Raw genomic sequence first — 60,948 nt, 5'->3', positions numbered from 1 at the left:
TTCATTGTTACCACCCAAAATCTAGCCCCTGCTTACAATTGGTCACATTGCACTTGAGATAACCTAGTTAGAATGCCTTTTTAATAGTCAGTTCTGGTTCTCCCAGCCAGGTAGAAAAGCACCTGGCCAGTGGCTTCTGGGTCTCCCTTTTGGGGAGACACAAGTTTATCTCACAGGAAACCCTTGCAAATAATGGGTGCCCATCACCTAGCTCATGCACTGTGTTCACAAGACACCTTCCATTCCCGCCCCAGGTAGAGGCTTCTCTGTTCATCCACTGTCAAAAAGGAACTGCTCAGAGCACTTTTCCAATCTGGGCTTTTCCCTCTCCCTCTGAGGATCTGGCCCTTGACCCACCAGGCTTCATTACAATCAGATCCCTCAGAAGAAAATGCAGTTTCCCAAAGCCCAAAAGGCCCCACACAGGGAATTTACACTCGACCACTCTCACCTGGAGCCCCATACCCACACTCCTCTTACTTTTCCTCTACATCTTAGAGGACATCTTGCCACCTTAATTATATGACTGCAGCTCCTAGATTCTAATACCCTATGGGTAGGTGTGTGTCTGGCTTACCCTAGTATCTCCACTACTAATCCTGGGTCTTCCACAGAGCAGATGCTCAGTGCATAGAGAAGAAATGAGCCAGTGAACACAGATAATTATTTATTCAGATTTAATTTTTCTTACATTCACGAAGAAGCCAAGGAAATCCAAGTAGGGCGTATATATTTTTTAAATTTTACAGAGTAGACTGAGTATGTATAAGGCAGGAATTAAGTATTTTTTAATTTCTTTATCTCACATATCTTACGGTGAATTCACATTTCTAAATAAATACTTACTCCACTGCTGTTATTATGTCCCAATTTACAAAATAGAATGGATTTCCCAATCTGAATAAAAAACAAGACTCTTACACCTAAACTATATAAACAGCAATATATGTGACTACGACTCATAAACTTGGATGCTGAAGTTCATTCAACCATCCATTAAAAGGAACATTTGAACAATTCTAAAAGGAAACAGAGATAAATCTCCAAGTCACCCAATAAAACAGAAACTCACTACTAAGAATGCTGACTACTCTCTTCAAACAGTGAAGAATGGGCCTCATGCTACACAAGGCAGGGGAAGCTGCTGCACAGGGCAGATGACTGGCCCAGCCCAGCCGCCACCCCCCCACCCCCGCCCCAGGCCCTGGCTGCAACTCATGCTCAGACTCCCTCTTCCTCCTCTCTCAAAGCTGCTTCACGAAGGGATGGGTAGGAAATGCGAACTCTTGCATTGACCCTGACCACATGCTCCAGGACCTTCACATAGCTGGTTTCAGCCAGGGCCCTTGGACCCCACAGGAACTCGTAGCGTGCAGGATCACTGCCGGGTACCTTCCGGTACTCCAGGTAGTTCTCCTGCACCCACTCTTGGGTGAGCAGTTTCCTGGGCTCCCCATAGACACTGTGCTCCCTCCCATCATACACATCCATCACACTCAGCTCCTCCCAGATTTCCTCCTCAGATGCGGAGTCGCCCTCCATTGCGATAGTGCCTAGGACGATTATCAAGAGGCCTGTCTTGGGAAAGATATGATTACCACCCAGCAGGCCATCGTAGGAGAGGCCCAGGCAGGTGACAAGGGTGTAGGTGTTGCTGGTGGGGTCCACTTCCTTCACGTCAATGCCAAAGATCATCTTCAGGGACTCAGAGGCTTTGCCGAAGATCACAGGAAAGCAGTGCTTGTAATTTTTGATGACTCTCTCCAGCATTTCTGCCTTTGTGACCAGCTCCTTGGCTCGATACTTGAGGAGCAGAAAATGAACCAACTCATCCACCTTCTTACTGAGTGCTTCTCGGAACAAGGACTCTGGGTCAGGAGAGGTGCTTGGCCCCTCCTCTTCTTGGCTGCTGGAACCCTCATTGGGTTGCCTCCAGCAAGTGAAGTTGACAGTAGAGGGTAAGGCGGAGGCTCCCTGAGGACTCTGGGGAGGACCTGTTGACCCAGCAGCAGGCACTTCCTCCAGGGTGCCAGGGACCAGAGGAGAGGAGGAGGAGGCAGCAGCCTCCTGCTCCTCAGTAGCAGGAGCCTGCGCACCCACTAGGCCCAGGGCCTCTTCTTGGGCCTCAACGCCTTCCTCAGGCTTGCAGTGCTGACTCTTCTGCTCAAGAGACATGATGACTCTGGTCAGGGCAGCAGGTGGGAGTGTAGGCAAAAGCTGGGCAGTGGGGACCCACAGGCCTGGGGAGAGAGGGAGCATGTGAGAGGCCTCAGCTGAGAACCGAATCTTGGAGGCTCTAACAAAGGCTTACTTACAGATCTTCTCCTTGGTGCTCCTCTGTGATCTCCAAGGAATCCTGTCCTCCGGGTTGGCCTATCTCCTGAGAACCTAAAGGAGGAAGTGAGAGAGCACCTCAGGGTATAGCCGGCCAGCAGAAGTCGATTCTGCAGGACTAACAGGAGGTGAGGTCAGACTGGAGTTCCACGTGTCCTATGCCAAGTGGGGCCCTTGGTGTGCATTCAGGGCAAACATTCACTGCTGGCACAGCCTGTGCACCCTCTGCTCTGTGACTTGAGGACACAAGTCTCAGACCAAGGCCTCATTGCCTTGTTCCTGGAGCTCCTAGGAGATGAATCCATGGGCCCTTAGGGTGCCGACTATAAGCACAGCCCCAGTCCCTCAGTGCTATCAAGAGGGCAGGCTGGACTCTGTGAGGTCCCCACTCTCATAGAGTGGATGGTCCACTCTGTGATCACTCAGGGCCCTCACATTTCTCCAGGCAGGGCCTGGATTCCACCGTTTTGCTGGCCTGAGAAATTCAGATCAAGCACTCACATGCCTGAGAGGAAACAGGACATGAGGGGCCCCACATCTGGCCACATGTGCCTAGGTCCTCTGAAGAATGACAGCAAGAGATGTCAAAATTCATTGGAACCCATGTGTCCTGGGTGAGGAGCCTGCTTGGTCCTCACCTCAACTCCTGGCAGAGCCTGGGACCCTCCCTCTACTGACCTGGGTGCAGCCCCTCAGACCAAGGCCTCCCCCTCCGTGACATCAGTGATCCCAGGACAAGAGAGGGACCTCAGCAGACAGCCAAGCCCATGCTCTCTGGGGTGACAACAGGAGCAAGGCTGATTTCTGTGGAGTCATCGTCTGCGTTCTGGCCCTGTGGTACCCTCAATCTTCCCTCACATTCCTCACCAGGACTCTTGGCAGATCCTGGGACCACTGTCTGTTGACCAGATAGAGGTCTGTGTTGACCTGAGTAACCCTCTGAGAACAAGGTCCTAACCTCACTGAGATCTGCAATCAGAAATGAGGAGCCACATCCTGTCACCCCTGTGCGGGGAGTCCACAGCTGACCCCTTTGGTCCTGGGGTGAGGGTTCTGATGGCCTCCTGTGGGTCACTCATGTTTGCTCCCAACGGGGCCTGCCCTTCCTCAACCCCCAACCCCCTGAGATGAGCAGATATTGCCCCTTTACTCCAAGACCTCATCTTCCTGAAGGTTCTCCAACTTCCTGCCTATGGTACAAGTAAGACTGGCACATAAGGCCATCCCTGCTCTGGTCCCCCCGAGCTAAGAACAGGGGACAGCCAGACTCTGCGGGGTCCCGTCTTTCTGAGCCACTGGTATCCTCAGACCATAGCCCTCTCCTCTCTGTGACCTCGAAGGTGCAGGAAGCATGAGCTACATGTGGCTACCTTGCTCAGGACCTCCCAGGGCCCAGGTCTCCACTGATCTGGAATGCAAGGACCCCTGAGTCCTCCCTCGTCTTCCTTTCCTTGATCCTGGAAGGGCTGGAACCCACCCCTCTGCTGACCTGAGTCACCATCCCTTGGATTCCCGAGGCTAAAAGAGGAGGCACCTCATTCTCAGACGGGGTGGGGTGGGCTCCCTGCCTTGGGATGCTGGGTCTCCTGAGTCCTTCCTCGTCTCCCAGGAGAGCCAGGGTCCTCCCTCTGCTACCCTGAGGCTCTGCTCATGATACCAAGTCCCTTCCCTCCTTCAGCCCTGGATGTGGATGTCAAGATCCGAGTGCCTGATCATTCCCAGGTCTTCCGTCGGTTGACTGCAGGGGAAAAAATGGATTCTGCAAAACGGAATTGGGGATGGGGTTGAGGATCTGGATGGTGGGGGGATGCTGGAATGTGGAAGGGGTGGGAATGTAGGTCCCTCAATTCCCTCTCAGGGTCCTGATTCTGATGCCAGGCAGAACCTGGGCCCTGCCTTGGGCACACCAAGCAGTGACTCGAGTCCCCTGTGGCTTTAGTGGCAGTGGGAGCTGGGACGGCCTAGCCTGAGTCTTCCCCCGGGTGGTCCAGGGCTGGCAGCAGGGGCTGAGCTCGATTGTTTGGGGTCCTCTATCTGGAGTGGGGGCCTCCTCAGTCCTTCATCAGAGTCTCACCTTGCCTCGTCACAGAGCTTGGGCCTGCTCTCCTCAGTCAATCTCAATTATCCCCTCAGGACCATGCCCTCGATTCTCTCTGACCCCCAAAACGTCCCAGCACCAAGTCTGGGGTTTCCCTGGATTGATAGCAGAAGGGGAACTGGATTCTGCCTGGTGAGGTTGGAGGGCAAGGAATGGGAAATGGGGCAGCGAAGTGGTAGCGGATTTGTGGGAATGGGGGTTAGAGTGGGATCTTGGGGGACCTCAGTTCCCTCTCAGGTTTCTGACTTTGATTCCTGGCAGATCCTGGGCCATGCCCTCTCCTAACCAGCCCTGCCCTGATCACACCAACCTCTGACTCCAGAGTCTCCTGTGGCTTAAACAAACGGGTTGCAACAGGGGCGGTGGTGGGGAGCAGCCCAGCCTGAGAAGTCGGCCTCCTGGGTGGTCCAGGGCTGGCAGTAGGGATGGTGCTGGATTAATTGGGGCCCTCTATCTGGGGGGGGGGGGGCCCTTCTGAGACCTCCCTCAGCCTCTCACCTTGCCTCCTCAGAGCCTGGGCTCACTTCTCTCTGCTGATGTCAAGCTCCCCCTAAGGAGAACCTCGCTTCTCTCTAACTCCCAATGAGCAAGTCAGTGGCGTCACATTCGGGTACCAGGGACTTTCCTGGATTGACAGCAGGGGCTGAACTGTATTCTGCCAGGGTGGGGGTTCCGGTGGGAGGGGTGTGGGTGGAAAGGCAGAGCGGAAGGAGATCTGGGTTGAGGTATAGGAGTGGTGGATAGGGGTGGGAATGGCAATGAAGTGGGGGTTGGGTCATGAGAGTGGGGATTGCAGTGGACTCTTGGAGGCCCTCAGCCCTCCCTGAGATTCCTGACCTTGATGCCTGGCAGAGCCCAGATAGTGCCCTCTCCTAAGCATCCCTTCCATGGTCACACCACGCTCTGACTCCAGAGTCTCCTGTGGGGACCGGGTGTGGGGACAGGTGGTGGTGGGGTGGGAAGCTGGAGGCGGCGGCTTAGCCTGAGAAGTCAGCCTCCGCGGTGGTCCAGGGCTGGGACCTTCTATCAGGGATAAGGGTGTCCTGAATCCTCCCTCAGAGTCTGACTGCCTGCTCACAAAGCCTGGGCCCCCTTCTGTCTGACAATCTCAAGCCGTTCTTCAGAACCAGAACCTCGCTTCCCTCTAATCCCCAATGCACAAGTCAGTGGCATCACATCCGGCCACCCAGGGCTTGCCTGGATTGAAAGCAGGGGTGTAACCAGATTCTGCACGGATGGGGATGAAGGTGGGGGGCATGAGGCTGGTGGGGGGTGTTGGGGAGCATAGGGGCACAGGTGGGGGATGGGGGTACAGATGGGGTTGGGAGTGCGGATGGGAATGGGAACAGGGTAGGGGATAGGAATGGGGTGGGGGACGCTCCACCCTCTCCTAGGGTCCTGACGTTGAAGGTTAGCAAAGCCTGTCCCCACCAGTCTTGCACTGATTACACCAAGCTCTGACTGAACAGTCCCCTGCGGCTTAAGCGGCAGTGGAGTGGTGGGCCCCAGACTCAGATGTCCGCCCACGAGTGACCCAGGGCTGAAAGCAGGAGTGGTGCTAGATTATTTGGGGTCATCGATCTGCAGTGGGGAGGGTCTCCCGAGTCCTCCCTCAGCTTCTCACCTTGCCACCTCAGAGAGCCTGGGCCGGCTTCCCTCTGCCAAGCCCAAGCTGCCTGTCAGACCAAGAAGCTAGCTTCTCTCTAACCCCCAATGCGCAAGTCACTGGCATCACATCCGGGCACCTGGGGCTTCCCTGGGTTGAAAGTGGAACTGGAACCCGATTCAGCCTGGATGGGAGTAGAGGTTTTGGGGTGGGGATATGAGGGCAGTGATTCAGCCTGGATAGGGGTAGAGGTTTGGGGGTGGGGATATCAGGGTGGTGGGAGTTTGGGGAGGATAGGAGTACTGGTGGGGAATGGGGGTGTAGATGGGGTTGGGAGTGTGGATGAAAATGGGAACGGAGTGGGGAACCCTCAGCCCTCTCTTACAGTCCTGAGGTTGACGCCTGGCAGAGCCTGCCCTCACCAGTCTTGCACAGATCCCCCCAAGCTCTGACTCGAGAGTCCCCTGTGACTTCAGAGGCAGTGGAGTGGCGGGTGACCCAGACTCAGAAGTCTGCCCACGGGTGGCCCAGGGCTGGCAGCAGGAATGGTGCGGGATTATTTGGGGTCGTTTATCTGGGGTGGGGGCCTCCTAAGTCCTCCCTCAGCATCTCACCTTCACTCCTCAAAGGGCCTGGCCCGCTTCCCTCCGCCAATCCCAAGCTCCCTGTCAGACAGAGAAGCTCGCTTCTCTCTGACCCCCAACGCGCAAGTCATTGGCTCACATCCGGGCACCTGGGGCGTCCTGGGGTTGAAAGCGGAAGCAGAACCCGATTCAGCGTGGATGGCAGTGGGAGGGATGAGGATGGTGGAGGGGGCAGGCTTTTTGGGGTGGGAGACGGTGGTATGAGGATGGTGGTGGATTGGGGAGGATGGATGGGGTGCTGCAGAGGGATGGGAGTGTGGATGGGTTTGGGAGTGCGAATGGGAATGGGAAAGGGAACAGGGTGAGGGATGGGAAGGGGGTGGGGGATAGGAATAGGGGTGGGATAAGCTCAGCCCTCTCTTATGGTCCTGAGGTTGATGCCCGGCAGAGCCTGCCCTAACCAGTCTTGCACTGATCACCCCAAGCTGTGACTCCAGAGTCCCCAGCGACTTCAGAGGCAGTGGCGTGGTGGGTGCCCCACACTCAGAAGTCCACCCACGGGTGGTCCAGGGCTGGCAGCAGGAGTGGTCCAGGATTATTTGGGGTCGCCTATCTGGGGTGGGGGCCTCCTGAGTCCTCCCTCAGCATCTCACCTTGACTCCTCACAGGGCCTGGCCCGCTTCCCCCCACCAGTCCCAAGGTACCGGTCAGACAAAGAAGCTTCTCTCTAACCCCCAATGCGCAAGTCAGTGGCATCACATCCGGGCACCTGGGACTTCCTTGGGTTGAAAGTGGAAGCGTGGATGGGAGTGGGAGGGGTGACGTTGGTGGAGAGGGCGGGTATTTTTGTGTGGGAGATGGTGGTATGAGGGTGGTGGGGGGTTGGGGAGGATAGGGTTGCTGGTGGGGGATGGGGGATGGAGGGTTGTGAATGGGAATGGAAACGGGGGGGGATGGGAATGGAGGTGGGGGATGGGAATAGGGGTGCGGTAAGCTCAGCCTTCTCTCATGCTCCTGAGGTTGATGCCCGGCAGAGCCTGCCTTCACTAGTCTTGCACTGATCACCCCAAGCTCTGACTCCAGAGTCCCCTGAAACTTCAGAGGCAGTGGGGTGGTGGGTGCCCCAGACTCAGAAGTCCGCCCACGGGTGGCCCAGGGCTGGCAGCAGGAGTGGTCTGGGACTATTTGGGGTCGTCTATCTCGGATGGGGACTCCTGAGTCCTCCCTCAGCATCTCATCTTCACTCCTCACAGGACCTGGCCCCCTTCCCTTGCCAATCCCAAAGTGCCGGTCAGAGAAGCTCGCTTCTCTCTAACCCCCAGTGTGCAAGTCAGTGGCCTTATATCCGGGCACCTGGGGCTTTCCTGGGTTAAAAGCGGAAGCGGAACCCGAATCAGCATGGATGGGGGAGGGAGGGGTGACGGTGGAGGGGGTGGGAATTTTGGGGTGGGAGACGGTGGTATGAAGGTGGTGGGGTGTTGGGGAATATACCTGGGCTAGTGGGGGATGGGATTGTGGATGGTTGTTGGGAGTTCGAATGCGAACAGGGTGGGGGTGGGAATGGGGGTGGGGAAGGGGAATAGGGTTGGGGGACATTCAGCCCTCTCTTTTGGTTGTGAGGTTGGTGCCTGGCCAACCTTTCCCCCGCCCGTCTTGCATTGATCACACCATACTCTGATTCCAGAGTGCCCTTCGACTTCAGAGGCAGTGAGGTGGTGGGTGCCCCAGACTCAGAAGTCTGCCCACAGGTGGCCCAGGGCTGGCAACAGGAGTGGTCCGGGATTATCTGGGGTCGTCTATCTGGGGTGGGGGCCTCCTGAGTCCTCCCTCAGCGTCACACCTTGACTCCTCACAGGGCCTGGCCCGCTTCCCTCTGCCAATCCCAAGGTGCCAGTCACACAGAGCAGCTCACTTCTCTCTAACCCCCAATGCACAAGTCAGTGGCATCACGTCCAGGCACCTGGGGCTTCCTTGGGTTGGAAACGGAAGCGGAGCCTGATTCAACGTGGATGGGGGTGGGAGGGGTAACGTTGGTGGAGGGGGCGGGTATTTTTGGGTATAAGATGGCGGTATGAGTGTGCTGGGGGGTTGGGGAGGATAGGGGTTAGTGGGGGATAGGGGTGTGAATGGGTTTCGGAATGCGAATGGGAATGCGAACAGGGTGGAGGATGGGAATCGGGGAAGGGGAATAGGGTTGGGGTACGTTCAGCCCTCTCTTTTGGTCCTGAGGTTGATGCCTGGCCGACCCAGCCCCCGCGAGTCTTGCACTGATCACTACATACTCTGACTCCAGAGTCCCCTGAGACTTCTGAGGCAGTGGGGGTGGTGGGTGCTCCAGACTCAGAAATCCGCCCATGGGTAACGAAGGGCTGGCAGCAGGAGTGGTGCGGGATTATTTGGGGTCATCTATCTGGGGTGGGGACTCCTGAGTCCTCCCTCAGCGTCTCACCTTCACTCCTCACAGGGCCTGGTCCGCTTCCCTCCGCCAAGCCCAAGGTGCCAGTCAGACAGAGAAGCTCGCTTCTCTCTAACCTCCAATGTGCAAATCAGTGGCATCACATCCGGGCACCTGGGACTTCCTTTGGTTGAAAGCGGAAGCGGAGCCCGAATCAGCGTGGATGGGGGTGGGAGGGGTTAGGTTTGTGGAGGGGTGGGGTATTTTTGTGTGGGAGATGGTGGTATGAGGGTGGTAGGGGGTTGGGGAGGATAGGATTGCTGGTGGGGGTGGGAGGTGAAAGGGTTGTGAATGGGAATGGAAACGGGGTGGGGGATGGGAAAGGAGGTGGGGGATGGGAACAGGTGTGGGGTAAGCTCAGCCCCCTCTTATGGTCCTGAGGTTGATGCCGGGCAGAGCCTGCTCTCACCAGTCTTGCACTGATCACCCCAAGCTCTGATTCCAGAGTCCCCTGCGACTTCAGAGGCAGTGGGCTGGTGGGCGCCCCAGACTCAGAAGTCCGCCCACGGGTGGCCCAGGAATGGCAGCAGGAGTGATCCGGGATTATTTGGGGTGGTCTATCTGCGGTGGGGACTCCTGAGTCCTCCCTCAGCGTCTCACCTTGACTCCTCACAGGGCCTGGCCCGTTTCCCTCCACCAATCCCAAGCTGCCGGTCACACAGAGAAGCTCGCTTCTCTCTAACCCACAGTGCACAAGTCGGTGGCCCACGGGCACGTGGGGCTTTCTTGGGTTGAAAGCGGAAGCGGAACCCGATTCAACGTGGACGGGGGAGGGAGAGGTGACTATGGTGGAGGGGGCGGGAACTTTTGTGTGGGAGATGGCGGTATGAAAGTGGTGGGGGGTTGGGGAATATACCGACGCTGGTGGAGGATGGGAGTGTGGATGGGTTTGGGAGTGCGAATGGGAATGGAAACGGGCTAGGGGATGGGAATGCGGGTGGGGAATGGGAATAGGAGTGGGGTACGCCCACCCCTCCCTTATGGTCCTGAGGTTGATGCCCAGCAGAGCCTGCCCTCACCAGTCTTGCACTGATCACTCCAAGCTCTGACTCCAGAGTCCCCTGCAACTTCAGAGGCAGTGGGGTGCTGGGTGCCCCAGACTCAGAAGTCCGCCCACGGGTGGCCCAGGCCTGGCAGCAGGGGTAGTCCGGGATTATTTGGGGTCGTCTACCTGGAGTAGGGGCCTGCTGAGTCCTCCCTCAGCGTCTCACCTTGACTCCTCCCAGGGCCTGTCCCGTTTCCCTCCGCCAATCCCAAGCTGCCGGTCACACAGAGAAGCTCGCTTCTCTCTTAACCCGCAGTGCGCAAGTCAGTGGCCTCACATCCGGGCACCTGGGGCTTTCTTGGGTTGAAAGCGGAAGCGGAACCCGATTCAACGTGGATGGGGGAGGGAGAGGTGATGTTGTGGAGGGGGCGGGAACTTTTGTGTGGGAGATGGCGATATGAAGGTGGTGGGGGGTTGGGGAATATACTGGCGCTGGTGGGGGATGGGAGTGTGGATGGGTTTGGGAGTGCGAATGGGAATGGAAACGGTCTGGGGGATGGGAATGCGGGTGGGGGATGGGAATAGGAGTGGGGTACGCTCACTCCTCCCTTATGGTCCTGAGGTTGATGCCCGGCAGAGCCTGCCCTCACCAGTCTTGCACTGATCACCCCAAGCTCTGATTCCAGAGTCCCCTTTGACTTCAGAGGCAGTGGGGTGGTGGGTGCCCCAGACTCAGAAGTCCGCCCACGGGTGTCCCAGGCCTGGCAGCAGGGGTGGTCCGGGATTATTTGGGGTCGTCTATCTGGGGTGGGGACTCCCGAGTCCTCCCTCAGCGTCTCACCTTGACTCCTCACAGGGCCTGTCCCGCTTCCCTCCACCAATCCCAAGCTGCCGGTCACACAGAGAAGCTCGCTTCTCTCTAACCCACAGTGCGCAAGTCAGTGGCCTCACATCCGGGCACCTGGGGCTTTCTTGGGTTGAAAGCGGAAGCGGAACCCGATTCAACGTGGATGGGGGAGGGAGAGGTGACGTTGGTGGAGGGGGCGGGAACTTTTGTGTGGGAGATGGCGGTATGAAGGTGGTGGGGGTTTAGGGAATATACCAGCGCTGGTGGGGGATGGGAGTGTGGATGGGTTTGGGAGTGCAAATGGGAATGGAAACGGGCTGGGGGATGGGAATGCGGGTGGGGGATGGGAATAGGAGTGGGGTACGCCCACCCCTCCCTTATGGTCCTGAGGTTGACGTCCGGCAGAGCCTGCCCTCACCAGTCTTGCACTGATCACTCCAAGCTCTGACTCCAGAGTCCCCTGCGACTTCAGAGGCAGTGGGGTGGTGGGTGCCCCAGACTCAGAAGTCCGCCCACGGGTGGCCCAGGGCTGGCAGCAGGGGTGGTCCGGGATTATTTGGGGTCGTCTACCTGGAGTAGGGGCCTGCTGAGTCCTCCCTCAGCGTCTCACCTTGACTCCTCCCAGGGCCTGTCCCGTTTCCCTCCGCCAATCCCAAGCTGCGGGTCACACAGAGAAGCTCGCTTCTCTCTTAACCGGCAGTGCACAAGTCAGTGGCCTCACATCCGGGCACCTGGGGCTTTCTTGGGTTGAAAGCGGAAGCGGAACCCGATTCAACGTGGAAGGGGGAGGGAGGGGTGACGTTGGTGGAGGGGGCGGGAATTTTTGTGTGGGAGATGGCGGTATGAAGGTGGTGGGGGGTTGGGGAATATACCGGCGCTGGTGGGGGATGGGAGTGTGGATGGGTTTGGGAGTGCGAATGGGAATGGAAACGGGCTGGGGGATGGGAATGCGGGTGGGGGATGGGAACAGGAGTGGGGTACGCTCACCCCTCCCTTATGGTCCTGAGGTTGATGCCCTGCAGAGCCTGCCCTCACCAGTCTTGCACTGATCACCCCAAGCTCTGATTCCAGAGTCCCCTGCGACTTCAGAGGCAGTGGGTTGGTGGGTGCCCCAGACTCAGAAGTCCGCCCACGGGTGGCCCAGGGCTGGCAGCAGGGGTGGTCCGGGATTATTTGGGGTCGTCTACCTGGAGTAGGGGCCTGCTGAGTCCTCCCTCAGCGTCTCACCTTGACTCCTCCCAGGGCCTGTCCCGTTTCCCTCCGCCAATCCCAAGCTGCCGGTCACACAGAGAAGCTTGCTTCTCTCTTAACCGGCAGTGCGCAAGTCAGTGGCCTCACATCCGGGCACCTGGGGCTTTCTTGGGTTGAAAGCGGAAGCGGAACCCGATTCAACGTGGAAGGGGGAGGGAGGGGTGACGTTGGTGGAAGGGGCGGGAATTTTTGTGTGGGAGATGGCAGTATGAAGGTGGTGGGGGGTTGGGGAATATACCGGCGCTGGTGGGGGATGGGAGTGTGGATGGGTTTGGGAGTGCGAATGGGAATGGAAACGGGCTAGGGGATGGGAATGCGGGTGGGGGATGGGAACAGGAGTGGGGTACGCTCACCCCTCCCTTATGGTCCTGAGGTTGATGCCCGGCAGAGCCTGCCCTCACCAGTCTTGCACTGATCACCCCAAGCTCTGATTCCAGAGTCCCCTGCGACTTCAGAGGCAGTGGGGTGGTGGGTGCCCCAGACTCAGAAGTCCGCCCACGGGTGGCCCAGGGCTGGCAGCAGGGGTGGTCCGGGATTATTTGGGGGCATCTACCTGGAGTAGGGGCCTCCTGAGTCCTCCCTCAGCGTCTCACCTTGACTCCTCACAGGGCCTGTCCCGTTTCCCTCCGCCAATCCCAAGCTGCCGGTCACACAGAGAAGCTCGCTTCTCTCTAACCCGCAGTGTGTAAGTCAGTGGCCTCACATCCGGGCACCTGGGGCTTTCTTGGGTTGAAAGCGGAAGCGGAACCCGATTCAACATGGATGGGGGAGGGAGAGGTGACGTTGGTGGAGGGGGCTGGAATTTTTGTGTGGGAGATGGCAGTATGAAGGTGGTGGGGGGTTGGGGAATATACGGGTGCTGGTGGGGGATGGGAGTGTGTATGTATTTGGGAGTGCAAATGGGAATGGAAACGGGCTGGGGGATGGGAATGCGGGTGGGGGATGGGAATAGGAGTGGGGTACGCTCACTCCTCCCTTATGGTCCTGAGATTGATGCCTGGCAGAGACTGCCCTCACCAGTTTTGCACTGATCACTACATACTCTGACTCCAGATCCCCTGCGACTTCAGAGGCAGTTGGTTTGTAGGCGCCCCAGACTCAGAAGTCTGGCCACGGGTAGCCCTGGGCTGGCAGCAGGAGTGGTGTGGGATTATTTGGGGTCATCTATCTGGGGTGGGGACTCCTGAGTCCTCCCTCAGCGTCTCACCTTCACTCCTCACAGGGCCTGGTCCGCTTCCCTCCGCCAAGCCCAAGGTGCCAGTCAGAGAAGCTCGCTTCTCTCTAACCCCCAATGCGCAAGTCAGTGGCATCACATCCGGGCACGTGGGGTTCCTTGGGTTGGAAGCGGAAGCAGAGCCCGATTCAGAGTCGATGGGGGTAGGAGGGGTGAGGTTGGTGGAGGGGTCGGGTATTTTTGTGTGGGAGATGGCTGTATGAGGGTGGTGGGGGGTTGGTGAGGATAAGATTGCTGGTGGGGGTGGGGGGATGAAAGGATTGTGAATGGGAATGGAAACGGGGTGGGGGATGGGAATGGAGGTGGGGGATGGAAATATGGGTGGGGTAAGCTCAGCCCTCTTTTATGGTCCTGAGGTTGATGCCCGGCAGAGCCTGCCCTCACCAGTCTTGCACTGATCACCCCAAGCTCTGATTCCAGAGTCCCCAGCGACTTCAGAGGCAGTAGGGTGCTGGGTGCCCCAGACTCAGAAGTCCGCCCACGGGTAACCCAGGAATGGCAGCAGGAGTGGTCGGGGATTATTTGGGGTCATCTATCTGGGGTGGGGACTCCTGAGTCCTCCCTCAGCATCTCACCTTGACTCCTCACAGGGCCTGGCCCGCTTCCCTCCGCCAATCCCAAGCTGCCGGTCACACAGAGAAGCTCGCTTCTCTCTGACCCCCAATGCGCAAGTCAGTGGTCTCACATCCGGGCACCTGGGGCTTTCTTGGGTTGAAAGCAGAAGCGGAACCCGATTCAACGTGGATGGGGGAGGGAGGGGTGACGTTAGTGGATGGGGCGGGAATTTTTGTGTGGGAGATGGCAGTATGAGGGTAGTAGGGGTTGGGGAGGATAGAGGTGCTGGTGGGGGATGGGTGTGTGGATGGGTTTGGGAATGGGATGGGGTGGCAGATGGGAATGGGGTTGGGGGATGGGAAAAGGCTGGGGTATGCCTAGCCTTCTCATGGGGTCCTGAGGTTGATGTCTGGCAGAGCCTGTCCCCATCAGTCTTGCGCTGATCACCCTAAGCTCTGACTCTGGAGTCCCCTGAGGCTTAAGTGGCAGTGGAGTGGTGGCACCGCCCAGACTGATAATTCCTCCCAGGAGTGTCCCAGGGCTGGCAGCTGGATTTTGGGGGGTTGTCTATGTGGGGTGGGGAGCCTCCTGAGTCCTCCCACAACATCTCATCTTGCCTCCTCATAGAGCCTGGGCAGGCTTCCCTCTGCCAATCCGAAGCTGCAAGTCAGACCGAGAAGCTTGTTTCTCTCTAACCCCCAGTGTGCAAGTCAGTGGCATAACATTCGGGCACCTGGGGCTTTCCTGAGTTAAAAGCAGGGGCAGAACCGGGGATTCTGCCCAGATGGGGATATGGGTGTTGGGGGGTGGGGGTGCGGGTGTGGGGGTAGGGGATGGGCATGGGGGGGTTGAATCGGGGTTGGGGGTATAGGAGTGCTGGTAGGGAATGGGGGTGTGGATTGGGTTAGGAGTGTGGATGGGAATGAGGTGGGGGATAGGAATGGGCGTAGGGGACCCTCAGCTCTCTCTTAGGGTCCTGACTTTGATGCCTGGCACAGCCTGCCCTCACTTTGCCTCCTCAGAGATCCTGCACCTGCTTCCCTCCGTGAACCTCAAGCTGCTGGTCAGACTGACAACCTCGCGTCTCTCTGATTCCCAATGCGCAAGTCAGTGATGTCACATCAGGGCCACCTGGGTTGACAGTAGGGGCAGAACCTGATTCCGCCAGGGTGGGAGTTGGGGTGGGGGAGGAGGCGAGAGGTCCTGGAGGTAGGGGTTGATGTAGGCGTGCCCCTCAGTCCTCCCTCAGAATTCTGACTTTGATTCCTTGCATAGCCAGGACCCCTGTTCTCTGCGGATGGTGTCTGCTCCCCTCAGACCAAGGTTCTGATTCCGAGTCCCCTGAGGTCACAGTGGGAGGAGAGGTGCCCTTGGGCGACAAGGCCGCTGGGATCTTCCAGGGCTGACAGGAGGGACTAAGCTGGATTCTGTGGCTCCTCTTTGTGCGGGGGTGGACCCTCAGTCTTCACTCAGGAGGGTCCTCCTCCTGGGTCCTGGCTCTTTGTTGAAGTGATGGGTTGGAGATGCTGTTTTTCTCACCTCTGAGCATTTGCCCAGCTGTACCCCTTGCAGAAAATGGCTGCGGGTACCAGGCGAGGTGTTCCCTGGGTGGCTGCAGCACCCGTTATTGTAGTGACCTCTGGGAGAAGATGCACACCTTCCTACAGGGGCTCCTCCTCAGCCAGAGCTGGGCTTTGCAAACCTTTTTTCCTCAAAGAAATATATTTTACATATCTTCCGAGGATATATGTAGGTGGCAACATATATATTTATTTCTATGAAAGAATACCTACCCTTAGTTTGCATGATTCACTCTGATACCCTATTCAACTTCTATTCTATTGTTTATGTTCTGTTAAAAGAATTCTTTTCGAAACCAGCCTGGCCAACAGGGTGAAACCGCGTCTTCACTAAAAATACAAAAACAAAAAAATTAAAAAATTAGCCGGACGTGGTGGTGGGCGCCTGTAATCCCAGAGCTCTGGAGGCTGAGGCAGGAGAATCGCTTGAACCCGGTAGGCGGAGGTTGCAGTGAGCCAAGATCGAGTCATTGCACTCCAGCCCAGGCGAGAGTCTCAATAATAATAATAATAATATAAATAATAATAATAATAATAATAATGCCAATCCTCACCCACTAAGTTGGTTTCGGGTTGTAATTAGCAGATCTCTGGAACCATACTGCCTTAACCAAGCCAATTTTCCTGCTGTCCTGCTATTACCCTAGGGCTACTGGAATCGTGTTTTGAGGTGCTGCCTCAGATTGTGCAATGCAGTGAAGTGGAAATTTTAAAATGTTCATCCTATTCGTTCTGTCATCTGACGTCTAAGCAGGCTAAAGACTTCTCCAACATCCCTGCAGCCCACCCCTCTAATCGACACCACCCCAAACACAAGTACCAGTTCAAAGTACAGTCCTCAGTCTCACCCAGGACTTTCTGTGTTTTGTTGCTTAGATTTTATTGCTGATATTGTTGTTTTTTCTTTCTTTCTTTTTCTCTAATATAATTTTCCAGAGTTGATTAGGGAAGCAGAGAACAGTAGAACAGTAGCCTAAATTTGACTGTAATTTTGGCAGCTACAGGTAAGACAATAAATTGTAAGTAATTTAAGCAGAATTGACATTTTTACGATGTTCTGCTCCTGATCAATGAATATGTTATGGTCCTCTACTTATTTCAAACTCCTTTTACCTGAATCTATCAGTATACTTTGATAGTTTCCTCTAGAAAGACCTTACACATTTTTCTTAGGCTTCTTTTTTGGTAATTCTTGGATTTTGTTGCTATTGCAAATGGCACATTTTCTATTAATTGTTCTAATTAATGGAAATTAATTAATTCTAATAGTTATTCCTATTGTGTGGCAGAGAGTTTGATTTTGCTATAGTAATCTGTTGTACACCTCGTTCTGAAAACCCATTCACTTGGATATTCCACATGCCTTTTTCTTTTAATTCTCAACAATGATAAGGGTATTATCACTAAACATTATGTATTTTTCCTATATTCACGCCCCTTATTTATTATGATACTTATAGCTCTGACTTTGTGTCTCAGTGATGATTTAAAACGTAGAGATAATAGCCTACATCTACTTCTTGTTCCTGCCTTTAATGATAATTCTTTGAACTTTTCACATTTGGTTGCTGTTGATTTTTGGAAATGGATGTTCTCTTTCAATATAGGTTAACTAAATATTTTTACCATGAACTTATATTGAGTTTCTTCCAAAAGCTTTTCCTGTACCCATTGATGTATGTGATCAAATTTTTTCTCCTCTATTTTGTATGTAAAAAATTACAATGAAACTTTTTTTTCTAATGTTAAATCATGTTTTCTTTCCTTGGGCAGAGCTTGTTTGTTCATTTAATATTCTACTAATTTACATAAATTACATATTTGCTGCTATGTAAGAGAGCTTGTTTATGTGTTTTTTCCATCGGGAGTGGGGGGTGGTCCTCATCTGATTTTTGAATCCAGGAGGGTTAATCTGGGAGAATGAATTGAAGAATTGTCTATATTTTGCGTGCTTTGGAAGAGTTGAGATAAGATGATGGTTAGTTTTCCTCCATCGTTTGGTGGAATCAGCCTCCAAAACTGACTAACCTGGAACGTTTGAGGGTGGCTTGAGCTTTCAATATTGTAGTTTCAGTTTGTGTCATTTAATTCAAGTTTTCTTTTTGGATCAATTTGGTCATTTATTTATTTTATTTCTACAAAATAGTTTCACTTAGGATTTCATTTTTAATGGCATGATATTTATGATAAAAAACGTTTTTAGTTTGTGTGTGTGTGTGTGTGTGTGTGGTTTTTTTTTGTTTTTTTTTTTTTTTTTTTTTAAACAGGGAAGCCTCACACATATAGAGTAATAGAGAGACTAACATAATGAACCCAGCATACCTGACACTCAGGATCAACAACTTTAAATACACAGCAAATCTGGTTCCAGTTAGACACTCACCTACCTGCAACTCAGTTGCTGGAATAATGTGGAGCAAATCAAAGACAGCATACCTAAATTTCATCTCTAATATAATTCTCTAAATAATTCAATATTCATTTCTAAATAATTCAATATTCATTTTTAAAATATGAGGACATTGTACCCAGCTGTACCCCTTGCAGAGAATGGCTGCGGGTACCAGGCGAGGTGTTCCCTGGGTGGCTGCAGCACCCGTGATTGTAGTGACCTCTGGGTCACAATCACTACAAACAAAAACCCAATACAATTCTCATTTCTAAAACATTAAATGATTATGAAATGTTCAATTGTTTTATGCACTTATCTGGAAGACTTATACTTTATAAAAATTTGTTTCTTTGAATGAGTACCCAAAAATAGTATTACATAGTGATTTTTTGTAATTAAATCTTTTATCACCTGTAGGTCCCCTCCACATGATCTGTTTTCTTGCCATTGCTTCGTTGTTGTTGGAAAGAAACAGATCTTGTGTTCTTTCCAGTTTTCCATAGTCTGGATTTGCAACACTGTGATGTCCTTTATCATATTCTTTAGCCCTTAATTTCTAGGGCTACAAAATGCCCCAGGCTCATCAGGTTTATGCCCTGCCCCAGTCGTAAATAAACAATTTCTCCAAATATCTGGTTCCTTTCAATGGGAAGTGGTTCTAGAAATCTACTTCTGGGTGCTAGGTGTGCTCATTGCTACTTTTGCTTTTGGTGTTTAATTTAAAAGCTCTTTAACAAAGTTATGTAAGTTTTATCTTATGATTTCTTATAGAAGTTGTATAGTTTTTGCATTTTGCATTAGGTCTATGATGTATTTTGAGCTAATTTTGTGAAATACCTAAGGATTTGTCTAGGTTATTTATTATTATTTTTGTTTAGATATCCAGTTGTTCATGTACCATTTGTTGGAACAAGTATACTTTCACCTTTATTGCCTTTGTTATAAATCACCTGATTATATGTGTGCAGGTCTATTTTGGGGCTCTATTCTGTTTTTTTAATCTATGTGTTTTTTTATCCATTCACCAAATGAAATACATCTTGGGTGCCCCTGTTTCTGGTGATTATTAAATAAGCTATTTTATACATTAATATACAATTTCTTATGTAGACATAAGTTTCCAAATTAGTTGGGTAAATACCTAGGAGTAGGATTGCTGAATCTTATCATAAGACTATGTTCAGTTTTGTAAGAAGATGCCAAACTGTCTTCCAAAGTGCCTGTACCATTTTGCATTTCCACCATCAATGAATGAGAGTTTCCTTTGTTCCATATCTTCACTAGCAGTTGGTCTTTTTTTATTATTATTGTAGACATTCTAATTAGGCGTGTAGTGGTATCTCATTTTAGTACACAATTCTCTAATGACAAAGGACGTTCAGCACTTTTATTACGCTTATTTGCCATCTGTATATCTTCTTTGGTGTAGTGTCTGTTCAGATCTTTGACTGTTTTCATTTATTTCTATCGTCGAGTTTTCAGAATTTGTGTGTATTGTAGAGACAAGTTCTTTACCACATATATATACTACAGATGTTTTCTCCTAGTCTGTAGCTTCTGTTTTTATTCTCTTAACACTGTCTTTTGAACAGCATATGATTTTTATTTTAATAAAGTCCAACTTGGCAAATTTTTCTTTCATCGATGATGCTTTTGGTGATAAATTTAAAAACTCACCACCAAACTGAAAATTATATAGATTTACTCTTATGTTTTCTTATACAAGTTGTATGGATTTGCATTTTGCATTAGGTCTATGATGTGTTTTGAGTTAATTTTTTTGAAATATGTAAGGATATGTCTAAATTATTGTTATGTATCTATAGATGTCCAATTGTTCAGGCACCATTTGTTGGGAAAACTATACTTTTACCATTATTGCCTTTGTTGTAAATCACCTGACTATATGTGTGCAGGTCTATTTCTAAGCCCTATCCTGTTTTATTAATCTGTGTGTCTATTCTTTGCTAATGCTTGTGTTCTCTGTCAAATTCATATTTTGAAGCTTTCGGCCCCAGTATGTCTGTATTTGGAGGTGGGGCCTCTAAGGAAGTAATTAATGTTAAAAGAGGTCGTAAGGGTGGGGCCTTGATCCCATAGAATTAGTGTGCTTATAAGAAGGGACACAAGAAAGCACTGTTGTGCTTGCATGAGAACTGTCTCTCTCTCTCTCTTTGTCTCTCACCCTTCCTCCCTCCCTCTCTCCATGCACATACACAGAAGAAATGCCAAGAATGGATGTAATGAGAAAGGGCCATCTACAAGACCACCTCCAGTCCTTTATCTGGGACTTTAGTCTCCAAAACTGTGAAAAATAAATAAATTTCTGTTGTTTCAGCTATACAATCCATGGCATTTTGTTATGGAAGTCAAAGCTAACTAAGACATAACCCCAGGGAACAAATTTTTCTTCTGTTTTCTTCTAGAAAAAAGTATTTTTGACATTTAGGGCTATGATTCACTTTGTTACACTTTTATATGGGGCTAGGCATGTGCAATGGTTAGTATTATGGGTCAACTTGTCTAGACTATAGTATTCAGTTGTGTGGTCAAACACTAGTCTAGATGCTTCTGTGAGGTATTTTGTAGATGTGATCAGCGTTTAAAATCAGTTGATTTTAAGTAAAGTAGTTTACCTCCATAATGTGGGTGTGCCTCATACAATCAGTTGAAGGTCTTAAAAGACCAAGGTTTCCTGGAGAAGGAATTCTACCACAAGATTGGAACATAAAAACGCTATGTCAGTTTCTAGCCTGCTGGCCGACAGGCCAGATTTTGGATGTATCAGACCTCAGAATCACCTGAGACAGTTCCTTAAAATATATATCCTTGTCTTTCTCTCTCTCCCTTTTTGCATGACAGATAGATAGATAGATAGATAGATAGATAGATAGATAGATAGAGTATGGATTGAAATTTAGTTTTGCATGTGGATATCCAATTGTTCCTGACCCAATTGTTGAATACACTATAATTTCTCTCCTCTAATCTTCATTTGCATCTTTATCAATAATTAGTTATCTATAGATGCATATACATGTGGATTCATTCCTGGAGTTTATTCTTTTCTGTTGATGTATTGCTGTAATTACGACAGTTCCACACTATACTGATTGTTGTTAGTTTACAAGCCTTGAAATGAAGCAGGGTAATCCCTCCAATTTCGTTCTATTTTTTAAAGTTTTCTTTAGCTATTCTAGGGCCTTTACACTTCTATATGAATGTTAGAGTCAGCCTCCCAATTTCTGTTTAAATATTTCTGGAATTTGGATTTGGATTGCACTGAATCTTTCAAAAACCTTGGGGGAAAGTGACTTCTTAATATTCAGTCTTTTGACTAATGAATAAAGTTTATATCACTATTTACTTAGTTTCTCATTAAATTTATCTCTGTAATGTTTTATAGTTTTCACTGGACAGATCTTATACATCTTCTGTCATATTTATCCATTTAATATTTATTTTAAATTACATTGTTTTGTCTCAATTGCCACTTGCTCATTGCTAGTATAAAAATACAGGTATAATGATCTATATCCAGTGCCATTGCTAAACTCTTATTAGTTCTAAAAGCATTTTTAAGATTGATAGAATTGTCTGCATATGCTCTTATTTTCTGTAAATAAAGACAGTTTTACTTGTCTCTTTCCAATCTGAAGGCCTTTTTTGAAAAACACTTATTACACTGGACAGAACCACAGGCACAGTGTTGATCTATTCTACTCAACACTACCCTGTTCCATGAACTCATCAGTTTTAGGTTGTATTTTTCTACAATGCAAACATCCTGCATGATTTCTGACAGGTGAAAATCTGCCTCATTCACCCTACACTGTTAAAATCCAAGCCTGGGTACTACACCTGCTGAGATGAGCATGACCCCACAGTTGAAACAAGATTCATAAGATATCCGGTGGAGGAAGTGTATTCACTGAAGTTTGACAGCCTGAAAGCAGTGATTTCAGACTGGGAAAAACTGAAACCCCAGGAGACTGGGAAACCCCTGTGGACACTGGGAAAAGGAGGTACGATGGAAAAGTTCCCTGGTAGTAGCCAAGTGAGTGGTCTTCAAAATGTATAAGAGAAATTTTTAGGAGGAAAGTAGGGTGATTCACATCTACACATAGACTTAAATACAGCCAGATTATCTTAGAGAGATTTCTGGTAAAATAAAATAATAATAATAATAATAATAATTTTTTTTAACTAGATAATGGTGAATGGCAGGAGAAAACAGAAAGCAGCATTGAAATGGAGTGACCTGAGGAAAAGCTTGGAGGAATAATTCTCTCCGTGCCATGTCACCCACCCCAGTTGAACATGGGAGGAAAGGAGCAGCACTATCTGTTTGGGAAAGCTCTTTAGCAGTTCTAAAGAAATGCCCCTCTTTTCTTCAACCAGACCACTCTGGCTTCCTCCTCATCCTTCCGTCCCCTCCTCATCTTTCCTCCTCTCCTCCTCTCTCTCCTCCCCGCTCCCTCCCACGACAATGTCCTGAAGGTGGTTTGTGATATCTAAGACCTTCTCCCCGACAGGGCAACCATTGGCTAAGTAGTAGCTTGCTGAACTAATCAAAGCTCAGGGGTCTCGTTCGTCATTGTCCTGGGAGGGGTATGTATGGGGAGACCAGGCAGCCTGGAATAGACAATTGAGAGACGCTGGCGAAGATGACCAGGAAATGACAAGCCTCCAGCCCAGTTTTGGAACAATTACCTGCCATCACCAAAGTGGCGAGGAAGAGGAAAGCCCCCTCTCAACCTAGATCTAGAAGCCCTATCAAGATAAATGAACCACCTGGGCTCCTCCCTTTCTTGACCCTGACTCTTCTCTCCCAAGACTCCTGCCCTGTCCTCACCTAGCACAACCCTCACCTCAGCCCATGCCTTTCTCATGAAGCCCCTGTTCCCACCCCTCCTCCATCCTCTTTCCCCAAACCAGTGCCCTTCTGAGATCTCCCTGTTGTTCCAGATTCCCAAGACAACTAGGAAGGGAAAAGGAACCCTTCAAGGGAGTTCCAGGAAAAACGTCTCTCCCAAAAAGACCACTGCTTCAGGAAAACCTGAGGAAGGGAGTGGACCAACAGTATCCTGCCATTGTGACCAGCTGAATGAGGAACTCCATCAAAATGAGCCATAGCAGGACCAAAACAGTGAGGAGACCTCCACCTTCTTCAGTGTCTCCCTGAGCAGTCAGTAATTTCAGGGCAAGCTGAGAGGTCTCCAGAGGTCTAACCCCAGATAAATAGCCAACAGGGTCTAGAGTACATTTTACACCCCACGAGGTGTGCCCCTTGGTGATCAAAATAAAATAAACCTGTTGTAAAATGATGTGTGGGTCTGTGTGCTCTCTGATGGTGGGGAGGGAGGAAGGAGGGAAGAGGTGGGAGTTTGGGGAGGGATGGGGTGGGGTCCATTTCAATTTCTTTAAATTCTACTTGCTCTTCTTTCTTTGGTTTCCTAGGGTGGAAATTTTGGTTATTGATTTTAGATATTATTTTCTAATATAAACATTTAAAATATGCTATAAATTTCCCTCAAGGAAATACTTTAGCTGAATCCCACAAATTTCTGTACATACAGTTTTATTTTCATTCGACCTAATATATTTTTAAAATTCTCCTAAGACTCCCTCTTTGGCTCATAGGGTATTTAGGAGCATATTTTAAAATTTCCAATATTTGGGCATTTTTCAGACATCTTGGTGTTTGATTTTTAGCTTAATTACATTGTGATCTAAGAAGATGCTTTATATTATTTCTATTCTTTTCAATTTGTAAGGTTTGTTTGATGGCCCAAAATACCATATATCTTGGTAAATATTTCATGCACACTCAAGAGGAATGCTTCTGCTATTGTTGGATGCGTTGTTTTTTGTTTTTTAATTTTTAATTAGGTCAGAGTAGTTAATGGTGCTGTTCAGGTCATGTATATCCTTCCTGGTTTTCTGCTTACTTTTTCTCTGAAATACTGAGAATAAATTCAGAGTTTTGGAAAATATAGTCCCAAGAAACCACAACCACAGTGAAGGTGCAAAATATATTCATCATCCCAAAAAGTTTATTCCTATTATTTTGCTGCCAAACCATCCCTTCAGTAAAAGTGACCCGCGGTGAGCTGAAGTGAGCATCTGCCAACCATGAATGCTTTCCCTTACAACAGAGGCAGGTAGGCACAGAGAGGGGCAGTTACTCTCACACACAGACAGTATCCAGGAAGAAAACCAGATCAGTAGTGTCATAGAAGGCCAGCTTGCTGGCCTGGTCACAGGATGCCCCTCCCTTTCTTGTGCACTGCCTGCCTCTAAGTCTGGCTCTGCCTTCCTGGCCTCCCTGGCTCAGATGAGTGACTCATTCCTTCTGCAGTTATGATCCAGGAATTTCAACCTTGCCCAACTCCCAGCTACTTCCTTAGCATGACCCGAGTACTGCTTCCTGACTAAGGCAGAACATCTAGTCTGCTTTATACACCAGACATCTGGACTTTGGTCCTAAAGGTTTCTTGAGGAAGGCACATCAAGAGCAAAGGTAGTAACCTTATATTTCTTCACCCAAATGCCACATGGGAACCACAAGTGACAGGCTGTTTGACATCTGGTAGTCACACTCTGAGGACTTGGGTGTTGCAGACAAAACTCTTGGTAAGCCTGGTGAAGGAAGATATTTTTCCACTAGTTTCTCTGTCACTCTCTTTTCCAGCAGCCCCTAAAGCCACTGCCAGATGCAAGAGTCTCATGCTCTGCCACATTGTAGCTGAGCCACAGTAATCCTCTCTGGGCACCATGGGGATTAGGAACACAATATGGTGAGGCACTTATAGATGACAGTCTAACGGCTTGCTCTACTCCCATTTTTCTGCTAAAAACCTGAGTCCCCAAGGAGGGACTAAGACATTGAAGCTAACATCTTATGGTTCCCAAGCTCTTTAATATATAGTATTGGAAGAAAGGCAAAAGGAGGCTCTTATTTCCATTTTTGGAAATCAGAATCCTGGAGTTCTAGTTGGTAAAGTGTCTTGCCCAGGGTAAGTGGCTTTTGACGTTTCCGCTGCCCCGTGGAACCTTTTTCACAACTGGCATAGTGGCTCAGCTGGGCCAGCCAGAGCCCTGCTCCTGAGAAGCTGTGAATATCCCATGTTCTTTACAAAGAGCACTGTACGGAGCAAGGAATATCTGTTACTGTCAAGTAGAGTAGCCGGCAGAACGAGCAAGAACCTTTGAGATCCTCATTCTATGGAGGAAACTGAAGACCAGAGACAACAGGGTCTTGTCCAAGATCACAAGCAAATTCATAAATGGCAGAGCTGAGCTGCTATTGCCTGGCAGGCTTGGGATCATCCAGGGAAAACATGGTTGTTCCCTGTGGTTTCACCTGCCTATGTGTGCTTCTGAGAGTGTGTCACTATTCCCTCATTGCCCCTCCCTCTCTCTGCATAGGCCATGTGGATTGTCCTGCCAGCCTCTCTCCACCCATGCAGGGTCAGTGCTACTGGTTACTACAGTTCAGTGGCCAGGCAGAAGACCTTGTGGTCTCACAGACCCCAAGATGACTGGAGGGGGAATACCCTGAGAAGTCCCAGGATCAACCTTTGTCTTCCTGATGGAGAGCCCCACCCATTGCTTCTCCTGCCTCTGGTGTCTCACTGACTTGGCTTGAATCTCTCACTCTTGCTCCGGCACAGGCCCTGTTTTCCTTGCCTTCTATGCCTCTGGGGATTTATTCATAGCACTTCCATCCTCCTCTCTCAGACTCATCTTTCCTTACCACCAAAAGCCACAAGCTGGGAGGCTGGGCCCTCTTCTCAGTATGTTTCTGTGGACTCCATGAGTCTTCCCCAAAGTTTTGAGAGGTCCAGGTTTCCACGCTCAGGAATAGAGGCTCAGAAAAGTGAAGTAACTTGCTGCAAGTCACACAGACACTAAGGAGTAAAGCCAGGATTGGAACCATAACTTGGATTTCAAAGCCTGGGCTCCTGCCACTGCACATGAGCCTCCCTCTCTGGGTGGCCTGAAGTATCCTGCTAGGAGTAAGGAAGCAATTGTGGCATCATGGTGATGGGACAAAATGAGAATCAGAATACCTGGATTGCTTCCAGTTCCAGCTTGGCCCCTTGCTGCCTATGCAGCCTTTCCATAGCCACCTCATCTTTCTGGGCCTTGGTTTCCCAGCTATATAGTGTGGACTACTTTGCAAATCCTTTCTAGACTTCAGTCAGTCAACATATCTTTAGTGCACACAGATTTTGTGCTAGATTGTTCCAGGCACTAGGGAACAGTTACATAAATTCTCAAGGAGCTCATAGTCTATTGAGGGTGGAGGGTTAGAATACATAAATAAATGACCAAAGTAGATTATTCCATGCTTGCTGAGTGCTACAAAGATTCACTAGGAAAAGTGGTGGGAAGTGCTGGGGGCGGGGGGCTGCTTTAGCTAGGATGCTAGGAGCTTAAGGTTGGCATGTGGCTCTAGCAGAATAGCACATCTGGAAATGCTCAGCACACCAGACTGTAATGTAAGAAGGGCAGGCCAGTTGGTCTCTTACCTTCAGATCCTTGTATCCCATTCTCAGTCCTAACCATCTCCTCCTACTTCCTGGCCTTCAGCTTGCCCTGGCTTGAATCCCTTGCTCCAGCTCCAGTTCGGGCCCTATTTCTCCCTGTCATCCATGCCTCTGGGACTTTCTTTGTAGCACTTCCATTCTCCTCTCTCAGACTCATCTTTCTTTAGCATTGTCTGAGATGCACCTACGGAGAGAAACCTGCCCCTCTCTAGCTCTTTCTGAGGCCTCACATATCTGTCTTCTTATGCTCTGGCCTCACAGGATGTGATTCTGTGTAAGAATAGCTCTTAGCACACGGATACTTCACTTAGCCCGTCAGATGGGATCTCAGAAGGCTATGACTGCTTCAGAACCATTTTGGTGGCCCCCAACATTATACCGCATGCTGCCATAGTGGCAACAAGGCTTACAAGCTCTTAAACTGAAGGCTTTGTAAAGCCTGGCAATGCCAGGGTAGAGACAAGCAGAGGCTGGTGGTAGGGAGAAAGGGAATGTAGGAGAAGAGAGCACTGGGTTTGTCCAAAGTCACTGAGATAGAAGACCTAGAACCTTCCTTCATGAAATACCCTTTTCTCTATTTTCTCACAGATGACTTTCTTCTGACTCTCTTCTCATTACTGGCTGATCCCCCTCAGTTTTCTCTGTCCAACCATTAAGTGTGGGTGCTCCTCAGGACTGTGTCCTAAACCCTCCCAGCTTTTCCTCTCTGTCACCATACACTCCCTGGCTAATATTATCCATTCTCTCTCTCCAGTGTGGTATCTCTCCTGAGCTTCTGAGCTGAGTATATGGTTGTTTCCCAGGTCCCTCTACCTGGAGGCCTAACAGGCATCTCAGCCTCAACAAGACCCAAACCAGCCTCATCTCCTACACTCCAACACAAGAGTACCGTGATTAATCCAGCAGTCATAAGAATTGGAAATAAATGCTCACCACTCTACCTATTTCACTTCTAAATAACTTCTAACTTCATCTTCTCATCTCCATCTCCACTGCCACCATCTTGATACAGGCCTTTGTGCTGGTCCATTTGCCCTCGGAGCTATTCGTCACCCTTCCTCTGCTCCACTCTGTTTTTCAGGCTGCATTTTCTAACCTCTTGTGCTTCCTGGAGGGCGATTGGAGGGTGAGAGGAAGGGGGAAACCAGGAGGGTATATATTTTGTTCCTCTCTCTGCCTTAAACTGCATCCGTCTCCCCTGTGACTCCATCTCCCACCAACAGACACTCCGTGATTTCAGTTTCTACCAGGTGGCCTTGTCCCAGGATTCTGGAAACCCTGGCTCCATTCTTTGCCTCTTCAGCCAAGGGCAGGTAGTGATTTCCTGCTGTTGCTTATCTCTGGGTTGACTTATCTTATGCAATACGGCTCATCAGTAATTCCATCTCCTATGTAACTAGTTCCCTGCATTACATTTATCCTCTAAAAAAAAAAATTGGAAGGGCTTCTCTTTCCCTGTTGAACCCTGACTGATATAGCCCTTATTACTTCTAGCCTAGCTTATTGTAACAGTTTTTTAGTAAATAATCCTGATTCTAGTCCTATTTCTCTCTAATTTGGTCCTAACACCACAGACAGAGTAATATCCCTTACGACAACTTTTCATAAAACTCAGCTCTTGAAGAGTTTTATGAAAAGTTATCGTAAGGGATATTACTGCATCTTGCCTAGAAGATGTAGTCCTTACCTTTGTTTGCAGTCTAATGGTAGGATGGGTGGGAGAGGAGACCATTGCCAGTGTTTGGTTACCAGATAGGGGCCAGGACAACAAGTGAGGGATTTCCCTTAGCTAGAGGCTCAGTTTCAGATTCCCTCCTCAAAGAAGGGAAGGTGAGCTCTCAAAAATAGCCTTGGTGAGTAACAAAGATTTCAAGACCCATGATTGATACAGACCAACCAATTGGAAGTTCCTGCTTCATCCACTTGCTACATTTACAAGACATTCCTGTTACAACAACAGATGACCAAAGTACACCTGTCAAATAAGCTCAGGAGAATATTTTCTTTACCTAGTTCTCCTGGCTTAAAAATTGAATTTGTGAAAATGTTTAAAGAGCTTTGATACAATTGGATTTTTTAAAGATCAGGGTGTCAGGGGTCAAGAAAAACAAAAATTAGAAAAAATAGATGGAACCAGGGCTAAGTTTGTACAAACCATGCACGCTATGGGATCCTGAACTTTTGGCTTAGCTTGGAATTTTTTAGCAGCCAGTTCTAGGAGAAAAACTCTCCTTTACATGATCCTCAGGGTTCGAAAGACAAAAAACAATCACTTGCTCATAGGAGCAAACTATTTCACATAATATATGAGAAATAAATTGCTTCTAGGGATCTTCATAAAGAGGACAGGATAGACTCAGTGAACAACATCCTCAACAACATTTTAGAAGTGAGTGTTCTAAGGGAGGCTTCTGTCAGAATTAGATAACATTTTCCTGGGTTCATGGTTTAAGTGTGTATGCAGTTGGGGAGAAAAGGATCTGGAGTTACATTTTATTTTGCTTTGTATTATTTTTGCCATTGTTTCCTCAGACTCCTGCACTGTAATACTTACTGAACTTGTGATGACCGAGAATTCTTTTGCCTTTGCCTCTCCCTTGATTAATGTATCAGGTCTATGTCATGTGGACGTTTACTAATCCATCCAGCAACCACTTATGAATAACCTACTGAACTCTGGTATTACAGTGGTGAAGAGGATTGATACAGCTTCTGCCACCATGAAATTGAAAATGTAGTGTGAGGAGACAGATGATAAATAAGCCAACAAATAAATAAACAAAAATATTAGATAATGATGATGGCTGGCAGGAAATAAAACACAGTAATGGGATAATGTTTGGGTAAGGGGATGCTAATTTGTATAAGATGGTTAGGAAAGGACTTTCTCCAGGGTTAAAAGTTGAGCTCATACTTGAATAATGTGAAGGAAGAAACCATACAAAGTTCTTGGATGAAAGTAATTTAAGAAAATGAGACAATAAGTGTAAAGGCCTTGAGGTTGAAAGCAGCTTATTCAAAGAACAGGAAATAGGTCAATATAACTGGAAAGGAGTAAAGCTAGGAAAACGGTAAGAGATGCAAATGGGGAAGTAATCACGGGCCAGATTATGCAGGACCTTTGTATGTCAATCAATTAATAACTTTGAATTAGTCGTGATGCCAGAGATGAAAGGGTGACCTAGAGACACCATACATGCAAAGGTATACAGTAAAGTTCTGTACCTTCAGTGCTTTTCTAGAAAATGTCAGAAAATGTTGAGAATTCACAAGAAGATAGAGGGGACCTCCCAAGAATCACATATGCAATGTAAATATAAAGTTCACTCTGGCAGCAGTTGATTTTTCTCCTCTCTCCTAGAAATGTAATGTGAGTTATTACAGTGTTGCCATGAGTCTAAACCTGGAAAGGGCTATAAAATGTTACAATAGGGAAAGGAAGTTTTCTCTTTCTTATATGGATTATTTACAGAATTTCTCTTTTGGAGACAGGTTGGAGACATTGCCCAAGCTCCCATGACATTCATCCAGAGAAAGTGAAATCAATAACATGGCCAACAAATCTGTGAGTCAGAGTTGTATTTTCTACTTTTAAGTTACCTACAGACTCCAAAGTGCCATTGATACTAAAATCAGTATGTTACAATCAATAACCCATACCTTGGTAGGCTGCTTCTTGTGGTGTAGTTGTAATAGTTAAGAGAAAAAATAATGAGAACCTGGACTAAGATAATGGCAATGGGGATGAAAAGCTAGGAATCGACTTCAGAAATGTAAATCAAACAAAAATCAGCAGGATGTGGAGATCAGCGGGATAACTCCCAAAATCACTACATCAGTGACTGAGGATGATGCAATCATTCATTGAAATAGGAAACACAGGGAAGGAGTTAAATTGCATGGGGTAGGGTAAGGATAAGGTGGTGAGTTCAGTTTGGCTTTGCTGCTTTTGAAATGCCTGTGGGATGTGCAGTTAGAGATGTTGGGTGGATAGTTTGTTGTATGCATTAGGAAGTCAGGAGAGTTATGAGCTGCAAGTAAAAGTTTTTGTGGGGAGGGGTGTCTTGAGCTTGGAGGTGGTGGTTGGAACCTTGATAGTGGAGAAGACTGTCTAGGGAAAAAGTTATAGCCTTAAGAAAGGAACCCTGGGTTGTGTAACATTTGACAGATAGTTAAAGAAGTGGCAACCCCAAAGAGAATGAGGAGAGACATCATAAGTCAATGGAGTAGAGTGTTTCAAGAAAGGCAGGGCCAACAGTCTGCAGTGTTACTAAGGGGTCAAGTAAAAAGAGGACTGAGACTTAACAATGGATTTAGCAATCTGGATGTCATTGCTGACCTTGACGTGAGTGGTTTTCTGTGGAGTAGTGAGCAGAGTCTAGAGCAGTAGAGTAGACTGATAAGCAAGTGGGAGGTTGGTAAGGGGTGGAAACAATAAGCATATATATCTCTTTCCAAGAGTTTGACAGTGGTGGAGGGAGTGGGGGAAGATATGGCGGTTGGGAGATAACACGAGTGTATATGCGTATCCAAACTCACCAAATTGTATGCATTAATTACATACAGTTTTTCTGTACACTAATTATACATCAATAAAGCTGGATTTAAAAAGAAAAACTATAGACCATAGATTTATGAGTTTTTAAAAACAGTTATGAAAATCTTTTTTTCTTTTATATTGCAGCAATTTGAATGTGTTTTCAAGTTTGGAGAAGACCTTAGAGAAAAGGAGCATGAAGGAGCAGGAGAGAAACGGAAAAAGCAATGAGGAGACAGAAGGGGACATATTAAGGACTTGGGAGTATGAATGTGGGAGAGATGCTTACCTTTAACAGAAGGAGAGACACCTCTGAGGCTGGAGGTGAAGTGGTCAGAGAAGAGAAGACTCATAAATCGATAAGAGGGCAGAGTCAGGGAGTTAAGAGATTTAATTTCTTATGGCCTCCATGTTTTCAAGGAAGTAAGAGCAAAGTTGTTTCTATAGGCAAGAAAGATGCCAATTTTTAGGAGGCTCGAGGAAAGCAGAAAGTGTTTATTTTAGTGACTGGTGAATGTAAACATTCAAGAAGTCTTGCTGGCCAGTTTCTTTGCAGTCATACAAGACTTTTTGAGCTTGCCACTCATTTACAACCTAACTGTCCAGCCTTATCTGCTGAATGAAAACTGGAGGAGAAGGTCACCATGGCCATGGAAAAATATTCCCTTGCAGCAATGATTGCTCAGTTGAGGACAAACCCTGATTTATAATGAGGCTAATCATGGTTGTGTGATTTGCCCCCACTAGCCTCAGAGCTGGGTCTAAAAGCAAAGAATAGGATTGTGGATTATTAGTTCATCCAGGGATATGATTTTGTTGAGTCGATGCAGGAGAAAGAGATAAATGCACAAGGATCAAGAGTTCTGGGGACAGAGTTGTTCCACTGATCCATCACGTATAGGAGACTGGCTTGGGATGAAAGAAAGAGAGGTTTGAAGGAGCCTGCTGCACTGGGATTAAAGGGATGCACCCAGTGACTGAAGACCTGTCTGAGGTCAAAGAGAAGTGACTTCAGTGGGAGTGAGTTGAAAGGATAGGGGCACATTGTCAGGGGATGTGATCTGAGATCTGTTGGGGGTAACTTAGCTGGGGTTTCAGCATCTGAGCTTTTGGATAATGCTCCGCATCCGCATCTGTCTGCTCATCGACATTGGCTGACAGCTTCCTGGAGGCCTGCCTCAGGAAAATTTGGCAGCAGAGAGTGGATGAGTGGACTTGGGAAATCCCAATTCTTTTTGAGATGGAGAAAGGGTGTTAATACTTTGGACCCAGGAGAACTAAATGGAAATAATATTTTCAAATGGAAAAGGCACCACAAATGACTAATTAGAAAGAAGACTTTTTTGTCTCCTGGACCAACTGAGAAATGCATGTGATTTGGAGTATAGTGACTTTTCATTTTCTTAAAAATGGCTGTGGCTTTTCATATGTGTAAGGGCATTAATTAAGCTAAAATTGCTTTCATTCTCTAAAAATATATGAATATAATAAGAAAAGAAATTGGCCAAATTAACAAACCTGAGGATTTACTGGAAATGATTTGTATTCTTTATGACTTGGATCAGAGCTGGATCAAACAAGTCAGATGCAAAGTGCTAGGACCGACTGGCTTGATGATGTAACAAGCTGGATTAGGTCACTGACTGGCCAACTTCAGCCAAAGAGCCAGCTCTGAGGGCACTTGGCTTTATACTGACTGTGAAACCTCACAGCCATGGCACCCTCTGCTTGGTCCTGATGGGGCAGATATGATCCAGAGACCATGCAGAATCAGTCATCCAGCTGCTCTCCTAGGCTGCTCTCAACAGTCTGAGTATCCCATTCGTTTGTGAGCATTTGAAACTGTTCTGACCTTTAGGTTCATTCTTGTAATAGACAGAAGATCATGAACACACTGTTTTCTTTTAGTTATTATTCTCCTTCTATCAAATCTCACAGTGCTTCTCACATTTTAATCATCATAAGAAACACCTGGGGATCTTCAATGCAGATTTTGACTCAGTAGGTCTGGGTTGGGATCTGAGATGTTGCAAAGTATCCTGATGCTGATGGTCTGGGGGCTACACTTTGAGAAGCAAGGCTCTCAACCAGGACTTTCCCCAAGAGAGCATTCCCTCACTCACCTTGTCAGTGGGCATTTACTGAAAATCTCCCATGCACCAATCACTGTGCTAGGCACTGGGGTCGGGTGTGGGGGGATAAAAAGAAGATAAAGAGAATGCATAAGGAATGAGACACAGTTCCTGCCCAGAACAGAATAGGTGATGATACTGCACTCACGCCTGTAATCCCAGCACTTTGGGAAGCCGAGGTGGGTGGATCACCTGAGGTCAGGAGTTCGAGACGAGCCTGGCCAACATGGTGAAACCTTGTCTCTACTAAAAATACAAAAATTAGCTGGGCATTGTGGTGCATGCCTGTAATCCCAGCTACTCAGGAGGCTGAGGCAGGAGAATAGCTTGAACACTGGAGAAGGAGGTTGTGGTGAGCGGATATCATGCCACTGCACTCCAGCCTGGGCAACAGAGTGAGACTCCAACTCAAAAAGAAAAAGAGAAAAAGAAAGATAGACAGGGGATTGGGGGAACACAGAGAAGAAATTAATCTCCTAAGATTTTTCAGAAGAATTCACAGAGGAAGTGACATTGAGATGGGTTTTGAAATCTGAGTTGGAGGGCACCAGGCAAAGAGATGCAGAGACTTTTCCAGCAAAGGGAAAAGCTTGTACTAAGGCCTAGAAATGTGAAGCATGTTTGAGCAATGGCAATAAGACTAATGTCACCAGAGTCCCAGGTGACCAGTGGTGAAGAGTGGCTGTAGATGAGGCTCACCAGCTAAGCTTTAAGTGAGAGAAAGGGTCACAAAGACCTTGTTTACCCCGCTAAGAAATTGGTCAGCAAACTTCTTTGCCTGTTTACACTTACTAGCTAAACAAAAGGTCAGGCAGGTAGACTGGGCAGACAAATATCTCAGAATAACAGTAACTTCCTATGAAACCTCCACAAATGCTCCTGCCTCCTAGACTGGGCGAGGCCTCCCCTGGGAGGAAAGCGTTGACAGAGCCTGCAAAGGGGCAAAGTCTTTTGACAGCCATCATTGGAACCAAATTAATGTGCTAATTACTAATGGGGCTCATTTGTGCATCAGAGTCAGCATCAAGGCTCTAGGCTACTACTTTGTGTCTAATTTGCTGTGAGAATCCATGTGCTTTATGTAATGAAAATAAATTGTCTACTTTTCTTTAAAGACTGTATATAATTGGGTCTTTAACAAATTTATACAGGATTTATACAGGCTCTGTCTCCCACTGACTGCCGTCATAGCACAGCCAAGTTCCATCAGTACAATGAGGGGACTGAAACCTGTTAGGCTTCTCTAGTTTAGCTGGGTAAGGACAGCAAGGGGAAAGAGAGAGAGATAGAGAGACAGAGACAGATACATAGAGACAGAGATAGAGAGATACAGAGACAGAGGGAGAAATGGAGGCAAGAAGGAAGGGAGGGAAGAAGAAAGGAAACAAACAGAAAAATGACATTTAAAAAATAAAATTAAAAAAAGACATTTAAAAGACAAAGCATGTAGGTAGCAATCACCATGGGCAAAACCAGAACTGTGTCGACATTATTACGCTCAATTTATGATTTATACAATAGCAAAACCATTAATTTTAATTGCATATGGGAGAGTGGCATAATCTTTTTCTAGTTTAGGCCCTTTTAAGCTTATAATCAGGCCCTGTTCTGGGGAATTTAACCATCTGGATCATGAGTGTATGAGGTATGGGTGTGAGACTGAGCTGGCCTGAATGGTCCAGCCATCAGCACTGAATATTGGGTCACTCCCATTCAGTTTCACCCCAACAATAAAATTATCCACCAGGATGAGAGATTTCAACCTTACTTACAAACTAACTTAATTGAATTTAGTTGCGTTTGGTCAAATATCCTTTTTTCCACTGGCTGCATGAGGCTAAATAACTCACTTGATTAAGTTTTCCATGATTGTCCAATTTCTCTGTGCATAATGCAGCCATCCTACATAACCAGAAGTGAGCAGGCAAGTGATGAGCTGCTTATTCCAACCTCTCATTCTAAATGACAGTGAGGATGCTGGCTAACACCCTCTGGATTCATTACTGGGTCTGGGTAATTTGTCCATAGTGTCCTATGAAATTTGGTTACTAACCTCTGTGCCTCATGGGGAATGGCAGAACTGGCTGGAGAAAGGGAAAAGAAGGGAGCTTGGTGGAGCCTGACTAAAAACCTTTCTCTCAGACATGAAGGACTGGGGAAGCAGACCTTCTGCCTGCCATTACTTTTATGCCTAGGTTCCAATTATGGGCAAGTTGTTTCACTTCTTTAGGCTTTACATCAGTGAAGTGGAGGTGTAGTACTAACAACTACCTCTTAGATGGAACTATGGAGGGGTGGGAATGGGTGGCGTCCATTCATTCATGTCTTCATTCATTTAACAAGTATGTATTGAGTACCTACTCTGGGTCAGGTCCTGTGGAGGAATGTGGACTACAGTAGTGAAAAGAACAGATATCATGCTGGACTTTCTGTTAGAGGAGACAATGAACAAATGCATAATGTCATCACAGAAGGTCTCCCTAGGGAGGTGGCATCTGTGTTGAAACCTAAGTGATGAGAAAGAGACAGACCTGCAAAAATCAGGAGGAACAGATTTGAAGCAGAAAAAAAAAAAAAAAAAAAAAAAAAAAAAAAAAAAAAAAAAAACCAGCATGATCATCACTATGGAAAAGCTTGGCTTCTTAGAGTAGAAAAAAGTCCTAATGGCTTCAGCAGAGTGACCCAGGGGAATTTTGATGATAGGTGAAACCGTAGAGGTAATAAGGACCTGGAAAGACCATGAAAAGGTATGTGGATTTTATTTGCGCTGTGATGGGAAATCACTGGAAGCTTTTAAGCATGAGAGAAATATAAGTTGGTTTAGCTATTTAAAAGACCCTTCTGGCTGCTGTGGGGATAACGGATTGGAAGGGCTGAGAGTACACATAGGGTGGCTGTCACAATGGTCTAAACACAAGATGTTATTAGTTCACTGGCGTTGAATGAACCCCTTAGGTTACGGCTTTTTACTAAGCAATTAATTTTGTTTTGATAATCTTCCATTCTCCTGCCCCATTCTCCAATTTTCCCTCACCACATTCATTAACCACTTCTGTCTTTGAGCCACAGCTTCTCTGCTTTGGTGGGTCTGGGCAATAGAACATGATAGAATGGAGGAGTAAGAGTTACTGAAGGAAGAAATGGATGGACTGATGGATAGCTAGATGGATGGTTATGATGGCCCATATCATCTTTATATATCCCTAATGCCCAGGAGAGATCCTGACACAAAGCAGGTTTTCAAATATTGACTGAATGGATGAAGGATTGTGCTGATAAGTCAAAGTCAGTTTATCTCCAGAATGAGAAATACTGAGTCTTGTTGTTTTAGTGGTGAAAGAGTTATAAACTGTGGATTAGAGAAAATTGCAGAACAAGGACTTGGGAAGAATATGTAGGCAGGGTGTGCCTCACTTGAAGAAAATAGGTTTGCTTTTTTTTTTTTTTTTTTTTTGACGGAGTCTCACTCTCTCGCCCAGGCTGGAGTGCAGTGGCTCAATCTCCACTCACTGCAAGCTCCACCTCCTGAGTTCACACCATTTTCCTGCCTCAGCCTCCCAAGTAGCTGGGACTACAGGCACCCACCACCACGCCCAGCTAATGTTTTTGTATTTCTTAGTAGAGATGGGGTTTCACCGTGTTTGCCAGGATGGTCTCGATCTTCTGACCTCATGATCCACCCGCCTTGGCCTCCCAAAGTGCTGGGATTATGGGTATGAGCCACCACATGTGGCCGGTTTGCTGTTTTTAGTAATAATTGACTCAAAATAAATGTTTCAAAGGGATTTTTAGAAAGTCATTTTGCATGGACATTGACCACATGTTTCTTGTTGATGATAATACAAACATGAAAGATTTGGGTTAGTTGTAAGTTCATTCCCGATATACCAAACAACTCAGCAAACCCCTTACCAAGTTTTGGCCATCTCAGTAAGCTACACTGTCTTCCACCAAGTTCCTTAGGCCAGAAAGATAGCAGTTATTCTAGACTATTCTCCCTCTTTTGCTTACTACGTCTAATATATCACCAAGTCCTATCAATTGTACCCCTTAAACATCTCTCTGATCCATCCACTTCTTACCATGCCAGCTGACACCACCCCTTTCCAGGCCACTGTTATCTGCTGCCTAGACTTCTGCAAATGACTTCTAATTGGTCTCTCAGCTTCCACTCTTCTACCTAATGCAATCCATTCTCCATCTAGCAAAGACATCTTTTTAAAGAAATTAGATCATTTCCTTCCCATACATAAAGCCCTCCAATGGCTAGTTCCAATGCCTACCTTTCCAGCTTCATTTCACACCTGTCTCTTTGCTTCTACTGTATTCTCCTGCCACACTGTTATTTCAGAATATTTTTCTGAAATCTTTGTTTTCACATACTTGGTTCACTCTATCTAATGTCCTGCTGTGTCTCCCTACTTCCTCTCCTGCTCAGGAGGGGATACTAGTTTTGGAAGAGACAGGTCCAAAGCATGAGATAAGCAGAATTTCTCAGCCTCTATCCCCACTGCAGTCAGTCTAGCATCCAACAGCAGAAATTCTTGACCTGAAGTTGGGTGAGGAGAGAAGGGGAAGAAAAAGATGGTCCGACAATGAATGATGACATCCTGGTCTATCTGGGAGCATTTGATCTCTTCTCATCTAGTCTTTATTTATCTATCCAGTGTCAGTGCTGGAGATTAGCCTGAGCCAAAATAGTAACTTATTGTGCCAATGCAAGTTGTAGCTCTAAGTAAGGGGACAACGTTATCCAGGCTGATTTATTTCTGACCAACCATTTGAGTCAGAGCACTGGAGAATACAGACCTTGGTTGAAGGCCTTCAGGAAAATACAAACCCATTCCATATTCTTTATGGTTTCAAAGGCCATGCAAGGGCCAGAGCCACTCCTGATAACACAGTTTCTGAGCAATACACACTCCCCAGGTCTCCCTGGTAATCCAGTTGCCTTGGAAACACAATGATGCGAAGAATGCTACCTACAGCGAATGGTTGCTGCTTATCTCTGTTAAATGAAAATCTTCACTCATCAGAGTTTTGAAAATTCAGGCAAGTTCCTTTTTATCTTGATCCCACTGCCTGGCACATTCTATTTTATGCCAAAAGCCAGCAGCAGCCTTTCACTTCTCCCTAACTGATGTAGATATTTTTTCTGGTTTTGGATTTTGCTACTGTCTAATTGGCTATTACCCTTTGACCCCAGGATGCTCTTTTCAGAATACCAGAAGACAAAAAAATACCAGTATAGAGTGCATGAACTTTCCCTTGTTGATCCCATCTGAAAGTAGACTGAGGTGAGAGTCTGAGGTATCTACAGAAATCCTTTCCCGTCTCACAAATCTTGCTCACTGATTGTATTAGCCTGTTCTCATGCTGCTAATAAAGACAAATTGAAGACTGGGTAATTTATAAAGTAAATAGGTTTAATGGACTCACAGTTCCACGTGGCTGGGGAGGTCTCACAATCATGGTGAAGGGCAAATGAGGAATAAAGTCACGTCTTACATGGTGGCAGGTAAGAGAGAGCTTGTTTAGGGGAACTCCTCTTTATAAAACCATCAGATTTAATGGGACTTACTTATTCACTATCACGAAAATAGCATGGGAAGGACCAATGCCTCATTATTCAATTACCTCCCACCAGGTCCCTCCCATGACACATGGGAATTCTGGGAGCTACAATTCAAGATGAGATTTGGGTGGGGACACAGCCAAACCATATAATTCCACCCATAGCCCCTCCCAAATCTCATATTCTTACATTTTGAAACCAATTATGCCTTTGCAACAGTCCCCCAAAGTCTTAACTCATTTCAGCATTAACTCAAAAGTCCACAGTCCAAAGTCTCATCTGAGATAAGGCAATTCCCTTCCACCTATGAGCCTATAAAATCAAAAGCAAGTTAGTTACTTCCTAGATACAATGAGGATACAGTCATTGGGTAAATAAACCCGTTCCAAATGGGAGAAATTGATGAAAACAATGGGGCTACAGGACCCACACAAGTCCAATGGGGCAGTCAAATCTTAAAGCTCCAAAATGATCTCTAACTCCTTGTCTCACACCCAGGTCATGCTGATGCAAGAGGTGGGCTACCACAAACTCCAGTAGCTCTGTCTCTGTGACTTTACAAGGTGCAGCCTCCCTCCTGGCTGCTTTCATAGGCTGGCATTGAGTGTCTGCAGCTTTTCCAGGTACCAGGTACACGGTGCAAGCTGTACATAGATCTACCATTCTAGGGTCTGGAGGATGGTGGCCCTCTTCTCACAGCTCCACTAGGCAGTGTCCCAGTGGGGACTCTTTTTGGGGGATCCAACCCCACATTTTCCTTCTGCAGTGCCCTAGCAGAGGTTCTCCATGAGGGCTCCATCCCTGTAGCAAACTTTTGCCTGGACATCCAAGTGTTTCCATATATCCTCTGAAATCTAGGCAGAGGTTCCCAAACCTTGATTCTTGACTTCTGTGTGCCCACAGGCTTAACACCACTTGGAAGCTGCCAAGGCTTGGAGCTTGTACCCTCCAAAGCCACTGCCCAAGATGTGCCCTGGCCCCCTTTAGCTACAGCTGGAGTGGCTGAGATGCAGAGCACCAGGTCCCTAGGCCACACACAGGAGGGGGCTCCCAGGCCTGGCCCAGGAAACCATTTTTTCCTCCTAGGCCTACAGTCCTGTGATGAGAGCAGCTGCAGGGAAGGTCTCTGACATGCCCTGGAGATATTTTCTTTATTGTCTTGGCAATTAATATTTGACTCCTTGCTACTTATGGAAATTTCTGCAAAAATTTTTTATTTCTCTCCAGAAAATGGATTTTTCTTTTATATTGCATTGCCAGGCTGCAAATTTTCCAAAGTTCTATGCTCTGCTTCCTCTTGAATGCTTTACTGCTTGGAAATTTATTTTACCAGATACCCTAAATCATCTTTCTCAAGTTCAAAGTTCCACGAATCTCTAGGGCAGGGGCAAAATGTCACCAGTTTCTTTGCTAAAACATAGCAAGGGTCACCTTGCTATGTTTCATGTTGTCTTGCTAAAACATAGCAAGAGTCACCTGGCTCCAGTTCTGAGCAAGTACCTCATCTCCATGTGGGACCACCTCAGCCAAGACTTTATTGTCCATATCACTGTCAGCATTTTGGTCATAGCCACTCAACAAATCTCTAGGAAGTTCCAAACTTCTCCACATCTTCCTGTTATTGATTGTGGGATTATAAGCACATTAAAAAGTTTCACTTTTTGGTCACCTGATATACCTATTCTACACTTGGACTGCACATTCATGCTGTTTATTCTAACAATTTTTCATCATAGTCCTAACCTCAAGTGTCTGGTTAAGATGAATGTTTTCTGGAGCTAGATCTCCAAGGGTCCTTACTGTCTCTTGGCAGGGTGACTTTGAACTAACCTTTCTGAGCCTCAGTTTTTTTTTTTTCATCTCTAAAATGGGAATCATAATAGCACCCTTCCTCATGGGTTTGTAAAGATCAAATGAGATAAAATCTGTAAAGAACTTAGAATACAGACTAACTCTTAATGTACAATAAATGTCACCTATTGCTATTGTTTTCATTATTAAAACAGATGTTGAAAAGGAAACAAACCTGATCTGCAGCTACACCTGCCCTAGCACGTTTGAGTATTATGCCTCTGAGCTCTCTATTTCTCTTCTTGGCTGTCTGCTCTTTGCTTGCCTTGAACCTTGCCAGATGTTACTGCTTTGATTTGGGCAAGAATTCTTAAACCATGGAAGGTAAAAACTGAGAGGGATTCTCAGTGCCTAACAGGGAAAAAGGTTGGCCTGAGCTCAATCACACAGCAAGTTGGTGGCAGAACAGGGCCTAGACTAATGCTTTTTGGGCCAAACTGCAGTAGTTTGTTCACTCTATAAATTTCTTCTCTGTATCCTAGCTCCTGCAGGTACCCTTTCACCCTTCCCCTTGGGTCTCCTCTCCAGCCAAGACAGGTAGGTCCTGAGTTATTAGTAACACTCATTTTTAGAAGGTTGTGAAGTCTCATGTCCTATGAAGAGGAAACAGGTGGAAGAAGTGAGAAAAACAACAGCAAACCAAAGAACAATACAGGAAAGTCAATATAGGCCATACTCTTCTGAAGTCCATACATCAGTAGGCCGGTATGAAAGTGGCTTGTGTATGTAAATGGGTTGCTGTTATTTTCTACTAAAGTTTAAGTTGTCTGGCTTCAGTTCACAGGGCTTTAAGAATGCACAGCTTAGTTTCCAGTTACTCCAAATTAGGAAAAATGGGGGAAAAAAAGAAAGAAAAAAATTGAAAACATTATTTTGAAGACTCATAGCCAAGAAAAATTAGAGTTTGGTCCAAACTGTAGGAAATAATAAAAATCAAAAAACATTAGACAAGACAAGAATCTAACAACAGGTGTACTATAGTTTTTGAAACATAATTTTTCTTTCTGCAGTTTCCCATTTTTACTAAATACAAATTATGATAGGACTTGTTTGCTTTATTATACTTGGCCTAATTATTTGTACACAGTGCAGCAAGAATTATTATTTTTTACATAGGTTTTTAAATTGGCTTTGATTGAACTGTGTTCCACAGAAGGAATCTCAGATAAAACCTTTTTAAAGCCATACCCAGTCATGAATTTATACCATGAAATACCTATGAGTTTAATGAATTCCTCTTCTCTTGAGGTTCCAAGATAAACTTGGGGCTTCTGGGCCTGTCAGAAAGTGACCTTCTTTACTTGCTGTAGGCCAGAAAACCTGTACAAGGACTGTGTAGACAAAGGTATGAGGCCAGTTTTTCCAAGGGGCTTTTATTGGCTGCATAAGTCAAGTTAGATTCCTTAAAGGAAAGCACTCCATTTCAGTCAAAGCATTGGTAAAATAACCAGTTTCTCCAACTGTGTCCTGTTACAAATGAAAACAGATTCTTATTGCACTTTTGCAAATAACTATATTGTCATAAGTTATAAATCCTCACAAATAGTTTCCAAATTCTGTAGAAATTAGATAGAAACAAATATGCTCCAAATTTTGTTCATAGGAGTATACTTTACTCAATTGTTAAAAGTTGTAAATAGCTTAAAAGAAAAGTTTCCTTGACTCTGTAAAACAAAACAAAGGATCTGCAACGTTTTAAGCAAAAAGATAAAACAGAGTTCTGTTAGTTCTGTACATGCAGTTAATTCCTATTCTGCTTGATATTCATAAACATTTCCACTCTCCATCAGTCCTGAAAGTTTTTTCTCTAGTTCGATGTCACAATCTCCAAAGTTATCAGAAGCCTGCATTCAAGAACACCTGTTATAATTTTATAGCTGATTATAAAACCACCTTCTAAAGAGGACTGAAACAAGACAACAATTGTCCTTGGATGACAAAAAGTTTTAGGGAAGCCATAGTCAAAGACACAATTAATGAGGAAATTTGTTACCTCTGTGGCACACAACAATTTAACATAACAATTCTAATTATTACTGATAATTTACAGTGAGTCATAGCAGAATTATAGGAGTTTCTCATAATTTTGGAACACATACCAATAACACATTTATACAAATACAGCCCAAAGAAAACCAAACACCATATTATATTTGACAATGCTTCCTGTATAATTTTCATACCAAATAAGCCAACATGTTATTATTTGGACTTTAGGGAACCTATTAATAATATCTTAAAGGATTAATTAGGTCAGAAGAAGACATAATTTATAATTTGATTTTGGAAAGCTTGTCAAATATCAACAAGTTTAAAGCACTTGATATTACAAAATAGGATTACAGGTCATTGTGAAATAAGTCATTCATTTAATCAAAGTTGTAACTCAAGAATTTTTTTAAAAAAGGTAAAAACCTTCATTTTTTGTGAGAGGAGAGTTAATTTAACAAACAATAAGCCCTAATAAAAACAGCACAAAGCCAATTAAATTTGTTTCCAAAATTTTATAAACAATGTATAAATGTATAAAACAATGTATAAAATTTAATCTTAATCATAAGATATAAGCCTTTATAACCTTCTTTTTTTTTTCCTTTAAGATGGAGTCTCGCTCTGTCGCCCAGCCTGGAGTACAGTGGTGCGATCTCAGCCCACTGCAACCTCTGCCTCCCGGGTTCACACCATTCTCCTGCCTCAGCCTCCAGAGTAGCTGGGACTACAGGTGCCCACTACCAAACCCAGCTAATTTTTTATATTTGTAGTAGAGACGGGGTTTCACTGTGTTAGCCAGGATGATCTTGATCTCCTGACCTCATGATCTGCCTGCCTCAGCCTCCCAAAGTGCTGGGATTACAGGCATGAGCCACCGCGCCCAGCCAGCCTTTATAACCTTCATTAAGGGGTCAGTTAAAGCTTCAAGAAAACCTTGTCAATCTGATACAGGGCCCATATGTTGGTCTTGCATCTGTGTGCCCTTGACATTAATGTTTAATTTATAGAGAAACTGAACTTATTTTATCTCCCAAAATCAGCCCTTACTATCTCACATGCCCACCTCTTCCATGATAGTCCATGGGCCTTGAAGGGTAAGATAGCTTTAATTTGTTGCCCTGTGTCTTAGGAAAGCAGCTTATTTTGCTTCTACCAGACCTGAAGATGAGACTTCAATTGCTGTCAGTGTTTAAAATTTAGCAGGTCTTGGTGTTTTTTACACCCAGGAGTCCAAGCCCTGTAACTCAATGTCACAAGCACTTTAAAAGCACAAACAGGAAGATACAAGAATGTAATAACCTTAATTAATTTTTTTTTAATATTAGTTTTTCCTAAGCAAACCAAACTTAATGATGTCATACAAATTGTTTCAATAAAATGTAAAATCTGTTAGGCCAGTTACCAAAAGGCAAAAGAAAATGTGCATTCTGCAGTGCACAGAATATAATGTTAGAAGAAAATATTTCCCGTAGACCTTTAAGAAAACATTGGTAGCATCAGGCCACACATGCACACACACACAAAATCAGAATCTGAGGAGGAAGAAAAAATAAAAAACTTGTATGAGCTGAAAATGAGTTGATGGGGAGTGTTAGTGTTTTGCAACTTTAAAAGGGGAGAGAAAACCAACACCAGTGAGATGCAATAAAATTTAAACTTGGGGCTAAAATTTAAAAAAACTTAACATCTCTTATAATTTATTAAGAATAAAATCAACCCCTTAAAAATCTCATTATTCTGACTAATTCTTTAGTGTATAAGTGTTTTTTAACATCAAACCCGATCTCTAGAAAGGCTATTCTAATTTCCCTTTACTTGTATACTTCATATACAAGTTGTTTTTTTGTTTGTTTCTTTAATAAATCATCCTATTGTGGCTTATGCAGACCTTTCATGATATGCTTGGACTTTCTGCTTGGTCCTGAGCATCCCTCTTTTTTAAAGAACCATTCATTTCACTCTAGGACTAAATTTACCATACAAGATTCTTTCTCATATGAAATTATTTCTATTTAAGCTTTCTTACCAAAAGAAAACCTCTTTATTTATTTTTTAAAAATTATACTTTAAGTTCTAGGGTACATGTGCACAATGTGTAGGTTTGTTACATAGGTATACATGTACCATGTTGGTTTGCTGCACCTATCAACTCTTCATGTACATTAGGTATTTATCCTAATGCTATACCTCCCCCAGCCCCCTATTCTCTGAAAAGCCCTGGTGTGTGATGTTCCCCACCTTGTGTCCAAGTGTTCTCATTGTTCACTTCCCACCTATGAGTGGGAACATGTGATGTTTGGTTTTCTTTCCTTGTGATAGTTTGCTGAGAATTATGGCTTCCAGCTTCATCCATGTTCCTGCAAAGGACATGAACTCATCCTTTTTTATGACTGCATAGTATTCCATGGTGTATATGTGCCACATTTTCTTTATCCAGTCTATCATTGATGGACATTTAGATTGGTTCCAAGTCTTTGCTATTGTGAATAGTGCTGCAATAAACATACGTGTGCATGTGTCTTTATACTAGCATGATTTATAATCCTTCGGGTATATACCCAGTAATGGGGTCTCTGGGTCAAATGGTATTTTTAGTTCTAGATCCTTGAGGAATCACCACACTGTCTTCCAAAATGGTTGAACTAATTTACACTCCCACCAACAGTGTAAAAGCATTCCTATTTCTCCACATCCTCTACAGCATCTGTTGTTTCCTCACCTTTTAATGATCGCTATTCTAACTGGTGTGAGATGGTATCTAATTGTGGTTTTGATTTGCATTTCTCTGATGACCAGTGATTATGAGCATTTTTTTATGTGTCTGTTGGCTGCATAAATGTCTTCTTTTAAGAAGTGTCTGTTCATATCCTTTGCCCACTTTTTGATAGGGTTGTTTTTTTTCTTGTAAATTTGTTTAAGTTCTTTGTACCTTCTGGATCTTAGCCCTTTTTCAGATGGGTAGATTGCAAAGATTTTCTCCCATTCTGTAGGTTGCCTGTTCACTCTGATGGTAGTTTCTTTTGCTGTGCAGAAGCTCTTTAGTTTAATTAGATCCCATTTGTCAATTTTGGCTTTTGTTGCCATTGCTTTTGGTGTTTTAGTCATGAAGTCCTTGTCCATGCCTATTCCTTGAATGGTATTGCCTAGGTTTTCTTCTAGGGTTTTTATGGTTTTAGGTCTAACATTCAAGTCTTTAATCCATCTTGAATTAATTTTTGTATAAGGTATAACTTTGTTTACATCTCTTTTATTTCCTGGTTCCTGTTACCTTGTTTTATACATGACCTTTAAATAAGCTTTGATTTAGACAAAACTTGTTCATCGTTTTTAAAAGGAAAAACGTTTTTTCAGAATGAATGTTTTCCTACAAATACATTTTTATTGGAAAATGCCCAAATAATGAAATCTATTATTTAATTTAATATTATCTTATATTCTAAACTATGACACGTGTGTCTACAATATTTATCCAGTGACATTTACTTAATTATTTTATTTTAATCATTTACCTAGCTTATTTATAAAAACTGCAATAGTTATTATTTAAAGTTATGGAACCTCCATTGCAAAATTATAACTCAGTGAGTGAAAAAGATTTGACCTAACTGACTCCATCTTGCTTTTAGCCTCCAAGCTGTCCTTGTTCATTCCTGGATATAGGCCGACCTAACTTTGGGAGTAACTTAGTTTATAGTTTAGATTTGAAGCAAAGACAAGAACAGTTCTTTCCCCAAAAAATCCTTACTCCCTGTGGACTAGACGGCCTAAAACCACAAAATTAGAAATTATGGTAATCTTACTAAATTTAAGACGTACCTATTTTTATTGAACCAATATTAATGTCTTATTTACTAAAGATTACACAAGCAAAGATCATTCCATCTTGGGCTGGGTTTATAATTTTGTAACCCCTGTGCCAAATTTTGTCAGCTTATAGTATTTGGCAGTGATAAGTATGAAATTGCTTGATAAATAAATGCAAACAAAAATACATACTGACAATTCTTAAGACATTTCTGATATTACTTTGCCAATAATTTTAAAGCTAGCTTATTTGATAAAGATTTTACTTAAGCTACTTAAACTTGAAAAAGCATTTGACCAGTCTTTTCTTTTTTTCTTGATTAAAATATTTGATTCAAGCACTTTTATTTTCCTAAGCCCATTAATTAGAACTCTTTTACGTATTTTCAGTAGTGAAACTTTGCATACACAGCATGTAAATACATAGACATATTAGGCATGTCAATAGAAGTACTACTTACAGATTTATAAAAATCTTTTTTTTTCCTATCTTAGACTTTCAGATTCTGGATAACCTATTTCAGAACCCCAGGCAGTTTTGAGCTAAATAGCCTTAAATTTGCATATTAGGCCGGGTGTGGTGGCTAACACTTGTAATACCAGTACTTTGGGAGGCCGAGGTGGGTGGATCACGAGGTCAGGAGTTTGAGACCAGCCTAGCCAAGATGGTGAAACCCCGTCTCTACTAAAAATACAAAAATTAGCTTGGTGCAGTGGTGGGTGCCTGTAATTCCAGCTACTCAGGAGTTTGAGGCAGGAGAATTGCTTGAACTGGGAGGCAGAGGTTGTAGTGAGCCAAGATTGCACCACTGCACTCTAGCCTGGGTGACAGAGCAAGATGCCGTCTCAAAAAAAAAAAAAAAAAAAAATGCATATTAAAGCAAACAACTCAGGTGAAAATCAAATAGCAAATTTATACCTTAAGGCGCAGAGATAGAAATGTCTAGTGGTGATAGAGGGAGATTAAAGATGGATGCCAAATCAAACATAAAATTATAGAAATCTATCATAGGATTTAATAAGGAAACCAATTTTATTTAGATAGGGAATACCTATATGTTAACTGGATCTCTCGGCTTTGGGCAGATTCCACACTGAATCCTGGGTCTCCAAAAAGGGAGAATTATTACTAGCTTAGACCATGTGATGCTTTTACAGTGCACTTATTTTTTTTTAAACAAAGACGAACTTGTCTGTTTACATTCTTGGAGTTCCATAAGGCAAAACTGGTTTCTCCCCCAAAGGGGGTGTGGTGTCTTCTCCATTTTCTTTAAGGAACCCCAGACTGTTATAAATTATTTTAGGTCCACCGTGCGGCAGAGGGTGCAAGAGAAAGGAGAGACAACAGAAGTAAATGGAGAAAACACAATTCAGTTAACTGAGAAGAAAAAAACTTATACTCAAAAAAAAAAGACAAGGTCCTAGGATAAAAACAAAAACAAAAACATGAAGGCCTTTTAAATACAAACACACACACATACACACACACACACACACACACACACACACCTTGGATGTTAGCTTTTAATTAGACTTTTAACCATTGAGCTCTTTTAAAAAAATCCTTTTAAATCTCATTACCATATTTCATCTAGGACAAATTGCTACAATTTCAGAAGTATAGCCATTGCTCTTTCAGTTTGGCCTGGCTAGCCAAACTGAAAGGACTTGGTTCCCTGTGTCCCAGCTCCTCTAGCCATGTCTGAAAGGAGCCGATGTAAAGCTCAGACCATGGCTTTAGAGGGTGCAAAAGGCTAGCAAAAAGGTGGCCTTTTTATGTAAATAGAGCCCCTTAGTCATAAAACAAGCAAACAAACAAATGAAAACAAACAAACAAAAAAAACCTTTCTCCTTTTATTTGTCCTTTTGCTGACCGTTTTTCTCCCCCCACAGCACCACCTTTTTTTGTGTGTAGGAATTTAGCCATTTCAGAGGTCTTGTTCCCCATAATTTGGAACTTCCTTCGGATTTTGTCAAGCCAGATAGAGTTGATGAAACCCAGTGGGAAAAAGACTGAAACAACAACAAAAACAGAAACAAACCAACAACAACAACAACAAAAACAGTTAAGCAAAACAAACAATTGCACAAGTTATATGATTATTGAGCACTCTAATGGTAAGGAGAAACTAAGACCAGCTGGTTGTTAATCTTAACTTCAGCCAAGACAAACCCCAATTCAGTTACTTACCTAGGGACGGGTCTCAGGCTGAAGACTGCTCTCTACCATCCTAGAAGCAGGAATAGAAAAACAAAAACAAAAACAAAAACAAAAAAAAACAAACAAAAAAAACACCCTCATCTTCCCTGTTGGAAGTGAGCTCAAACTGCATTAAGGAGTTTCCTGCCTTCCATCATCATGATAGCAGGAAAAGCTTGCCTTCCTTGTGTTTGAAGCAAGAACAACTCCAAAGAAAAGGAGTTGTACAGCAAAATAAACTTCAGATCTCGATCAAATTTTGGGAGATCAGAGTCTCTGGAGGGGGTGTGATATTGTTTGGCTGTGACTTCACCCAAATGTCAACTTGAATTGTATCTCCCAGAATTCCCCCTTGTTGTGGGAGGGACAAGGGGGAGGTAATTGAATCATGGGGGCTGGTCTTTCACACGCTATTCTCATAATAGTGAGTAAGTCTGATGAGCTATGACGAGTTTATCAGGGGTTTCCACTGTTGCTCCTTCCTCATTTTCTCTTGCTGCCTCCATGTAATAAGTGCCTTTCAACTCTTGCCATTATTCTGAGGTGTCTCCAGCCATGTGGAACTGTAAGTCCAATTAAACATCTTTTTCTTCCCAGTCTCGGGTATGTCTTTATCGGCAGTGTGAAAACGGACTAACACAGTAAATTGGTACTAGTGGAGTGGGGTGCTGCTGAAATGAGTCCCGAAAATGTAGAAGTGACTTTGGAACTGGGTGATGGGCAGAGGTTGGAAGAGTTTGGAGGGCTCAGAAGAAGACAGGAAAATGTGGGAAAGTTTGGAACTTCCTAGAGACTTATTGAATGGCTTTACACAAAATGCTGATAGCAATATGGACAATAAAATCCAGGCTGAAGTGTTCTGTGATGGAGATGAGGAACTTGTTGGGATCTGGAGCAAAGATGACTCTTGTTATGTTTTAGCAAAGAGACTGGTAGCATTTTGCCCCTGCCCTGGAGATATATGGAGCTTTGAACTTGAGACACATGTTCTAGGGTATCTAGAGGAAGAAATTTCTAAGCAGGAAAGCATTGAAGATGTGACTTGGTGCTGTTAAAGGCATTCAGTTTTATAAGGGAAGCAGAGCATAAAAAATTTGGAAATTTTGCAGCCTGACAATGTGATAGAAAAGAAAATCCCATTTTCTGAGGAGAAATTCAACCTGGCTGCAGAAATTTGCATACATAATGAGGAACTGAATGTTAATCCCCAAGACAATGGGGAAAACGTCTCCACGGCATGTCAGAGGTCTTCACAGCAGCCCCTTCCATCACAGGTTTGGAGACCTAGAAGGAAAAAGTGGTTTCATGGGCCGGACCCACTGTCCCTGTGCCATGTGCATCCTAGGGACTTGGTTCCCTGTGTCCCAGCTGCTCTAGCCATGTCTGAAAGGAGCCGATGTAAAGCTCAGACCATGGCTTTAGAGGGTGCAAGCCCCGAGCCTTGGCAGCTTCCATGTGGTGTTGAGCTTGCGGTGCACAGAAGTCAAGAATTAGGGTTTGGGAACCTCCACCTAGATATCAGAAGATGTACAGAAATGCCTGGATACCTAGGCAGAAGTTTGCTTCAGGGGCAGGGCCCTCATGGAGAACCTCTGCTAGAGCAGTGCAGGAGGGAAATGTGGAGTTGGGTCACCCACACAGAGTCCCTACTGGGGTACGGCCTAGTGGAGCCATGAGAAGAGGGCCATTGTTCCAGACCCCAGAATGGTAGATCCACCAACAGCTTGTAGCATGAGACTGGGAAAGCCTCAGACACTCAACACCATTTCATGAAGGCAGCAACGAGGGAGGCTATACCCTGAAAAGCCACAAGGGGGGAGTCGCCCAAGACATGGGAACCCACCTTTTCCATCAGCGTGACCTGGATGTGAGACATGGAGTCAAAGGAGATTGTTTTGGAGTTTTAAGATTTGACTGCTCTGCTGGATTTCAGACTTGCATTGTGGCCTGTAGCCCCTTTATGTTGGCCAATTTCTCCCACTTGGAATGGCTGTGTTTACCTAATGCCTGTACCCCCATTGTATCTAAGAAGTAACTAAATTGCTTTTGATTTTATGAGCTCATAGGTGAAAGGGACTTGCCTTATCTCAGAAGGGACTTTGGACTGTGAACTTTTGAGTTAATGCTGAAATGAGTTGAGACTTTGGGGGACTGTGCGAAGGCATGATTGGTTTTGAAATGTGAACATATGAGATTTGGGAAGGGCCAGGGATGGAATGATATGGTTTGTTTCTGTGTCCCCATCCAAACATCATCTTGTAGCTCCCATAATTCCCATGTGTTGTGGGAGGGACCCAGTGGGAGATGATTGAATCATGGGGATGGGTCTTTCCAGTGCTGTCCTCCTGATAGTGAATGGGTCTGATGAGATCTGATGGTTTTAAAAATGGAAGCTTCTCTGCACAAGCTTTCTTTTTTCCTGCCGCCATCCATCCACATAAGATGTGACTTGCTCCTCCTTGTCTTCTGCCATGATTGTGAGGCCTCCCCAGCCATGTGGAATTGTAAGTCCATTATAAATCTCTTTTGTAAATGGCCCAGTCTTGGATTTGTCTTTATCAGCAGCACAGAAATGGACTAATACAGGTAGATAAGAAACAAATGATTGCATTATTTTGAGTTTCTGATTAATCTCTCCAAAGGAGAGTCAGATATGCATTTATCTCAGTGAGCAGAGGGGTGACTTTGAACAGGATGGGAGGCATGTTTGCCTTATGCAGTTCCCAGCTTGACTTTTCCCTTTAGCTTAGTGATTTTGGGGGCCCAAGATATTTTCCTTTCCCAGGTATACATCCAGTAGTCGATTGCTTGATCATATGGCAGTTCTATTTTAAATTTTTTGGGCAATCTCCATACTGTTTTCCTTAAAGGTTGTACTAATTTACACTTCCACCAACAGCGTATAAGGGTTTCCTTTTCACTGCATCCCAAGGAAGTTACTTTCAATTTGGCATTCGAGAGAGGTCTCGTTAAGAAGGTGCCACTTGAACAGAGCTCGAGGAAAGTGAGGGAGTGTCCTATGCTGACATCTGCAGGGAGAATGTCTCAGGTGGAGTGAACTTTAAGTGTGAGGTCCTTGTTCTTCCTGAGATTGAGGGACAGCAAGAAGTCTGGGGTCGTGGGAGAGGAGTGTGTCCAGAAGGGACGGTGACAGGAGAGGGGAGGCCAGCAAGACAGTAAGGTCCATAGCATGGAGGGTCTTTGGGACCACCATAAAGGTTTGGGTACCTGCTCTGGATGAGATGGGGATCACTGAGGACTGTAAACACAAAAGTAACATGATCTGACTTGTGTTTTCTAAAAAATCACTTTAGCAGCTGTGTGGCGATTAGACTGTAGGAGGCCAGAGTGGAGGCAGGCAGCTGAAGTGAAAAGTCCTCTCTCTGCTCTGTGCTTCTCAGTGAGAGGTGAACAGGACATGCTCAAACCTGAGCCCTGCTAAGTCACGTGAGTGGCTGAGCAGGCTGGGAGAAATGCTATCAGTAGAAAGAGATACCTTTATGCTTTTTTTCTGATGCTCTTCTCTTTTGCAAGTTCTCTTATTTGCCTAGGAGTGAGACAGAATGGGGAAAAGATTTTTATCCTTTCCCAGAAGTCTTAAATATGACTACCAAGAATGTGAAGCTAGAAAGAAGAGGTCACCTGACATGGTCAAGGCTGCAGCCTTGGCTTTTACTTCTACTCTGCCATCTCTTGCTGTGGCACCCTGGACAAGTTCCTGCCCCTCTGAAGACATGATTTCTCATCCTTGCCCAGGTTGTGGGCTGGGTGCCACAGAGTGCCTGCAGCCAGGATGAGTTTTGCACTTGGCAGGGCAGTGCCCTTGTGCTATGTCCCTGCTGCCACTGGATACTGAGCTCCCTGTTTCTTCTCCCTCCACCTCTGTAGGCCTACTAAGGATTGGGCTGCTGTTCTTGGGCAAGCAAGGTGCTGCTAGGATCTGGATACTGATAGGACTGAGGCCACCCCAGAGGCTTAGCAGCCTGGAGCACCCGGTCTTCATTTAACTCCTCCTTCCACAAAGAAGACCTATCTGGAGACTAAAGACACCTGCAGGGTATTAACAAGACTTAAAATGCTGATTTAATAATAACATCAGCTGATAGTTTGATTGCTTATTATGCCCTGGACATTGTTAAATGCTCATAAACCAGGATTCCATAACATAATTAATACAGAAAATGAAATGCAGTAGAAATATCTGGAAAAGCAAATTACAGAAAAATTAAATGAAAATGATCATCCATATTCCATGTCCTATCCATCTTGAATCATTAATTCACCAATCATTTCCACAGAGCCTACTCTGGGCCAGCCATCTTAGATGCCATCTCTGTGGTCCAACCTTCAATGGAAAGTTTCAGAAGTACAGACCAGGCATATTGGAGGAAAGTTATTTGGGTTGTTACTTTGACTGTGCTTGCTGCCAGTCACTGAACATCTGAGCCACTGCCCTGGCATTGAACCAGCCTTAGTCTCTCCCGAAGGTTTCTATCCACTGGCCACCTCCCAACATGTCTCTGCTCTCCTAAAATGAATGAGAAGGACTTACTAAAGGTACTCAGCAAGGCATTGCCAAAGTTACAGGTGTCCCCTTCCTTTTCTCACTAATGCTACCGTAGCTCTCCAGTTTCTTTTTTGGGCATGTATGGAGGGTTCATGTTTCAGTTTCTTCTGAGCATTTAGCTCTGTGCTAGTGCTTGTGGGAGGATTCCTGAAAAGTAACACAAGTCCTGAGGTCTGGATTAACTAGAGGGGACCAAAAGGAAAGGGGAAAGCAGCATCCATCTGTCTGCAAATGGGAGACAGAGCTGCCTATGGCACTGCTCCTCTCACTGTAATTACACCCTGCAGACTGAAAGAAGCCTTCCTGCCAGGCTCCCCACTTTGGGGAAAGAGCACTTTAACAGTGAAAGTTTCTGTGACAAAAAGAACTAGAGCAAAGAAAAAAAGTGTAGATGATGATTTCAGAGGCTGAAAAGCATAGAGAAAACTGGTTGAAATAGGTTTTCTGTTGACTGTCACTGGTGGTTAATAAAGTAGAACACTGAACTGCATGCAAACCCCTGTGCTGGTAATGTCTCACCCATGGGGAAGAGGTGGCTCTGAGCAGTCTCTTGGGGAAAACGGTCCCATCTGCTGAGGCCCAGCAGCCCGAATTCCTTGTAGAATCGTTCTCAACAAAATACTACTTAGGCTTCTTCCCCTGTCTCCACTCTCTATAGGCCCAGGGCCAGTAATGAGAAAGCCTGACATCTCGAAATTAAGCTTGTGGGCCCATGGCTGTTACTTTTGAACCAGTCCCAACAGAATGGATATAGTGGAAGATTCAACCCAGACGCACAAGCGCGCGCGTGTGTGTGCACACATGCACGTGCATGCGCGCGCGCACACACACACACATACACACACATATATATATATATATATAGAGAGAGAGAGAGAGAGAAAAGAGGAGACAGAGAAAGAGAAAGAGGAGAGATAGAAGAGAGGAATGAGGAGAGAGAGAGAGAGATTTATCATGAAGTATTGGCTTACACCATTACAGAAGCTGAGAAGTCCCACAATCTGTCTGCAAGCTATAGACTCAGGAACGCTGGTGGTTTGGCTGAAAAACCTGATAGCTGGAAAGCTGAAGGTGTGAATTCCAGCCCGGATCTGAAGGCCTGAGAATCAGGAGCACTGAGGGCAGTAGAAATGGATGTCCCCACTCAAGCAGTCAGGCAGAGAGCAAATTAAACCTTCCTCTGCCTTCTCGCTCTATTTGGATCATAAATGGATTAGATCATGCCCACCCTCACTGGGGATGGCAATCTGCTTTACTTAATGCACTAATTTAAATGTTAATCTCTTTCAGAAACACCCTCACACACACGCCCAGAAAAAGGAAAAAAAAGTTTAACCCAATATTTGGGCATTTTGTGGCCCGGTCAAGTCGACACACAAAAGGAATCATCACAAACATCAAGCCAGGAATCTAAACTGGAGCCCAACCTGATTTCATCCCTGATGGGATATTTGGCTTCCGACCAATCTTTGCTCCATATCCAAGCTTTAGCGTCATTACTAGAACAATGGGGAGGCAGATGAGGTAGAATCTGAGGGCCTTCCCATTCTGCGTATAGGATGCTGGGATGCCAGCAGTTAGGGACTCCCTTATCTTTTTTGCCACACCTGCCACCCCGCATTCCCACTTCAAGAAGGCTCAGATGTGCTGGCCCCCAGGTCTTCTACAGAAAGCTTCCCCTTATTGGGTCTCCATCAACCCATCAACAGCTCTACACAGGGCTAAAGGAAAGCATTTAATCCCAGCAACAGGTGTTTGGTCTTTCCTTTATGAGTCCTAGTAATTGCCCCCAAAGGCCTCTCAAATCTACTAAAATCATGCTATTAGTTTGGGGTGTTTTGCCAACAAGAATACAAACAGAATTGTTGTTCTTTTGCTCTTCAGGCTGTTTAACTGAAGTTACACCCTAGCAGAGCCAGAATCAAGACTAAGATCAGGCTGAGAGTCTCATGAGGTTTGACATCTGACAAGTCTTTAGGAACTAGGTGTGGCTGTATCTGTGGTAATGCACTAATTCTGCCCACTGGGTATAAAGCAACCATATCCCCATTTGGGCTCCGCACTGGTGGTGCAATACAGCTGGTCAGATTCTAAAGAATCTCAAGATTTCACATGGGCCCTTTCTTGTGTGGAAAGGCCCACATTATCATTTGCCTGCAATGCACCTGGATGCTCAATATGCATGTTGCACTTCAACGTGGCCAAACCTGACCAAATCAGCCTCCTCACTCTACTGCTCCTCCAGAATTCCCCATTTTAGGGGTGATGCTCTCATCTTCCTGGAAGATTCCTGAAGGCATCCTGGGAACTGCCTTTATCCTTCCTCTCCCTCTTTGTACTTGGAAGACAAATTCTTCTCCAACCCCACTTCCAGTACTTTAGCCTCTCCTCAACTCTCACTGAAATCCTGCTATCATCTTCAAATGGAACTCTCTATTTTCCCTCCACACAATCTGTTCTCCAGATTGACTTTTCCAAAACACAGATATTTGTGATTATCCTGTCACTGCCCACCTCCATGTAACTCAGACACCTTCCTTTGCTCTGGGGCACATACTAAATAACAGTTGATTGTGTGGCTGCACGGTTCTTGGTATGTTGTCCTTAGCTGTTACATCTCCTCCCTTCCTACCTCTTCACCCTCAAACACCTTAGAGTTCTTCCATGACCTAAGCAGATTTTGTACTGTATCACTTCTTTCTCTTGCTTACACAGTTCTCTCAAAGTGGAATGCCTTGCATCTAATCTCTACCTGTCTAAAGAATTGCATCTTAAAAGACTCAGCTCAAATGCTGCTTTCTCTAAGATACTTTGTTGGATCTCAATAAGGATTAGATTTATTCTCCTGCCTGAAAGAACAAAATACGTGAAACAATACTTTTCGAGACTCTGTCCATCACGTAACAAAGAACAGTGATCCTGGAGAAAAGGGAAACAGTCAGTGAGTACTATGGTTTTCCCAGCTTGTTGCCTAGAAAAAGCTTCTAAGATGTGATGCGAGGAGGGGAAACCTGGGCAGAGCCTTACAGTATCCCTGAATTGAGGACATCTAGCTTGGAGTTTGGGAAAACAAAGACAGCCAGAGCTTGTAGTGTAGACTATTGGAGAGTAGAAACATACACATAGAAATAATTCCAGATGTCTGTGGATTGCCCCCCTCAAGTATTCAACAGAATACTGATCACCACATGCATATGGGGAAACTACTGGAGGCTGGGGTAAGAATGATCTAAAAGGATGAGAGTGAAGGACATAGCACTCACACAATCTGGAACAGTACCTGCTGCCACTAGCCAGACTAGACAAATTTGTAATTCACCTGACACTGGATAGAGTACACGGTATTCTTGCTTCAAAAGTGAGGAATTATGAACCCTAGACTGAGCAATGTCCCACTCCCACCTAATAAATCTTAAAAGCAAGACTCAAAAGGATCAGACTGTTTCTAATTAATTTAACTGCATTCTAGAATGAAGATCAATAATGTTTATAGGAATTTAAAAATATAGTACTTGACAAGGTAAAATCTAGCATCTGGCAAGGTAAAATCAAAATATCTGTTTCCAAACAAATATTAGCAGACATGCAATGAACTAGAAAAATCCAAACAACAGAAAGAAAAAGTAATCAGTTGAAACCAACCCAGAAGTGTACAGATATCAGAATTAGCAAACATGGGCATTAAAACAATAATTATAATTATAATTATGTTCCATATGGTAAAAAGTTAAGTAGAAATGTGGAAGATACAAAAAGACACAAATCAAACTTCTGCAGATGAAAACAAACAAAAAAAAAAACGAGATAAAAATGCACTGGATGAGATTAACAAATTAGATATTTCAGAAAAAAACAAAAGTGAGCTTGAAGATATAGCAAAACAAACTATCCAAGATGGGAAGTTGAAATAAAAGAAAAAAATAGCAGAGCATCACTGAGCTGTAGAAAACTGCAAGTGTCCTAATATACATATAATTAGAGTCTCTGAAAATGAGAGGCAAACAGAAAAATTACATAACAAAATGATGTCCCTTTTTTCCAAATTTGATGAAAAATATAATCCCACTGCGTTAGTTCATTTTGCATTGCTAAAAGTAATACCTGAGACTGCGCAATTTATAAAGAAAAGAGGTTTATGTTGGCTCTTGGTTCTGCAGGCTATACAGGAAGCATGGTGGTGCCAGCATGTGCCTCTGGTAAGGCTTCAGGAAGCTTACAATCATGGTGGAAGGCAAAGGGGCAGCCAGTGTGTCACATGACAAGAGAAGGAGCAAGAGAGAGGGAGGAGGGTCCAGGCTCTTTTAAACAACCAGATCTCGCATGAAGTCATAAAGTGAGAACTAACTTATTACTGTGAACACAGCATCAAACCATTTGTGAGGGATAGTTCCCCATGACACAAACACCTCCCACTGAGCCCACCTCTAATATTGGAAGTCCCATTCCAACATGAGATTTGGAGGGAACAAAACATCCAAACTGTATCACCCACCAATCCAAAAAGCTCAGCAAACACAGACCACAAGAAACATGAAGAAAACTATACCAAGGCACATCACAAACAAATTATGAAAAACAGAGATAATAAGAAAACCTAAAAAGGAGACAGAAAAGAGATATGTAGCAGTTAGAGGAATAAAGATAAGGGCATAAGATTTTTGTTGGAAATAATGCAAGTGAGAAGATAGTGAAGCAATATTTTTAAAGTATTGAAAACAACATGTCAACCTAACATTCCACACCCAGGACAAATGTCATTCAAAAAGGAAGTGATATGAAAATCACATGATATGGTATGATATGATATGAAAAATGAAGCTTTTTTCAGGCATACAATAGGTGAAAGACATCACCACTAACAGATCATTCCTTCTATTCCTAGTTTGTTAAGTGTTCTTGCCGAGAAAGGGGGCTGGATGTTTTCTGCATCTATTTAGATGATCATGTGATTCTAGTAACCAATTAATATGATATGTTACATTATTTCCAGATAGTAAACCAACCTTATATTCCTGGGATAAATCTCACCTGGTCATGTTTTATAATTCTTTTTAAATGTTGCTGGATTTGCTTTGCTATTATGTTGTTGGAGTTTTTGCATGTCCACATTTATAATTGAAGAGAAGGAAATACTTTCCATCTCAATTTATGAGACCAACATTATCTTAATAATAAAAGCAAATAAAGACATTACAAGAAACAAAAACTACAGATCAATATCTTCAAGTACATAATTTTTAAAAAATCTTAAAATATTCTTAGCAAATTAAAAGTCAGCAACATGTAAAAAGGATACTACATCATGTTCAAGTAGATTTATCCCAGGAATGCAAGTTTGTGTTAATGTTTGAAAATTAATCAATGTAGTACATCATATTAACAAACCTAAAAAGATCCATATGATGATCTCAGCAGAAGCATTTGACAGTATTCAAAATCCATTACTGATGAAAGCTCTGCACAAACTAGGAATAGAAGAGAACTTCCACAACCAGATAAGAGGAACTTATAAGAAATCATAATACATTATGATAAAGGAATGAATGACCTTGCTTGAAGATCTGGAACAAGATAAGGAGTTCACTTTCATCACTTCTGCTTAACATTGTACTGGAGATTCTAACCATTGCAATAAAGCCAGAATAAAAATAAGGGAAGAAGAAGGGAGGAAGGAAGGAAGGGAGGGAGGGAGGGAGGGAGGGAGGAAGGAAGGAAGGAAGGAAGGAAGGAAGGAAGGAAGGAAGGAAGGAAGGAAGGAAGGAAGGAAAGCAGGCAGGCAGGCAGGCAAGCATGTAGATTGAAAAAGAAAAATAAAAATCCTTTATTTGCAGACATTATTATAATCTACATAGAAAATCTGACTGAATCTTGTTTAAAAGTCTGAAACTAGTAAGTGTCTTTGATAAGTGCTGTAGTCAGAATAACAGCTGTCTAAAGATGTTCATATTCTAATCTTCAGAATATGTTACCTTCCATGGCAAGAGGGGCTTGGCAGGTGTGGCTAAGTTAAGGAACTTGAGACGAGAATATTATTCTGGATTATCCTGATGGACCTAATGCAATCATAAGTGGAAAGCAAAAGGGGCAGAGTCAGAGAGAGAGAAACATTGGAAGATGTTATTCTGCTGGCTTTAAGATGGAAACTGGAGCCATGAGTCAAACAATATGAATAGCCTCTGGAAGCTAGAAAAAAAGGAGATTCTCCCCCAAAGCCTCCAGAAGGCACACAGCCATGATGACACCTTCATTTTAGCCCACTGAGACTAATTTTGGACTTCTGACTGCCAGAATTGTAATATAATAAATGTGTATTGTTTTAAGCTACCAAGTTTGTGTTAATTTGTTATAGCGGTCATTAGAGTCTAATACAGCAAGTTTGCGGGATATAAGATCAATAAACAAGAATCAATTGTAGATGTATATGGTAATGATAAAAAAGAGAAATTAAAATTTAAAAATACTGTATACAATCATTTTGAAAAGTATGGAATACTTAGGGATAAATCTGACAAAGGAATTAAACACTTAGACACTGAAAATTAGAGAACATTGCTGAAAAAATGAAACACCAAAATAGATATACTGTGTTCCTGGATCAGAAGACTCAATGTCATTAGAATGTTAATTTTCCTAAGCTGTTCTATAGATTTTCAGTGCAATTCCAATCAAAAATCACAAAATACGTATTTTGTAGAAATAGGAAATCTGATGCTAAAATTAATATAGTAATATATACACCTAGAATACCCGAAACAACCTTGAAAAAGAGAAGCAGGAAAATACCTGTCTAATAACAGATTAATAACCAGAATATATAAGGAGTTCAAACAACTCAGTCTAATAATCCAATTAAAAATGGACAAAATATTTGAATAGACATTTCTCAAAAGAAGACATACAAATGGGAAACAGACATATGAAAAGTTGCTCAACACCATAGAGAAAAACAAACCAAAACTACAATGACATGTCATCTCATACCAGTTAAAATGACTTCTATCCAAAAGTCAGGCAATAATAAATGCTGGAGAGGATGTGGAGAAAAGGGAATCTTTGTATACTGTTAGTGGGAATGTAAATTAGTACAGCCACTATGGAGAACAGTTTGGACGTGCCTCAAAAAACTAAAAATTGAGCTACCTTATGATTCAGTAATCCCACTGCTGGGTATATACCCAAAAGAAAGAAAATCTGTATTTCAAAGAGATATCTGCACTCCCATGTTTATTGTAGCACTATTTAAAATAGTTATAATAGTTAACATCTGGTAGCAACTTAAGTGTCCACCAACAGATAAACGGATAAAGAAAATGTGGTATGTATGCACAATGAAGTACTACTCAGCCAAAAAGAAGAACGAGATCTTGCCATTTGCAGCAACATGGATGGAACTGACGATCATTATGTTAAGTGAAATAAACCAGACACAGAAAGATAAACATTGCATGTTCTCACTTATTTGTGAAATCTAAAAATCAAAACAATTGAACTCATGGACATAGAGAGTAGAAGGATGGTTACCAGAGCCTGGGAAGGGTAGTAGGGGGTTGGGGAGAAGGTAGGGATGGTTAATGGGTACAAGGAAATAGAAAGAATGAATAAGACCTACTATTTGACAGTACAAAAGTGATACTATAGTCAATAATAACTTAATTTTACATTTTAAAATAACTAAAAGAGTGTAACTGAATTGTTTGTAACACAAAGGGTAAATACTTGAGGGGCTGGATACCCCATTCTCCATGATGTGATTAGTTTGCATTGCATGCCTGGATCAAAACATCTCACGTACCTATAAATGATACACCTATTAT

General features: G+C 44.7%; 1 protein-coding gene across 5 annotated transcripts; it reads right to left on the bottom strand.

Annotated features, from left to right (window-relative positions):
• Positions 1–652: 652 nt before the first annotated feature.
• Positions 653–13,423, bottom strand: MAGEA4 (MAGE family member A4). Of its 5 annotated transcripts, none has more exons than XM_050775364.1 (3): positions 13,368–13,423; positions 2,316–2,388; positions 653–2,240 (listed from the first exon to the last, which is right to left on the bottom strand). In XM_050775364.1, exon 3 carries the CDS (start codon positions 2,173–2,175, stop codon positions 1,222–1,224), a length of 954 nt encoding a protein of 317 aa, XP_050631321.1. In that variant the 5' UTR covers positions 2,176–2,240; positions 2,316–2,388; positions 13,368–13,423; the 3' UTR covers positions 653–1,221. The 5 variants fall into 5 exon arrangements, with proteins under 5 accessions (XP_050631321.1, XP_050631317.1, XP_050631319.1 ...); XM_050775360.1 differs by lacking the exon at positions 13,368–13,423 and adding an exon at positions 12,137–12,199; XM_050775362.1 differs by lacking the exon at positions 13,368–13,423 and adding an exon at positions 11,520–11,570.
• Between the last annotated feature and the right edge of the window lie 47,525 nt (positions 13,424–60,948).

Source organism: Macaca thibetana, chromosome X, assembly GCF_024542745.1.
Source record: "Macaca thibetana thibetana isolate TM-01 chromosome X, ASM2454274v1, whole genome shotgun sequence".
In the NCBI taxonomy this organism is placed as follows: domain Eukaryota; kingdom Metazoa; phylum Chordata; class Mammalia; order Primates; family Cercopithecidae; genus Macaca; species Macaca thibetana.
The sequence above is the reverse complement of the archived record's forward strand: the minus strand, read 5'-3'. Positions and strand labels throughout refer to the sequence as shown.

What these genes read in the sequence shown, in the direction of transcription:
- MAGEA4 (XM_050775364.1), bottom strand. Translation starts at nt 2,175, where the DNA reads ATGTCTCTTGAGCAGAAGAGTCAGCACTGCAAGCCTGAGGAAGGCGTT.